A 72,089-nucleotide genomic window follows, 5' to 3' on the forward strand; every position below is an offset into this window, starting at 1 on the left:
TATATATATATATATATATTTTTTTTTTTTTGTTTGTTTGTTTGTTTGTTTTTAAAGTGAGACCGGGAGCAGTGGCTCATGCCTGTAATCCCAATACTTCAGGAGGCTGAGGCAGGTGGATCATCTGAAGTCAGGAGCTCGAGACCAGCCTGGCCAACATGGCGAAATGCCATCTCTACTAAAATTAGTACAAAAAAATTAGTACAAAAATTAGCCAGGCGTGGTGGCAAGTGCCTGTAATCCTAGCTACTCAGGAGGCTGAGGCAGGAGAATAGCTTGAACCCGGGAGGCGAAGGTTGCAGTGAACCGAGATTGCGCCACTGTACTCTAGCCTGGGTGACAAGAGTGAGACTCCACCTAAAAAAGTAAGAAATTCCTCCAAATTGTAATATCAATATGGAAAAGAAATACTATTCCAAATTTCAAATCAACAGAAGTCATTTTATTATTTTGCAATGTTTAACAGCCACACTTAAAGATAGAAGATTCTGTGTGAAAACATAAGTTGTGCTATATTATAGAAAATTAAATTCAAAATGTTTGATTTATCGGGTTTTTTTTGTTGTTGTTGGTTTTTTGTTTTTTTTTTTGTTTTTGATGGAGTCTCATTGTTGCCCAGACTGGAGTGCAGTGGCATGATCTCGGCTCACTGCAACCTCTGCCTCCTGCATTCAAATAATTGTCTTGCCTCAGCCTTCAAAGTAGCTGGGGCTACAGGTACACACGGCCACAGTTGGCTAATTTTTGTATTTTTAGTAGAGACAGGGTTTCACCATCTTGGCTGGGCTGGTTTCGCACTCCTGGCCTTAAGTAATCCACCCAGCTCAGCCTCCCAAAGTGTTGGGATTAGAGGCCTAAGCCAGCGTGCCCAGTCAGATTTACCATTAGCTCTCTCAAGAATTTAATTTCTGGCCAGGCACAGTGGCTCATGCCTGTAATCCCAGCACTTTGGGAGGCCGAGGTGGGCAGATCACCTAAGGTCGGGAGTTCACAACCAGCCTGACCAACATGGAGAAACCCCATCTGTACTAAAAATACAAAATTAGCTGGGCATGGTGGCGCATGCCTGTAATCCAAGCTACTCGGGAGGCTGAGACAGGAGAGTCAAACCCGGGAGGTGGAGGTTGCGGTGAGGCAACATCGGGCCATTACACTCCAGCCTGGGTAAAAAGAGTGATATCCCATCTCAAAAAAAATGAATAAATAAAAATTAATTTATTTCTGACATATTTTCTAGCAAATTTTATATGTGCAACACTTTGTGTAACAATCTAGTAAGATTTTTCTTTTACAGTTAAAAACAATGCCAAGTGATTTAATCCTCTCACCTGTGGACAGTGTATGTCTTTTATCTTAATTAACAATCTGAGAGTTATATTGATAAGCAAACTCGCCAATTAAAACCAATTTTTCAGTGCACTAAAAATACGAAATTTCTCATCAAAACTTACTAAATTACCATGCGAAATGACATGGCATAAAGACAACAGTGAGAAAACTGTAGCCATAATACAGAAAAAGAAGAGCTGTGATGCATACATTGTTGGAATACACATAAGACAAACAAACCTGACGATAATTAGAAAATTACCAGAATTTCTCTTTAAATTCAGCAGAATTCAGCTTTGCAGCCCAGAAAAAAAAAAAGTCCTCTCCATATGAAGAATCAATGTTACTGTTTCACCATTGATATATTCCATTTCTGACTTGAAGTTACAAACTAACTTCAACAGGAGTATTTACGTCTTACTATGGAGCATCTGTTACACAGCAAGCACTGTCATGTTTGTCTGCTATGTTTATATATAATAGCATCCTCATGACTCAGGAAGCCTTCCTAGTACTTACCTGAACAAATTCAATAAATAAATAAATTTACTTATATCAATTATGAAAAGTGAAAGAAATAATAACTTTTAAAAAGTAGGCTCACATAGGGTTCTCCAATTAAAAGAACAAAGGGCAATGTTTTAACTAAATAAGTAAATTATAACTTAATAGACTAATAGTAAAATTACATCTAAAAATTACTTTTTGTACACTACTAAATTTTATAAAAAATCATTGTTGTAATCCCTGACCAGCTCACATAATACTTCATAAACTGTAAAAGAAATTGTAAGAAAAAAGAAATGTACAGCTCTACCATGAGTACCAGGCAAGTAAAAACAGAACATCTGCATGGGGAGATTCTGAACCATAAGCCATAATATTTTACAGTAATGAATTCAATACAAAGCAGAAAGAGTATAGATTTGCTTTCAGCATTTTTGAGGTTGTTAGTTTTCTAGTAAATTAGTCACCTTATTAAAATGATTTGTTTTGTTCCAATATTGCTCTTTTCTTCTGAAAATAGGTACAAACATACTCACACAAGCACACTTACAATTTTCTTATACTTGAGATTTATCTTTAAAGTAAAATGTATCTATATTTAACTCTATGTAAATCAAAACTAAAAGTCTTTATATGCTTGTAGGCAAAGAGGCCACATGTTAGAAGAAAAATATATAACATATTCTAAAAAATATTCAGGACTCAGAAATGTATTTTATTTATACTTTTATAATTTTTATTATGACCATAAAAATAACCCTGTAGTCCACAACAATTTAGTTGTACCTTTTAAAATAAAATTATAGAACTGAACAGTTTGTAATACAAAGGATAAATGCTAGTAATGGATACCTCATTTACCCTGATGTGATTATTACATATTATATACCTGTATCAAAACATGCCATATATGGCATAAATATAAAAACATACTATGTACCCATGAAAAATAAGAACAATAAATTTAAATAAGAAAAAATATAAATGTAAAACCTATGGGAATATTCTTTGACTTATTTGCAGTTTAAAGCCACTGGCAAAAGAGATTACTAAAGATGTTAGTCCACTATGTAACCAAATAGTATATTGCTATCATCATCTTTTACCTACGCCATTGAGTAAGGTGGGGCAGGTTAAAGTTTGTGGCATAAAAATGCTTCACTGAATACACAACAGTCTTAACATGTTAAAATATGTTTAAAAATCTAAGTTCATACATAATCTAAAAATTTTGAAATGTACTGCATTTTATTATGAAAAGCACAATTCATAAAATACTGAATTTTAACTAAAATTTAAAAACTTTTCACTATAATGCAGAATATTACTCTGAACACCTACCTCATGCATGACTCAATATTATCAGTTAACCACAAGAGCCTCTCTACTTAGATTTTCATCACGTGTCTTTCATTTTAATGTTCTTACTCTTCCATTAAAAAGGTCATAAGTAATGCCCATCTAATAAAAAAAAAATCTCTCATATCTTTGATGCAACAACAGTTGATCACATGCTTTCACATGTGAATACAATAGGAATGAAGAAAAGCATGGACCAGGTGTGTGGCTCATGCCTGTAATCCCAGCATTTTGGGAGGCTGATGCAGGCAGATCACCTGAGGTCGGGAGTTCGAGAGCAGCCTGACCAACATGGAGAAACCCTGTCTCTACTAAAAATACAAAATTAGCTGGGCGTGGTGGCACATGCCTGTAATCCCAGCTACTCGGGAGACTGAGGCAGGAGAATCACTTGAACCCAGGAGGCGGAGATGGCAGTGAGCTGAGATCACGCCATTGCACTCCAGCCTGGGCAACAAGAGCGAAACTCCGTCCAAAAAAGACCAAACAACATGGATTTGAGAGTTGAATTATATCATTATTCACTTTTTAAAAAACCTGTAATTTTTTCCAAAGAAAACAGTGTACTTTGAATGTAAATATACCTCTGCAAAAAACTTTTTCACTATTAGTTATCTACCAACTTGTGTTTTGGATAACTTTCTGTACTCAGCACTCTGATTTTGTGTAATGTCTGAAGTGTCAGTATCTTAAGATATCTGTACTGTGAATTCTCTGATATTTATATAAACCTAATTTTGGATCATGTATTTCATATTTACTGTTGCATTTGCAAAAATCTATTTTAGTATAATTCCTCTCATGTGTTCTAAGCTGTTGTTGAAAAAGTATTTTTCCAAATTCATTACACTCATAGGGTTTTTCTCCAACATAAATTTCCTGGTATTGAACAAAGTTTGAACAACTGCTTCAGGGTTTTTCTCTAGTACAAAATGTGTACAGTAAGATCTATGATACAAGCAAAGGTACTACAAACCTCTTCGTATTTTTAATGTTTCTCTTCAAAATACTCTGCTGCACTTTACAGGCTTATATTGTCTGAAAGATCTTTTGACAGTAATTTCATTGATAACGCTTTTATTAAGTACTAACTTTCTGATGTTGAGTAAGATATGAGCAGATATTAATGACTTTTTCATTCTTTATACAATTTTTCTCAAGTATAAATGCTTTCCTGTGCAATAAGGTATGAGAATTGTTTTGTCACATTTGTCACACTTCTCGGAGTTTTCTCCAGTATGAATCATCTTATATACAATCAAGTGTGACAACCACTTAAACGCTTTGTCACATTCTTCACATTTCTAGGATTTCTCACCAGTATGATTTCTTTTATGTCTAGAAAAGTTTGAGGTGTTGTCAAAAGCACTGTCATGTCTTTTAGGTTTGTATGGTTTCTGTCCAGTATGAATTTTCTTATGTCGGGTAAGGTTTGAGGACCGGTTAAAAGCTTTGCCACATTCTTCACATTTGTAGGGTTTCTCTCCAGTATGAATTCTCTTATGTTTAGTAAGAGTTGAGGACCAGTTAAAGGCTCTGCCACATTCATTACATTTGTAAGGTTTCTCTCCAGTATGAACTCTCTTATGTTCAGTAAGGGTTGAGAATGCCCTAAAGGCGCTGCCACATTCTTCACATTTGTAGGGTTTTGCTCCAGTATGAATTATCTTATGTTTAGTAAGGGTTGAGAATACACTAAAGGCTTTCCCACATTCTTCACATTTGTATGGTTTCTCTTTAGTATAAATTCTCTTATGTTTAGTAAGAGTTGTGGACCGTTTAAAGGCTTTACCACATTCTTCACATTTGTAGGGTTTCTCTCCAGTATGAACTATCTTATGTCTAGTAAGGGTTGAGGACTGGTTAAAGGCTTTACCACATTCATTGCATTTGTAGGGTTTCTCTCCAGTATGAATTCTCTTATGTTTAGTAAGAGTTGAGGACCAGTTAAAGGCTTTACCACATTCGTTGCATTTGTAGGGCTTCTCTCCAGTATGAATTATCTTATGTTTAGTAAGGGTTGAGAATATACTAAAGCCTTTGCCACATTCTTCACAATTGTAGGGTTTTGTTCCTGTATGAATTATCTTATGTTTAGTAAGGACTGAAAATACACTAAAGACTTTGCCACAATCTTCACATTTGTAAGGTTTCTCTTCAGTATGAATTTTTTTATGTTTAGTAAGAGTTAAGGACTGGTTAAAGGCTTTGCCACATTCTTCACATTTGTAGGGATTCACTTCAGTATGAATTATCTTATGTTTAGTAAGATTTGAGAACTGGTTAAAGGCTTTTCCACATGTTTTACATTTGTAGAAATTCCCTCTAGTAGCAGTTTTCTTATGCTGAGTTAGTTGTGAAAGTATGCAACATGATTTGCCACATTCTTTACGTTTGAAAGGTTTCTTTCCAGTATGTCTTTTCTTGTGTCTACTTGAATTTGAGAATTTATGAAGAACTTTAACATATTTATCGCATTGAAATATTTTGCTCTGGGTAGTTGTCAAACATTGGTTAAGTCCATTATAACCTCTTTTGTGCACCTTATGCTCATGCACACTTTTACAGTCTTTTCTTAATTGTAAATTTTCATGTCCATATTTTCCATATCTTCTCAGGATCACTTTTTGAAAAGAATCTTTTAAGCCCTGCTTTGGCCAAAGGTCTTGGGCAAAATGAGAACACACAACTGAAAGAAATAAAAATAACAATTACTTCACTTACTAGACTCAGATGAATATACCTTACAAATCTAACCTATAAAAATATACAAACTACATAAGCAAGATGGCACAGCAAAATACCACAGGCCCTAATTCCTTCACAGACATATCAATGTAACAAAACATACTGACCAAGATACATTTGTGGAAAATATATAAATGAGTTAAGTGTGTGCAGTGCCCCAGGTGAGCACAATGCAAAGAGCCATATAGAAGGAAAAGAAAAGTCTACTGCAGGCCAGGTGCAGTGGCTCGTGCCTGTAATCCCAGCATTTTGGGAGGCCGAGGCAGGCAGATCACAAGGTCAGGAGTTCAAGACCAGCCTGACCAACATGATGAAACCTCCTCTCTGGTAAAACCACAAAAATTAGCCAGGTGTGGTGGCGCATGCCTGTAATCCCAGCTACTCAGGAGGCTGAGGCAGGAGAGTCCCTTGAACCTGGAAGGTAGAGGCTGCAGTGAGCTGAGATCACGCCATTGAACTACGGCCTGGGTGATTAGAGCAAAACTCTGTCTCAAAAAAAAAGAAGTAAATTGCAACTCTTGGTTTCTTTTTGAAAAGAGAAGAAAAATAGTGGCACACACATATTCATTTCAGACTTCTAGGGACTTTTCCAGACACTGATTTCTGTCTCTCATGACATAAAATGCAAAAGAAATGGTGATATACTATGGAATGACAGTTTGAGTCAACTGAGCCCCAAGGTGAATGTTGCAGCAGCGGAGAAACTGCAGTACCACAGACAGGGAACAGGTGTAGCAAGTGACTACTGACTCATGAACAAACTCCTTTAACTAAAAAACCCAAAAAATTTCAGAAAAGACACACTTTAAGAACATGTTTGAGAGACTACCAAAATCTCTAGCCAAGACAGTTGGTTTCAGGCTATGACAAGACAAAGATACATTATAAAGATTGTGATGGGTAGCTTGTTTTTAATGTCCAAATCTCAAAAAAAAATTATAATGCATACAAAATATGAAGGCAACATGACCTCATCAAAAACATTATAAAATTTTCTGAAAGCAACTATTAAAGAATGAAGCTGTAAAAATTAATTTTAAAAATTTAAAATAAATTGAATACTCAATGAATTAAATAGGAACAGACAACTATTGAAAATCAGAAATACGAGGATAAAAACAAGTGTTAAAAATATCAAAAACAAATTGTTAAGGTAAAATTACAAAAAAAAAAACTGAAAAATTTTAAAAGTAGGAAAAACTGATGTAAAAATGAACATGCTCAACAAACTAGGATACACACAAAGATATTTATAACACACACATATATAAGCACGATTTCAACAGTCACAGGCAAGAGAATCTTGGGAGCTGCAAGATGAAAGTGATATGTCATTTACAAGGATAGTCTTATGAGAAAACCAGTGAATCTGTCAAGAAAATTTTGCAGGCCAAAAAAAAAAACTGTGTGATATAGTCAAAGTCCTTAAAAAAAAAAAAAAAAAAAAAAGCTGCCAAGTGAGAATAATACCATCAGCAAAACTGTCCTACCAGATAAAAAGGAAAAGATCTTCCAAAATAACCAAATCCTGAAAAAGTATATTGGCACTCCATTTGCCCTACATATCAAAGATGGTGAAAAGGAGTTATTTCCACTGAAAATAACATGATGCAAGAAAACAACACATAATCATATGAAAATACATAACTTTCTGGGAGAGATATGCACATACAGAAAAATACTATTCCTTAGCATTATCATAATGGTGCAGTACACATTTTTAATTATTCTCTAGAACTTGAAAGATAAAAGCATAGAAACTATTATAAACAACTGTTAATGGACATACAACATAAAAAGATATAATTAGCACCATCAATAACAATGTTGAGGACAGATGTAACAAGGAAAAAACCTTGTAAGCGGCCAGGCATGGTAGCTCATGCCTGTAATTCCAGCACTTTGGGAGGCCAAAGCGGGTGAATCACAAGGTCAAGAGTTCGAGACCAACTTGGCCAACGTAGTGAAACCCTGTCTCTACTAAAAAAAATACAAAAAGTAGCCAGGCATGGTGGCACGCGCCTGTAGTCCCAGCTACTCAGGAGGCTGAAGCAGAATTGTTTGAACCTGGGAAACGGAGGTTGTAGTAAGCCGAGACTGTGTCACTGCACTCCAGCCTCGGCAACAGAGTGAGACTCTGTCTCAAAAATAAAACAAAACAAAACAAACAAACAAAAAAAACTTTGTATGCAACTGAAATTAATTTTTTTTTACCAGGTTAACTATATTGTTGTATTTTTTAGAGGTTTTATGTAATCCCCAAGTTACCCCCAAAAATATCTGTATGGATACACAAATAAGAAAGAAATGAAAGCATCAAAGGAAGACAAAGAAAAATGAGGGACAAAGATACAAGAATCAAAGAAAATAACTAATAAAATGACATTATAAGACCTTCAGAAAATTATTTGAATATATATAATTAACTTTCCAATCAAGAGACATACATTTAATAAAGGGATTTATTTAAAGAACTGAAAAATCGGCCAGGCGCGGTGGCTCATGCCTGTAATCCCAGCACTTTGGGAGGCCGAGGCGGTGGATCATCTTAGGTCAGGAGTTTGAGACAAGCGTGACCAATATGGTGAAACCCTGTCTCTTCTAAAAATACAAAAATGAGCCAGACATGGTGGTGGACGCCTGTAATCCCAGCTACTTGGGAGGCCGAGGCAGGAGAATTGCTTGAACCTGGGAGGCGGAGGTTGCAATGAGCTGAGATGGTACCACTGCACTACTCTAGCCTGGGTGACAGAACAAGATTCCCGCTAAAAAAAAAAAAAAAAAGAAAAGAAAAATCAAGATCCAACTTGCCTTTCTACAAGAGTCAGAAAAGATCTAATAATAAAAAGACTGAAAGTGGCAAGATGGAAGTAGACATTCCATGCAAATATTAACAAAACAAGAGCAGCAGACATCAAAACAGTATTACACAAGCTACATCTTAAGTAATTGTCATATTTTATAAAATGTACTTTAAGTCAAAACTCCAAAGAGACAAATAAGGACATTAAACAATAACAGATTCATGGGAACCTATGACAAATTTGCGTGTGTGTGTGTGTGTGTGTGTGTGTGTCTCACATTAGGGTTCTAAATATATAAAGCAAATATCAACAGAATTGAAGAAACACATAGAGAACAATATAATTATAGAATATTTTAATATCCCATTTTCTAAAATAAGAATAAAACAAGACAGAATATTAGTAAGAGAACAGAGGACCTGAAGGCAGTATAAAACAAATATTCCTAACGTAGGTATACAAAACTCAACAACATTAAGATACACACCCTTATCGATAGCTCATACAACTTTCTTCTTGATAGGCCACCAACTAAGTCAAAAAAGTCTTAAAAAGTATTTTAGAACTGAAATTTTATGGATTACTTTCCATAACAAAAATGGAATGACAATATAAAACAATAATATTAAAAGCTAACAAGTTTACAAATATATAGAAATTAAACCAAATTCTTTAGCATGCTTTTGTTCAAAAGTTGAAATTAATATTGTGAAGATGTCTATACTGCTCAATACACAAGATTTAATGCAATGTTTTCCCAATTTCTCATTGCATTTTTGAAGACATAAAAACAGCAACCCCTAAAGTATATGGAATCTCAAGGGACAATAAAGTACCTAACAATCTTCAAAAACAGAACAATGTTGGAAGCATTATAGTTTCTGATTTTAAAACATATTACAAAGCTACAGAATTAAAACAATTTGCTACAAGTATAAAGGTTAAAAAAAAGTAGACAAAATAGAATGTAGCACATATATATACTTTCACATATATGGTCATATGAAGAGTCATTTTCATACCCATAATTATTATACTATTGCTACTGAAAGCCAATAGGTAAAAGCAAAACAAGTTTCTGTCACCAAATCATTCAGTAGATACGATCTGAAATATAAAAATACTTGGCTGGGCACTGTGGCTCATGCCTGTAATCTTAGCACTTTGGGAGGCTGAGGAGGGCAGATCACATGAGGTCAGGAGTTCGAGACCAGCCTGGCCAACATGGTGAAACCCCAACTCTACTAAAAATACAAAAATTAGCCAGGCATGATGGCACTCGCCTATAATCCCAGCTACTTGGGAGGCTAAGGCAGTAGAATCGCTTGAATCCCGAGGGGCAGAGGTTGCAGTGACCCAAGATGACACTACTGTACTCCAATCTGGGTGAAAGAGTGAGAATCTGTATTATTAAAAAAAAAACAACAAAAAAAACATACACACACACACAAAACAAACAACAACAACAAAAAAACTGGACTGTCATTCAGTTTTCAAAAAGCAGAAGACAGTCTAACAACTATAAAGATAAATTTTGATGACATTATGCAAAATAAAATGAGCCAGCCATAAAAAGACAGAGATTGTTGAGATATATGATGCAGTTACACTCCTAGAAAAAAAAGACTGGTGTTTGAAAAGTGCCATGAAAATGGGAAAAATTGGTAGTTGTTTAATATGTGTTGAGACTTAGCTTTGCAAGATAAAAACATTTTAGTAAAATGTTGCATAATTATGACTAAAGTGAATATTTAAGAATATTTATTGTAAATTTTGTGATTTTTTTTTTTTTAATTTTGAGACAGTCTTGCTCTTTCACCCAGATTGGAGTGCAGTGGCACCATCTCGGCTCACTGCAGCCTCCACATCCTCAGCTCAAGTGATTCTCATGCCTCAGCCTCCAGAGAAGCTGGGATTACAGGCATGCACTACCACACCTCGTTAATGTTTTGTATTTTTAGTAGAGACAGGGTTTCACCATGTTGGCCAGGCTGGTCTCGAACTACTGACCTCATGTAATCTACCCGCCTTGGCCTCCCAAAGTGCTGGGATTACAGGTATGACATGGACTAATCACTTGATACCAGGAGTTTGAGACCAGCCTGGGTAACATGGCAAAGCCCTCTCTCTACAAATAATACAAAGAAAATAGCCAGGCACGGGGGCTCACACCTGTAATTCAGCACTTTGGGAGGCCGAGACAGGAGGATCACTTGAGGTCAGGAGTTCAAGACCAGCCCGGCCAACATGATGAAACCCCATCTCTACTAAAAATACAAAAATTAGTTGCTCTAATCCCAGCTACCTAGGAGGCTGAGGCAGGAGAATCACTTGAACCTGGGAGGCAGAGGCTGCAGTGAGCCGAGGTCGTACCACTGCACTCCAGCTTGAGCGACAGAGTGAGACTCTGTCTCAGGGAAAAAAAAAACAAAAAAACAAAAACAAAGAAACTAACTGGGTGTCATGGTACATACTTGTAACCCAGATACTTGAGAGACTGAAATGATAGAATCATCTGAGTTTGGAAGGTTGAGGCTGCAGTGAGTCAAGATCACACCACTGCAAACCAGCATAGTTGACAGAATGAGACCCTATCTTGAAAATAAATAAATAAATACAATTATTAAAAGGAAAAAAAAAGGAAATAGAATGCCAGAGTGGCTTAAGAAAAAAGCATAAAATATGCTGCCTACAAGAGACTCATTTTAGCATTGAGTCAAATAGGTTGAAAGTCACAGATTGGAAAATATCTGTATTCCATGAAAATAGTAACCACAATTGGGTGAGGTGGTCATAATCATTTGACACAATACGCTTTAAGTATTAGTGGTTGGGCATGGTGGCTCACACCTGTAATCCCAGCACTTTGAGAGGCCGAGGTGGGTGGGTCACCTGAGGTCAGGAGTTCGAGACCAGCCTGGTCAACATGGTGAAACCCTATCTCTACAAAACTACAAAAATTAGCCAGGCACGATGGTGGGGGAGTGCCTGTAATCCCAGTTACTTGGGAGGCTGAGGTGGAAGAATGACTTGAACTGGGAGGTGGAGATTACAGTGAGCCAAGATCGTGCCATTGCACTCCAGCCTGGGCAAGACAGCAAGACTCTGCCTCAAAAAAAGAAAAAGAAAAAAAAAAAAGCATTAGCATGAGGCAAAGATTGATATTATATAATGGTAAAATAAGTCAATTTACCAGGAATTCATAACTATTATATCTACCTATCTGTGTATGTATGTATAACATCAGGGCTCCAATATATATATAGCAATTACTGACAAAAGTGAAGCAGGAAATACATACCAACATAATAATTGTAGACATCAAGACCCCATTTTCAAAAATAGAAAATTCAAATAAATTAATAAAACAAAGAAAACGTAAGGCCAGGTGTGGTAACTTACGCCTGTAATCCCAACACTTTATAAGGCTGAGACGGGCGGATCACCTGAGGTCAGGAGTTTGAGACCAGCCTGACCAACATGGCAAAACCCCATCTCTAATAAAAATACAAAAATTAGCTGGGTGTGGTGGTGGGCACCTGTAATCCAACTACTTGAGAGGCTGAGGAAGGAGAATCGCTTAAACCCAGGAGGCAGAGGTTACAGTGAGCCAAGATTGCATTATTGCACTCCAGCCTGGGTAACAGAGCAAGACTCCATCTCAAAAAAAAAAAAAAGAAAGAAAACTTAGACTTTATAGACCGTATTAATCATTTTGCATATAGAGGAATATCTGAGAGAGGATAATTTATAAAGAAAATAAGGTTTACTTGCCTCACCCTTTAGCAGACTGTACAAGAAGTATGTGCCAGCATCTGCTTCTGGTGAGGGTCTCAGGAAGCTTACAATCACGATGAAAGGCAAAGAGTGGACATATCACATGGTGAGAGAGCAAGTGTGAGGTGAAGGAGCCAGGTTCTTTTAATGAACCAGCTTTCATTTGAATTAATAAAGTGTAAGCTTTCTGATTACCAAGAGGATGGTGCCAAGCTATTCATGAGAAATTTTGCCTCATGACCAAAATAACTCCCATCAGTTCCCACATCCAACATTGAGGATTACATTGCAGCATGATGTTTGGAGAACATGGACATTCAAACCATATTATAGATCAACTAGGCTTAACAGACATGCAGAAAATTTACCAGTCAAATGCAAGAGATTACACAATATTTTTATTTACACCGGGTGTATTCTGTTAGGACACATATCAACTCATTTAATTTAAGAATACCATGGCTGGGCACAGTGGCTCACGCCTGTTATTCCAGCACTTTAGGAGGCCGAGGTGGGCGGATCACAAGGTCAGGAGATAGAGACCATCCTGGCTAACACGGTGAAACCCCATCTCTGCTAAAAATATTTAAAAAAAAATAGCTGGGTGTGGGGTGTGGTGGTTGGCGCCTGTAGTCCCAGCTACTCGGGAGGCTGAGGCAGGAGAATGGTGTGAACCTGGGAGGCGGAGCTTGCAGTGAGCCAAGATTGAGCCACAGCACTCCAGCCTGGGTGACAGAGCGAGACTCCATCTCAGACCAAAAAAAGAGAATACCAGTCAGGCGCAGTGGCTCATGCCTATAATCTCAACACTTTGGGAGATCAAGGTGAAAGAATCATGTGTTTTGAGACCAGCATGCACAACCTAGAGAGTCCTTGCCCCTACAAATAATTTAAAAAATTAACCAGACATGGTAGTGCATGTTGTCTGTAGTCCCCAACTACTCAAAAGCCTGAGGTAAAAGGATCACTTGAGCCAAGGAGGCTGAGGCTGCAGCCAGTGAAAATCATGCCACTGCACTCCAGCTGGGATGACAGATTAAGATCCTGTCTCAAAACAACAAGTATAGAGGACCAAAATTATACACTGTGTGTTTTCTGACCAAAAATGAATGATACCAGGAATTAAAAGTAAAACTGGCAAATCTTAAAATATATGAAAATAAAATACTCTTCAATGTATTTTAGCTCAGGGGTCAAAACATTAAATTTTTTAAAAAATGTCGGCCAGGCACGGTGGCTCACATCTATAATCCCAGCCCTTTGGGAGGTCGAGGTGGGTGGATCATCTGAGATCAGGAGTTTGAGACCAGCCTGGCCAACATGGTGAAACCCAGTCTCTACAAAAAAAATACAAAAATTAGCCGGGTGTGATGGTGTGAACCTGTAATCCCAGCTAATCAGGAGGCTGAGGCAGGAGAATCACTTGAACCTGAGAAGCAGAGGTTGCAGTAAGCCAAAATTGTGCCACAGCACTCCAGCCTGAACATACAAATTCAATATAATTTCTACAAAAAATCCCAATAGCACAGATTTTACAGAAATATTGTTAAATTTTGATTATGAACTGTAGTCAAATATCCATGAAAAAGAACAAACAGGCATTATACTTTCTGATTTCAAAACATATTAAAAGATACAATAACCAAAACGGCATGGTACCAATGCAAAAACAGATAAACAAATGAAAGAACAGAACAGGGAACTCAAAAATGAACTCTTCCGTATATGATCAAATGATCTTCCACAAAGTTGTCATGAGCACAATAGAGAAAAGATATTCTCTTCAAAATATAATGTTGAAAACTGGACTTCAACACTGATAACATAAGATTGGATTATTTCCTTGAACCATATATGAAAAATATTTTAAATAAGATACTTAGAAAATTGTTCAGGTACGGTAGCTCACGCCTGTAATCCCAGCACTTTGGGAGGCCAAGGCGGGAGGATCAGATCAGGAGTTTGAGACCAGCCTGGCCAACATGATGAAACCCCGTCTCTACTAAAAATACAAAAATTAGCCGGGTATGGTGGTGCACACCTGTATTCCTACCTAATCAAGAGGCTGAGGCAGGAGAATTGCTTGAACCTGGGAGGTGGAGGGTGCAGTGAGCCGAGATCATGCCACCGCACTCCAGTCTAGGTGATAGAGCAAGACTCCATCTCAGAAAAAAAAAAAAGATACTTAGAAAAAAATATAGGGCAAAGACATGACATTGGTCTTGGCAACATTCTCTTAGATATGACATTAAATGCATAAGCAACAAACGTAAAGAATAAAAAAATTTAACTACACTCTATTTCAAAACTTTTGCACATCAAAGAAAACATTCAATAACGTGACAATGCCTCTTACTAAATGGGTGATAACATTTGCAAATCACATGTGATGCGAGTTAATATTCAGAATATATAAACAACTCTTAAAATGGAAAAATAAAGTTGAATAACTTGATTTAGAAATGGATAAATAATTTAATGATATTTTCATCAAAGATACACAGGCCAGGCATGGTGACTAGTGCTTATAATCCTAGCACCTTGGGAGCCTAAGGCAGGAGGGTTATTGAAGGTCAGTAGCTCGAGACTAGACTGGCCAACATGGTGAAACTCCGTCTTTACTAAAAATACAAAAATTAGCCAGGTGTGGTGGCGCACACCTGTAATTCCAGTTACTTGGAAGGCTGAAGCAGGAGAATCGCTTGAACCCGGGAAGGCTGGAGGTTGCAATCAGCTGAGATCATGCCACTGCACTTCAGCCTGGGCAATACAGTCCATTTCAAAACACACACACACACACACACATACACACAAATGGGAAAAAGCGTTTGAAAGGACACACAAAATTACTAATTTATAGAGAAATGCATAAAAATCACAATAAAAAATAAAATCATCTCACATCCAACAGAATGGCCACTGCTAATTTTTAAAAACATCGAATCTTAATCATTTTTATTGGAAAATAAAACCCACGTTGATTGTTGGCGAAAAACCAGATGCAGCCGTTATTTAAAACTCTTAAAAATGTTCCTCAGATAATTAAAAATGAAATAATCATCACATACAACAATCCCATTTATGAATCTGTATCCAAAACATGCAACACAGCACCTGAAAGACATATCTGAACTTTCATGTTTGTTGTCCCACTATTCACAAAACCCAAAAGGCTGAAGCAACCCAGATGTTCCTTGAAGACATCAAAAAATGTAACATATACATACAGTGGAATATTATTGAGCCTTAAAAAGAAAATCGTGTCACATTTTAAGATAAACTTTGAGAATATTGTCTCCTGAAATAAACCAGTGACAAAATGATGGATACTATATGATTCCACTTATATGAGACAGTAGTCACACTGATCAAAACAGGAAGTTGAAGGGTGTTTGTCAAGGGCCAAAGAGAGTAAAATGAACAGTTGTTACTTAATGGGTATTGAGTTTCAGTTTTACAAAATATAAAATTTCTAGAAGTTTTTAACATAACAATGTGAATATACTTTACATGTCTGAAATGTACAGCTTTTTTAAAATTCTTTTTTGCGACAGGGTCTCACTCTGTCATCCAAGTTGGAGTACACAATTTTGGCTCAATGCAACATCAAACTCTAAGGCTCAAGTTATCCTCCCCTCTCAATCTCTCTAGTAGCTGGGACCATAGGTGCACACCACCATGCCTGACTATTATTAAAAATTATTTGTAGAGAGGGTTTCATAGGTTGCCCAGGGTGGTCTCAAACATTTGGGTTCAAGTGATCTTTCTGTTTTGGCCTTTCAAAATCCTGGGATTACAGATGTGAGCCCCCACCATACCTGGCCCTGAAACATACACTTAAATAGATTTAAGATAGCAAATTTTATGTTATGTGTTTTTACAAGAATTAGTTTTTTAAAAGAAAAACTGAAAAAATACACAATTATAAATCTTTCCAAAAATTACCTTCAAATAACAAAAGTGTTTTTCTTATATAAGGAAAACATATATTCAGGCCAGGTGCAGTGTCTCACACTTGTAATCCCAGCACTTTGGGAGGCCAAGGTGGCAGATCACGAAGTCAGGAAATCAAGACCATCCTGGCTAACACAGTGAAACCTCGTCTCTACTAAAAATACAAAAAAATTAGCCGAGTGTGGTGGTGGGTGCCTGTAGTCCCAGCTACTCCTGAAGCTGAGGCAGGAGAATGGCATTAATCCGGGAGGCAGAGCTTGCAGTGAGCCGAGATTGCGCCACTGCACTCCAGCCTGGGTGACAAAGTGAGACTCTATCTCAAAAAAAAAAAAAAAAAAAAAAAAAAAACACCAAACAACAACAACAACAAAAATATACATTGTTAAAAACATATGGTGAAAAGAAGGCTATTTCCATGACTACTCACTTAGATGAAACAACCATTGAAAATCATCTAAGAAAGAATATATACAAGATAAGCCATGACCAAAATTGAGGTCATATTTATAGACAATAACACACATATATATAATCTGATTGTGATAGACATGACTAACTTATCTCAATTAAACCTCACATTGTCTTAAAGTATACAAACAGAATTGCAAATTGTCTAAAATTATATGTAGGTAAAAAACAAAAAACACAATACACTGATGTTAAGAAACCTACAATAAAATAACACTAATCTGGAATGGCAACAATAATAGAAAATGTTTACTCGTAAACTATGGTATGCAACATTGATGTACCATTAAAAAAGAAGTTATCAGCCAGGCGTGGTGGCTCACACCTGTAATCCCAGCACTTTGGGAGGCCAAGGCAGGCGGATCACAAGGTCAGGAGTTCGAGACCAGCCTGACCAACGTGGTGAAACCTCGTCTCTACTAAAAGTACACTGGGCATGGTGGCAGGTGCCTGAATCCCAGCTACTCAGGAGGCTGAGGCAGGAGAATCGCTTAAACCCAGGAAGTGGAGGTTGCAGTGAGCTGAGATCGTGGCATTGCCTGGGACACAAGAGCTAAAAATTCTACCTCAAAGAAAAATAAAATAAAATAACAGAAAAATTTGAACTAGCCCAATAGAAAGTAAACTATACAGGGAAAGTGACATCAGTAAGATGCAAAAATAAAAGATGCCCTATTCGTTTATCCCCTCACAACAAGAAAATTTGTCAGCCATCCCTGACAAAAATGCCTCTATGGGAGAATCAGGCATCATGGCTCACACCTGTAAGGACAGCTACATGGTACATTAAGGTTGGAGAATCGCTTCAGGCAGGAATTTTAAGACCAGCCTGGGTTACGTAGCAACACTCCATCTTCAAAATAAACTCCTTTAAAGAATCTTTGAGATCCAGGGAGGAAGTTATGAAACTCTGCTAAAGTCCAAGATGGAGGAGTGTTTTTTCCAGGAGGCAGGCCCTCATTCATGAGGCAAACTACAGGACCCCTGTTCTTGGCTGCAGACCATGAAATGGCCCACCCAACTTGGTCTCACTGCGAATTCTGAACTTACTCTGCAATGATCCCAAACTCCTCCCCAGCCACAGTCTGGGAGAGGTCCTGCCCTTCCAGAGGCTTGGAGGAAGACACACATTTATAGCCATGTGGACAGGCCTGCAGACCTGGGGTTTTACTATGGTCCCTGAAGCAGTTCAATGACTCAGTTCCAGCTCCCTGAGCTACAGCTCATGGCCAGTTCTGCCTACATAGAAATCCACACAGTGACCTGGGAAAATCCTCTCTGGTACTCAGTGAAATCCAGACTCATCCATATCCTAATAAAAGGCCCACCATATATAGACCCAACTGCAAAAACCTGCCCTGGTGTATTCCCCACAAAGCAAAGTCCTGAAAGATTCAGTCTGTCCAAAAATATAATGGGAATTACAACTACCCAAGCTCCTTGTAACAGCCAACTAAAGGTGGACCCTAGAGCAGACCCAGCATCCTTGTGAGCAAGCTACCTCTCCACTACAAACCCAGAGGGCAACCCATCACTCTGGAGGCCAACATAAAGAGATCTTTACCCCCTGAAACCAGGTTATAAAGACTTAAAGAAGTGTTTGTTTCTTCAAATTCACAGACACCAATGCAAAACTATATTGTGCCACTGTCAATTGCTTCTATTTTAACATAGCACTGGAAGTATGTATTAGAAGAATTAGTTCAAAAAAAAAAAAAAAAAGAGGCTAGGCGTGGTGGCTCACACCTATAATCCCAGCACTTTGCGAGGCCGAGGCGGGTGGATCACAAGATCGAGACCATTCTGGCTAACATGGTGAAACCCTGTCTCTACTAAAAATAGAAAAAACTAGCCGGGCGTGGTGGCAGGCGCCTGTAGTCCCAGCTACTCGAGAAGCTGAGGCAGGAGAATGGCATGAACCCGGGAGGCGGAGCTTGCAGTGAGCCTAGATCGCACCACTGCACTCCAGCCTGGGCAACAGAGCAGACACCGTCTCCAAAAACAAAAACAAAAAAGAAAGAAAGAAAGAAAGAAAAATAGCCATTGAAATTGAGGACAAATAAGTAAAAAGTTGCTGTTGCTGTTGTAAATCATATGATCTTATCTTTTAAAAACCACTAGTACATGAAAACCTGTTTAAACTAATAAATACTGAGTAAATTAGCAAAATGTAAAATTAACATATGGTTTCATACACTTAAACTATCTGGTAAAATAGAGGAAGAAAACAATCTTATTTACATTAGCATTAAATCATAAATTTCTGAGAAGAAATTTAACCAAGCTGGTAAAAAATCTTTTTTGACAGTTTTGCTCTGTTGCCCAGGCTGAAGTGCAGTGGGGTGATCTCAGCTCACTGCAACCTCCACCTCCCAGGTTCAGGTGATTGTCCTTCCTCAGCTGCACCAAGTAGCTGGTGCACACCACCATGTCCAGCTTATTTTTTGTATTTTTAGTGAAGACGGGGTTTTGCCTTGTTGGCGAGACCAATCTCGAATTCCTGACCTCAAGTGATCCACCCGCCTCAGCCTCCCAATATGCTGAGATTACAGACGTGAGCAGCCATACCCAGCCTAAAAAATCCTCACAATGAAAGATATATCAATGAAAAAAATTAAGACACAAATAAACTTAAAAATATTTTACATATATGGATTCAAAGAATAAATACTGTTAAAGTGTCATTTATCCAAAGTGACCTACAGATTTAATAAACTTCCTATCAAAATTGCAATGGTATTTTATTTACAGTAATGGAAAATACAATCCTAAAATTTACATGAAACCACAATAAACTTTTAATAGCCCAAGCAATCTTGAGGAAAAAGAACAAAGTAGAAGGTCATCATACTTCATAATTTCAAACTATATTTCAAGGCCATAGTAATAAAAACAGGATTTTATGTGCAGAAAAATTAAGAAAAACCCAATGTAATAGAAACTACTCCCACATATTTCAGACACAATGCAAAAAGAGAACTTGAAAAATAGTTTAACATAGTTTCTCAAAATTATGCAGATATCTGTGTGTCCCCAAAAACAATGGAAAAGCAGTAAGATTGTGCAGTCTCCTATATGCCATGAAGAGGACTTTAGCTTTCACCATAAACTTGAAGGAAAAATCACTGAAGGGAAAGTAGAATCCTTAGAGAATTTAAAAGCATAGACAGAATATGCTCCTATGTGAGAGCAAAAGAAAAAAAAAACCAGTTCCCCAGAAACAACTTCTTTTGAACACAGCTTCCCAAATCACATCTTTTTTTTTTTTTTGAGATGGAGTCTCACTCTGTCGCCAGGCTGGAGTGCAGTGGCACAATCTTGGCTCACTGCAACCTCCGCTTCCCTGGTTCAAGTGATTTTCCTGCCTCAGCCTTCCGAGTAGCTGGAACTACAGGCACATGCCACCATGCCCAACTAATTTTTGCATTTTTAGTAGAGACAGGGTTTCACCATGTTGGTCAGAATGCTCTCAATCTCTTGACCTCGTGATCCCCCCCGCCTCCCAAAATGCTGAGATTACAGATATGAGCCACCGCGCCTGGCCCAAATCACATTTTAAGAACTGGCTTTCTCCTTGACCTTTAAGACCTGTCATCTGTGTCATCTGTTATATTCACTGTCACTCTCACCTACCTGGGGGTTTGGCTACCATCGCATGTCTCTTCATATTGCAGGGCTCTTTTCCTTGCTCCAGACAAATGATCAGGTCTGGCTTGGAGACAGCAATACCTGTTTTATTAAAAATAAGTAACATGAATCTTGCTCATATTCTCCCATTATCAACCTAGTAATGTGCTCAGTAAAGAGGATGTAATTATTCTAGTAAACTAATCCCAAAATATCTAATAACATAAATTTCTAAATATTTAGAAAATATTTTAAATTTGTATGTTCTTAATTTCACTACTCAGTACTACTGCATCATTGGTGGTGGCAATTAGATTTTAAGGTGTAGGCAACTTTTATGCCACTAAATTTTTGGAATTATCATTAATCTAGAGTGAAGGATACAGAGTAGCTCAGGAATGAGGAAAGTTCAGGTCAAGATGAAACATCTTGAAGAGATTTATTTCTAAATGAACAAATCCCCAGGATTTTCTTGAAAACAGGGATCTAAAACTTATTTATGCAACAGGGATCTAAAACTTATTTATGCAAAGCACAAATTTCCAAAAAAAACCTTCTACAGAAAGGAGAAACGAAACCTTTAAATTATGTATTAAAATTATCCTCACCCAGGAAGACCAGGTTTCTGTAGTTATCTAACATCACATTCCTATACAAATTCTGCTGTGAAGTGTCCAGGCATTGCCACTCCTCCAGAGAGAATTCTATGGCCACATCCCTAAATGTCAGTGGTCCCTGAAAAACACACACACACACAAACATATTTACCAACTTGCCCTGGACAGAATTTTTAATTTGACTCAAGGTGGAATGGGAAAGTAAAGAGAACTGGTTTTTACTTATAGGAGTGACTAAAATTATCCAATAAAATAATTTTCAAAACAGAAATATTCTCAAATGTATTCTCCAACTCTGAGAAAAGAGTGGCAGAAGATCCACAATAGCAGTTTATATATGATACGTTTCTAGATAATAAAGTATAGAATTAATGACACAAACACAAACATGTACATTTGTGCGTGCTATATTTACGTCATACAGAATGAGCTGTGTATATTTTTCAGATAGAAAGAAATGTTGTGTTACAAGCTAGCTTTAAAATTTTAATGTGTACAATAATAAACTGGAGATCTTGTTATGCAGATTTTCTTTCCAGAGGATCTGGAATAAAGTTTGAGTTTCCAAATTTTTAACAAGCTCACCAGTAATGCCAATGTTTTTGGCCCAAGAAGAATATTTTGTCAAACATCCAGTAAGTGGAAGAGCCTGTGTTTTTCCCAGATTTTCTGGCCTGTAAACAAAGATGAGAGCCTTTATTTTCCAAAGACAAATATATACAAAGGAAACCTAAGAAAGAAGGGCAGCTTCCAGATTAAATGTGATGGTTTACGCACATCAGCTGCATAAAGATACTTAATAAAGAAGAGAAAAATAACTCTATAGTAAGAAAAATAAATCTGTCAGGGAGCTCTTTTATTTTACTATACATAAGTTCTGGGTTACATGTTCTGTTACATAGGTATACCAAATGAATCACTAATGTCAACTGAACTAGCACAAATTTGTATGATGTGCTGAGGCACACAGAAAAACACAGCATCGTTGCTTCAACATTCCCCCTCGCAAAAGCAAATTATAGTCTGAATGTAACCATACATAAACATCAGTTTTATGCCCTCTTTAAGATACAGATAACTCTTATGTTGTTATTTTGTGTGTGTGGTTTTGTTTTTGTTTTTGTTTTGAGACAGTTTTGTTCCCTTGCCCAGGCTACAGTGCAATGGTGTAATCTTGGCTCAGTGCAACCTCCGCCTCCCTGATTCAAGCGATTCTCCTGCTTCAGTCTCCCAAGTACCTGGGATTACAGGAGCCGGCCACCATGACCAGCTGATTTTTTTTTTTTTTTTTTGGTAAAGATGGAGTTTCACCATGTTGGCCAGCCTGGTCTCGAACTCCTGTCCACCTCAGCCTCCCAAAGTGTATGGGATTACAGGTGTTAGCCACGTACCTGGCTTATGTTGTTATTTTTAATAGTAATTTTAAGTAGTCTTTAACACCATAGACAGCATTTTCTCCTAATATATTTTTTTTGGAGATACAGTCTCACTCTGTTGCCCAGGCTGGAGTGCAGTGATGCAATCTCTGATCACTACAACCTCTGCCTCTCAGGCCCAAGCGATTCTCCTGCCTCAGTCTCCCTAGTAGCTGGGACTACAAGCATGCGCCACCACACTCAGCTAATTTGTGTGTTTTTAGGATAGATGTTGGCCAGGCTGGTCATGAACTCCTGGTCTCAGGTGATTTGCCCACCTCAACCTCCCAAAGTGCTGGGGTTACAGGCGTGAGCCACCATGTTTGGCCATCTCTGATTAAATTTTTTTTAATAACTTTTTGGGTAATAAATGTTATCCTGTTTAAATAAGCATTTTGTTAATTCTGTTTTGCATAGAGCTAATGGAGAACACAAATGGAACCCCAACATTACATGTTCTCCATATTTACAAATGACCCCAGCTTGTTGGGAACAGGCCCCCCAAAATCTGGCCATAAACTGGCCATAAACAAAATCTCTGCAGCACTGTGACATGTTCATGATGGCCATGACGCCCACGCTGGAAGGTTGTGGGTTTACCGGAATGAATATCTGGCCCACCCAGGGCGGAAAACCGCTTAAAGGAGTTCTTAAACCACAAACAATGGCATGAGTGATCTGTGCCTTAAGGATGTGCTCCTGCTGCAGATAACTAGCCCAACCCATCCCTTTATTTCAACCCATCCCTTTATTTCCCATAAGGAATACTTTTAGTTAATCTATAATTTATAGAAACAATGCTTATCACTGGCTTGCTGTCAATAAATACAATACATGGGTAAATCTCTGTTTGAGGCTCTAAGCTGTGAAGGCTGTGAGACCCCTGATTTTCCACTCCACACCTCTATATTTCTGTGTGTGTGTGTCTTTAATTCCTCTAGTGCCGCTGGGTTAGGGTCTCCCCAGCCAAGCTGGTCTCGGCACCAGCTTTTCCCCAACAGGAATTTTGAGTATCCACAGCCACAAAGGAAACATTTTTAATGTTGCATATCGCAAATTCATGGTGAGAATTCTGCATGGACTATAAGAAGCCACGATGTAGAGAAAGTACAATAGGCTCTGGTATATAGGAAAGGAGTATTTTTCAGAGACCCTTGACTATCATAAGAACTTTTTAAAGTAGTTAAAATAAACTTATTTGGGAAGAAAACTGCAAGTAGAGAAGCAAAGGTTCACAAGTGCTAAACGCATGGCATTCCAGGAGGAAGAGTGGGCATGATCTGAGACATGTTTAGCTAAGAAAAAAAAAGGCCATTTTTTCCTCTTTTCTCCTCCTTCTCTGGGATTCCTTCTCAGATGAGATTCTCTGGACAAATTACACCTGCATCTTGAGAATATGCCTTTGAAGTGTCAGCACCACCTGTTTACCTGCTAGCACCACACCTACAGGCAGATGACAAGAAAAAGTCCAAAACAGATAAAGTCCACCCATTTCTGTTCTTTATAACAGCAAAGATTCAGGAACAATGAGCTGCTCCACAGATAAAAATAAAGTTTCTCTTTCTCTGTTCTCAGGTGCCCTCCCTTGCCACAGACACCAGCAATTTCTGCTACAGTAATGGCAATATGGGCTGCACGGTCCTGTTCCTACCAAATTCAAACAGAACTGGCCCTGTGACCACCCTTTAGTACAAAGGCAGAAATTAATTCTTATGAATGTATTTTGAACCCCTCATAGCTGATTCTGTTCTCACTCTAGAAATCACCTGAGGCACTCATTAGGTTGGTGTGAAAGTAATTGTCGTTGCTGCCAATTTCTTTTTAATGGCAAGGAAAAAGAAATAAAAATAATAAGTAATAATAATAGTTGTTCATTTGTTTTTTTAACAGCAGAAGCAGACGAGGTGCAGTGGTTCATGCCTATAATCCCAGCACTTTGGGAGGCCAAGGCGAGTGGATCACCTGAGGTCAGGAGTTCAAGACCAGCCTGACCAACATGGCCAAACCCCATCTCTACTTTAAAAAAAAAAAAAAAAAATTACCAGGACATTGTGGTGCATGCCTGTAATCCCAGCTACTGGGTAGGCTGAGGCAGAAGAATTGCTTGAACCCAGGAGGCGGAGGTTGAAGTGAGACAAGATCGAGCCATTGCACTCCAGCCTGGGCGACAGCAAAAATCTGTCTCAAAAACAAAAAAAGGCGAAAACAACAATTACTTTTGTACCAATCTAATAATTAAAACAACATGGATGCTTCCACCAAGGACATTAAACAGAACTTGCGGAAAGGGCACAAGTAAAAAGATTTCTGCAAATTGGCCATGTAATCCTCATTAGAAGCCTGAGTTGATAACCACTTAACTAAGCATTGCTTCTCAGACTTTAACGAGCTTATAAATCACTTGGTGATTTTGGCCCCACTCTATGTAATGTGATTCTGCAGGTTTGGAAAGGGACCATGAATGGGAGTTTTAAACAAGTCCTTGTCAATGCTGATGTTGCTCCCCTTAGGCTCATTATTAGCACTAGTTAGAGGAAGCAGGCACAGCAAAGTGTAGCTTATACTCAGCACTCTTGTCACAACACAAATGAAGACAATCCATCTCCACCCTAAAGTATCTTCTTTGCTGTCTCTTTAAAGTTTACAGATGAAATAGAAGGCAGCAATGTCTGAATAAGTCTGCATTTGGAAAACAGCACATACACATGTACTCTGCAATGTTTATTAAGCAGACACTGCGTTCACTGTATTCTCACTCTCAAGAGTATGTTACACAGCGCTTCACTGGGAATAACACATTATGTGATTGAATCCTCATAACACCCTGGGAACTAGCACTAAATGTTCAGTAATTCCCAGGATTTAGATGAAGGACCCAGTATTTTTATTTCTTCTTCTGTTTCTCTGTCATTGATTTTTTTAAAAATGTACAGAATAAAAACAAAATACAGACAGATGAAAGAGACACAGAAAGGAAAATTTCAATCTAGTTTAAAGGAATTTTTATTGTGTTTATATTTAGTTTTTTGTGATTTGTGAAACAACCACTGCATCTGCAGGAATAGAAAACAAGTTGCTGTCCGGGTGCCCGGGTGCGGTGGCTCAGGCCTGTAATCCCAGCACTTTGGGAGGTCAAGGCAGGTGGGTGGAACACCTGAGGTCAGGAGTTCGAGACTAGCCTGGCCAACAGGGCGAAACCTCATCTCTACTAAAAATACAAATATTAGCTGGGCATGGTGGTGTACACCTGTAGTCCCAGCTACTCGGGAGGCTAAAACAAGAGAATCGCATGAACCCACAAGGCGGAAGTTGCAGTGAGCCAAGATCACACCACTGCACTCCAGCCTGGGTGACACAGAGCGAGACTGTCTCAAAAAAAAAAAAAAAAAAAAAAAACTAAAATGAACCCTGAGTCAAAAAGAAAAACAAAGGATTTAGCTGTTCATATGATTTACATACATTTCAAAAAAGCAGAAAAATATCTACATATAATCTAAATGCTTTAAAAAAACAGAGAAGAGCAAAATATTCTCCCTTATTTTCAGGAAACAGAGTAATAAAGTCTCTTATTTCTAATTTATATTTTCTCCTACAACAGCCAGGCCTCTGGACATACTCTTGAACTCTTGGACATCTGAACTCAGTAGATAACTGGATTCTGGCATCTAAGCAGTAACCTTGGGCACACTATGTGCACTTTAAAGAATGTTTATGGGGGCAAGGGAAAAACAGAAGAAAAGAGGTGTTATTCATGAGTGCATATGAATAAAGCAAGTTCTTGGAAACCTATGAAGAGACTTCGATTCTAGCACAGTAATAGTGGGAGATAACACCACCCCACAGACACTATTAGACAGATTATTGAGGCAGGAAATTAACAAAGATATTAGGACCTAAACTCAATACTTGGTCAAATAATCCTAATAGAAATTACAGAACTCTCCATCTTAAAACAACATAAATGGTCCGGCATGGTGACTCACGCCTGTAATCCCAATACTTTGGGAGGCCGAGGCAGGCGAATCACCTCAGATCTGTTCAAGACCAGCCTGGCCAACATGGTGAAACCATGTCGACTCTACTAAAATTATGAAAATTAGCTGAGTATGGTGGCGGGCACCTGTGATTCCCAGCTACTAGGTAGGCTGAGACACAAAAATCACTGGAACCTGGAAGGCGGAGTTTACAGTGAGCCATACAATTACATGGAACTTAACCCGCACTTGAATGATTATTTGGGTAAATAATGGAATTGAGACAGGAATAAAGAAGTTTTTTGAAACAAATGAGAGCAAAAATACAACACACCAGTATCCCTGGAACACAGCTGAGGCAGTGTTAAGAGGGAAATTTATGCCATTAAATGCTCACATCGAAAAGTTAGAAAGATCTAGATTTAACAACCTAATATCACAAATAAAAGAATGAGAGAAGCAAAAGCAAATCAACCCCTAAACTAGCAGAAGACAAGAAAAAACTAAAATCAGATGTGAACGGAAGGAGATCTATACATTAAAAAAACTACAAAATATTAATAAATTCAAAAGTTAAATCTTTGAAAAAATTAATAAAATAATAGCTAGATTAATGAAGAAGATTCAAATAAATACAATTAGAAGTGACAAAATGAACATTACCACTGAATGTACAAAAATACAAATAACTTGGCCAGGCACAGTGGCTCACGCCTGTAATCCCAGCACTTTGGGAGGCCAAGGACAGTAGATCACCTGAGGTTGGGAGTTTGAGACCAGCCTGGCTTGGCCAATATGATAAACCCCATCTCTGCTAAAAATACAAATATTAGCTGGGTATGGTGACACACGTCTGTAATCCTAGCTACTCGGGAGGCGGAGGCAGGAGAATCGCTTAAACCTGGGACGTGGAGGTTGCAGCGAGTCGAGATCGTGCCATTGCACTCCAGCCTGGGCGACAGAGCAAGACTCCATATTAAAAAAATAAATAAACAAACAAATAAATAAATAAATAACTTGAAATCTACTATGAACACAAACTAGAAAATCTAGAAAAAAATGAAAATTTATGGAAAAATACATCCTCCCAAGACTGAACAAAAAAGGAATCAAATCCCTGAACAGACCAATAACAAGCTCCAAAATTTAATTAGTAATAAACAGCCTACCAACCAAAAAAAAAAAAAAAAAAAAAAGTCTCGGACCAGACAGATTCACTGCTGAATTCTACCAGATGTACGCAAAAGAGCCGGTACCATTCCTACAAAAACTATTCCAAAAAAATTGAGAAGAAACTCCTCCCCAACTCATGATATAAGAACAACATTATTCGGAAACCAAAACCTGGTAGAGATATAATAAAAAATAGAAAATTTCATTTAGCCCAATATCCTTGATGAATATTGATGAAAAATTCAACAAATACTGGCAAACCAAATCCAGTAGTACATCAAAAAGCTAGTTTGGCCAGGCACGGTGGCCTGTAATCCCAGCACTTTGGGAGGCTGACGCGGGTGGATCACCTCAGGTCAGGAGTTTGAGACTAGCCTGACCAACATGGAGAAACCCTGTCTCCACTAAAAATACAAAATTAGCCGGGCATGGTGGTGCATCCCTGTAATCCCAGCTATTTGGGAGGCTGGGGCAGGAGAATCACTTGAACCCAGGAGCAAAGGCTGCAGTGAGCTGAGATCATGCCATTGCAACAAGAGTGAAACTCCATCTCAAAAAAAAAAGCTAGTTCACTATAATCAAGTAGGCTTTGTCTTTAAAATGCAAAGTTGGTTCAACAAACACAAATCAATAAATGTTATTTATCACATAAACAAAACTAAAGACAAAACCCACAAGATTATCTCAACAGATGCAGAAAAAGCTTCTGATAAAATTTAACTTACTTAATATAAAAAACCTTCAACAAACTAGGCATTAAAGGTACATACTTTAGCCTAGCATACTTTAACCTAGCAGTGGCTCACTCACACCTGTAATCCAGCACTTTGGGAGGTCGAGGCGGGCAGATCACGAAGTCAGGAGATCGAGACCACCATGGCTAACACGGTGAAACCCCTCTCTACTAAAAATACAAAACAAAGTTAGCCGGGCATGGTGGTGGATGCCTGTAGTCCCAGCTACTAGGGAGGCTGAAGCAGTAGAATGGCGTGAACCCAGGAGGCGGAGCTTGCAGTGAGCTAAGATCACGCCACTGCACTCCAGCCTGGGCAACAGAGCAAGACTCCATCTGGTGGGGCGGGGGAGAAGGTACATACTTCAAAGTAATGAGTTATCTATGACAAACCCACAGTCAACATATTGAATGGACACAAGCTGGAGGAATTCCTCCTTGAAAACTGCCAAAATACAAGGATGCCTTCTCTCACCACTCCGATTTAACACAGAATTCTAAGTCCTGGCCAGAGCAGTCAAGCAATTGAAAAAAAAAAAAAAGGCATCCAAACAGGAAGATAGAAAGTCAAACTATCCCTGTTTCTAGATGACATGATTCTATACCTAGAAAACCCTGTATTCTCTACAGAAAAGCACTTTAAAATGACAACTTCAGCAAAGTTTCAGGATACAAAATAAATGTACAAAAATCAGTAGCATCTCTGGTACATCAAAAGCATCCAGGCCAAAAGCCAAATCAAAAACAATTCCATTCACAATTTCCACAAAAAATAATAAAAAATCTAGGGATACAGCTAACCAGGGCAAGAATTACAAGACACTGCTTAAAGAGGTCAGAGATGACACAAATGGAAAATCATTGAATGCTGACAGACAGAAAAGACTGGTATCATTGAAATGGCCATACTGCCCAAAGAAATTTACAGATTTAAGGCTGGGCATGGTGGCTCACGCCTGTAATCCCAGGAGTTTGAAACCAATCTGGCCAACATGGCGAAACCCCATCTCTACTAAAAATACAAAAATTAGCTGGGCGTGGTGGTGCGTGTCTGTGATCCCAGCTACTTAGGAGGCTGAGGCTGGAGAATTGTTTGAACCTAGGAGGCGGAGGTTGCAGTGAGTCGAGATTACGCCATTGCACTCCAGCCTGGGCGACAAGAGCAAAACTTCGTCTCAAAATAAATAAATAAATAAATAAAAATTGACAGATTTAATGCTATTTTATCAAATTACCAAAAAGCTTAACAGAAAAAAAACTGTTTTAAAATTCATATGAAACAAAAACAAACAAAACTCGAATAGCCAGGGCAATCTTAAGCAAAAAGAACAAAGCTGGAGTCATTACATTACCCAACTTCAAACTATAGTACCAGGCTGCAGTTACCAAAGCAGCATGGTACTGGTACCAAAAAAAAAAAAAAACACACACACCAGGCTCATAGACCAATGCAACAGGATAGAGAGCCCAGAAATAATGACACACACCTATAACTACCTGATCTTCTACAAAGCTGACAAGAGGAATGTGGGAAGAATTCCCTATTTAGTGGTGCTGGAATAACTAGCTAGCACTATGTGTAAGATTGAAACTGGACCCCTTCCTTACACTACATACAAAAGTCAACTCAAGATAAATTAGAGAGTTAAATTTGAAACTTAAAATTAAACAAAAGCCCTGGAATATAACCTAGGAAAGACCATTCTAGACATAGGAACTGGCAAATATTTTATTATGAAGATACCAAAAGCAATTGCAACAAAAGCAAAAATGGACAAATGAGACCTAATTAAACTAAAGGGCTTCTTCACACCAAAGGAAACTATCAACAGAGTAAAAAGACAACCTACAGAATAATAGAAAATATTTGCAAACTATGCTTCTGCCAAATGTCTAATATCCAAAATTGATAAAGAACTTAAGCAGGTTTACAAAAAAAAAAACTAAGTAGGAAAAAAGCATGAAGAGATGTTCTTCAAGAGAAGAAAATACATGTGGCTAACAAGCGTATTAAAAAATGCTCATTATTAATCATTAGAGAAATGTAAAGAAAAACCACAGTGAGATACAATCTCACACCAGTCAGAATGGCTATCACTAAAAAGTCAAAAAAAAAAACAAAAAACACAATGCTTGCAAGGCTGCCAAAAAAAAAAAAAAAGAATACTTATATACTGTTAGTAGGAGTATAAATTAGTTCAACCCCTGTGAAAGCAGTGTGATGATTTCTCAAAGAACTAAAATCAAAATTACCATTTGATTCAGCAACCTGGATACCCAAAAAATACCCTATATACCCCCTAAAATATAAATTATTCTATTTTAAAGACACATGCACATGCATGTTCCTTGCAGCACTATTCACAATAGTACTTGTAAGCAAAGACATGGAAGCAACCTAAATGTCTATCAATAGTAGACCGGATAAAGAAAACATTATGGCCGGACGCGGTGGCTCACACCTATAATCCTGGCACTTTGGGAGGCCAAGGTGGGCAGATCACTTAAAGTCAGGAGTTCAAGACCAGCCTGGCCAACAGGTTGAAACCCCGTCTCTACTAAAAAATACGAAAAAAAATTAGCCGGGCATGGTGGTGCATGCCTGTAATCCCAGCTGCTTGGGAGGCTGAGGCAGGAGAGTCGCTCAAACCTGGATGGTGGAGGCTGCAGTGAGCCGATATCGCACCGCTGCACTCCAGTCTGGGTGACAGAGGGAGACTGTGAAAGAGAAAAAAAGAAGAAAACATATTATCGGGTGCAGTGGCTCACGCCTATAATCCCAGCACACTGGGAGGCCGAGGCAGTTGGATTGCCTGAGGTCAGCAGTTTGAAACTAGCCCAGGACAACGTGGCAAAACCCCATACCTGCAAAAAATACAAAAAGAAAAACTAGCTAGGTGTGGTGGCATATGCCTGTAGTCCCAGCTACTTTGGGGGCTGAGGTAGGAGGATTGCTGAAGCCCAGGATATTGAGGCTGCAGTCAGCCAAGATCACACCACTGTACTCCAGCCTGGGCAACAGAATATCCTGTCTCCAAAATAAAACAGAAGATTTAATAAAAACAAAATATGATATATAAACATCATGAAATACTATGTGGCCCTAAAAAAATAATAAGGTTATGTCCTCTGCAGCAACATGGTTTGAGCTGGAGACCATCATCTTTAGCAAACTAATGCAGAAATGGAAAACCAAATACATGTTCTCATTTATAAGTAAGTGCTAAATAATAAGAACACATGGCACCTTGGGAGGCAGAGTCCAGCAGATCAGTAGCCTGGTTAACATGATGAAACCCTGTCACTATTTTTAAAAATAAATAAATTAGCCACGCATGGTGGCAGGTGCCTGTAATTTCAGCTACTCGGGAGGCTGAGGCAGGAGAATCACTTGAACCTGGCAGGCAGAGGTTGCAGTAAGATCATGCCACTGAACTGTAGCCTGAGTAAGAGCAAGACTCCATCTCAAAACAAACAAACAAACAAACAAACAAAAACACATGGACACAAAGCAGGGAACAACAAACACAGAGGCCAAATTGAGGGTGGGGGGTGAGAGAACAAAGAGGATCAGAAAAAGTACCTATTTGGTGCTATGCTTACTAACTCAGTGACAAAATAATCTACACACCAAAGCCTCACAACACAATTTTACCTATATAACAAATCGGCACGTGTACCACGAACCAAATGTAAAAGTTAAAAGGAAGAAAAATCCATGAGTGGAGAATAGTACAATGTAGGTGGAAGGATTTGTTTGTGCTATCAGATAGTGGCCCAGGGGGGCTGTACTCTGATTTGTGTCCATACAGGCAGACGGGATTATGAACAGGTGGTGCAGAACTGTTGGTTGGTGGAGAAAGCAGGTTGCTGCTGCAGATTCAGTGTACGGGGGTGGGGATATGCCCAGAGACATGTAGACACTTTTGTGGATTTTTGGCAAAAAATAGCAGGATCAAAAATGCTATGGTGAAATTCCTAAGGGCGGTGCCTAGTCCTGGGAGGGGTGTGGACACATCAATGTCTAGTGGGTATGTTTGAGAGTGGATGGGAATCCTGTGGTGGCAGCTGTGGAAAAAAGGGGTCCGTTATCACAGCTCATTTCCTCTAAGTTTTCAGTTCTTGCTTACCTTGGGAGGAGACCTGGAATCACAGGACAACGGGCAGTGTGGCAGCCTGTGTACAGGAGAACAGAGCCTCCCATTCCCACATACCCAGAGTTCCATTCCAGGCCAGGATTCTGTGATATCTCTTCTCTGGTACCAAATCTCTAGAGTTTGTTGAATACCAAGCAATTCTCTAACACCAACTAATTGTCTAACATCTGAATTCTGACACCACCCGGGGTCAGCACAGACCCTGATTCAGGGCTCAGTCCCACAACACTATCCTCACTGCAGATGCCAGTCACAAATTCCATAGGCCCATCTATACACTGGGGTTACCGTTTAAAAATCTGGGACTCCCATAACCTCCCTCAAGTTCAATAATTTGATAGGGCTACTCACAGAATTCAGCAAACACTGTAGTTATGTTGACCAGTTTATTATAAAAGACACAACATAGGAAAACTCAAATGGAAGAAATAGGACCAAGAAAAGAGGTGGGGAAAGATGAAGCACATAGATAATCCTGGTAAATAGCTGTGATTAATAAAATTATCCATCCTTTTTGTTCTCCATGAACAGTTTATGGAAAGACAGTAATGGGAAACACCCTTCCCATTATGACTTAGATGGTGCTCTCTTTTCTTACTTACCACATAACCAAACACAGACTCCACGTTTTCTTTTCTCATTAAAAAACAAACGACAACAACAGAAAAAAACAGCTCAATTGGTCTCAGTGGCTAAGAAAAAATACTTCTTAATCAAACTTTACTTAAGTTTATCTTCTTCCCACAGGTTCAGAACTTTGAGCTACCCTCAGTCTGAGCCAACATACACCATTTTATGTCCCAGCTAAGAACACACTGACTTCAGAGTAAAACATTCTCTGATATAAAATCTAATTTTCCCACCCTCTATTTGCCATCTCCTCCCACCTTCTTTCTAATCTTGTCTGCCTAAACTCTGCAATCCGTAAAGATCTTATAGTTGGTACTTTGCCTGTTGCAATACTCCTTTGGAATTCAAATTTTTTTGTACATAAATATAACTTTATTTTATAAAGTCTAGAAACTACCTTAAAACAGTAACAACTTCATCTTCAGTAAGACCCTCCCAAACCCCTTCCATCTTAACCTTAACTGCATCTGCCTGTGGGTCCCCAGCTTTCCAGGGCTCTGTAGCTTCTCTCAGTATAAAGGCTTCTTCCATGGCTGGGGTGAGCAGGCTGGGACATCTGCAGGGGAGGCTCCCCAGAAAGAACCTAACTGGGCCTTTAATAAGCTCCTTTTGCAGGCTCCACATTAGCCTTAGCTTGAAGTCACTGGGCTGAAGCTTTAATTTCCATGTCAGAGGTATTCACTTGGTTTTTGAAAGTGTTTAAAAAAATCCAGCAAAATTACTCAAACACAGTGATCATATAAGGGGAAGACATTTTAAGGTGTTTACATTTTATACCTCAACAAGAAAAGCAAAAGTATCCATTCCTTTTAGATGATAAACATGTTATTTTATAATTTTTATTAAAAATCATGTAGTAAACAATTAGTCATATGGGAACACTTCTGGGAGGTACCAAGTTTTACCATATAATTCAGCATTAAACTCAGAAATCAAGATAACAGGACATAGACCAGAGATATTCACTGTCACAAATGTACCCTGCATGTACGAACTGATGTTTTCACAAATGTAAGTAACTCACCAATCATCTACTACATACTCTTGTGGAAAAGTATTTATTTTCTACAGCCAAAATTAAAAAGAGATTCTCCCTATTTTTTTCCTTGGTAGCATTCTAAAAGCCAAGACTTGGAATTCTGTTTGATCTCACCCATAAAAGACACACCTGAGAAAATCCTTAAACTCATTCTGGGAAAGAAAAAGATAAATGATAATTTTTAACAAATGGACTATATAATTAGATATTTCTCTCCCTGAAACTCACTTTTTAAAAAATTTTTACCTTTCAAGTTTTACTAATAAAATGCAATTTACAGTAAAAAACTGAAGTCAAAAAAAGTGAACAAATTTTTCAAGATTATAAACCCCCATAGAGTGGCAGTGCTGATTAGAAAACTGATGTGTTTGACTCCTGTCAAGTCAGGCCATGATCACTTGATTCTCCCACCCCATCCTGCTAAGTGCTCAATGACCGCCCTGTTCGGAGACACTATACCTCAGTTACTGCTCCAGATGCATTTTAGTTTGCAAGTTCTTGCACCACCTCACTGGAGTAAGTTTGTTTAGTTTTTTTTTTTTTTTTTTTTTTGGGTACACTATTTTAAGGCCAGTACGGCCAACATGGCGAAACCTCGTCTCTACAAAAAACACAAAAATTAGCCAGGTGTGTCAGCGTGCACTTGTAATCCCAGCTACTTGGCAGGCTGAAACTAGAGAATCGCTTGAACCTGGGAGGCAGAGGTTGCAGTGAGCCACGATCGCCCCACTGCACTCCAGCCTGGGTGACAGAGTGAGACGGTCTCAAAAAAATAAAAAATAAAAAATAAAAAATAAAGTGCACCAGGAGATGCCTGTCAGCCTCATGACATCCATCTGCTCTTTGGAGAAGCTACACTCCATACATGAGACTGTCCTATGGGAGAAAATGACCCAGGAGCTGATATTCACTAAACATTCTAGCAGACATAGGGATTGTGGGTATCTTGGTTTATCCCCAGACAGTACTAAAACTCAAAACCAGGAAAACGCTGAGGAGTGGCTGAGGAAACATCACTCCATAAAGTTTCCAAAGGGAAACCTTGACCCAAAAACATTTTGATAAGATCTCTGTGCCTAGGGAAGATTTTTTTAAAAAGAGGCGCATACATTTTTTACAACACAGTGTCAGGGGGTGATTCTTTGCTTTCTTCTCCTGGGAAATAATTTTCAAACAGAAAAAAGTTTTTCTAAAGTGCTATCCAATGCTTTGTCAAAAAATGATTAAAATACAGTATCTAAAATGTACACTAAAATAATGTGAATTAGGATGAGGAAGTTGGCATTTCGGAATGTCAGAACTGAAAATTTGGTATTTTACTGCAAGTCAGAGTTAAGCTGGAGGAATTGGGGGTGGGGAGTAGTCTTGAGATTCTGCTTGGGCCACATGTGAAAAATTCAGGGGAAAATCTGTCCCCTGTGGAGTGTGAACATAATTAAGTAGCAGGCAATCAGACTGAGGTAGCTCTAGTCCCAGGGTCCCCATTTAAAAAAAATTTAACTCAAATTGGCCGGGCGCAGTGGCTCACGCCTGTAATCCTAGCACTTTGGGAGGCGGAGGCCGGTGGATTGCCTGAGCTCAGGAGTTCGAGACCAGCTTGGGCAACACAGTCAAACCCAGTTTCTACTAAAATACAAAACAATTAACTGGGCGTTGCGGCGTGCACCTGTAATCCCAGTTAGTTGGGAGGCTTAGGCAGGAGAATCGTATGAACCCGGGAGGCGCTGGTTGCAGTGAGCCGAGATCGCGCCATTGCACTACAGTCTGAGCGACAGTGTCAGACTCCGTCTCAGAAAGAAATGGAAAAAAAAAATCTAACTCAAACTTTTTGTAAATTACAACATTGGGGGAAACAAAATTCAGGCTTAACCAACCATAAACTACCAATTAACCTCTGATGACATAACCAGGAAATGTTCACCCTGATTTTACAAATTAAGAAACTACATAACGGTACCTAACCAACTACTGGTTTTCTTCATCATACACCTTATAAAAGTCTTTCCTTCAAGCCCCTCCCATGGACCACAAACTACAAACCATAACTGGGTGCTCTATAATTTGTGAACGACTGTCTGATTAAATTCTTTAATATTTTCGGGGTGACTTCCATACATTTTAATAGAAAAAAGGAGGGTCTGGGAACCCCACGAACCAAAGCTCTTCCTATTCATGAACCCTGCACCCTGAGTCATCGGGGAGACATGCGGCGCTGCGGGTGCAGAGCTGCCCAGAGAGGGTTCCAGGCCAGGGCACGGTCACTGCACAGGGACGAGACAGGACGCCCGGGGTCCCGGCTGCCAGCCCAGCAGCCATCTTATGACTGAAGGGGACTGAGGGCCGAGCTGCGCCAAGGAGAACTCCCGGGCGCGGATTTTGGAGTCGACTGCAGGGCAGCCGGAGTCTCGCCACCGCCACTTCCCACCAGTTCCAACCAGCCCCTCCCCCTCTCTCGGGATCTGGGACCCGGCACTCTCACCATTTCCAGGCTTCCAGGGAGTCCTGGCGTCTTAGCTGTGGATCTCCCAATACCTGCAGGTAACGGGGCCACAGAGGCTGAACCTCTAGGAGCAGAGTACACAGAGCAATGAAGACGAGACCCGGAGCTCCGGAGCTCCGGCTGAGGTAGGAGACAAAGGCCCCGCCAATTCCCGGAAGCCTTCCTGTCCGCTCCAGCTGCGTGCCTGATTGGACGGGTCCCAGCCCAGCGTCTCTGATTGGATGATGTTTAAGGACCCGCCCCCTCAGGCCCTGAATGGCAGAAGATGTGCTCAGTTGCTGAGCTGAAAGAAGATAGAATGAAACCTAAGCGGCAGGCTTTTCAATCAGGGCTTCCTCCCTGAACTGAGTCAGGCCCACCCACAGGGTATTTGCATTTAACCTTGTGTATAAGGTCATATGCATTTGTATTAATAAATAGTATATTGTGTGAAAGGAAAATAAATTTTGGGGCCCCAAAATCACTAAGCTATAGGGAAAAGTCAAGCTGGGAACTGCTTAGGCAAACCTGCCTTCCATTCTATTCAAAGTCACCCCTCTGCTCACTGAAATGACTGCATATCTGATTGCCTCCTTTTCTGAGGCTAATCAGGAACTCAGAAGAATGCAACCATTTGTTTTTTATCTACCTAGGACCTGGAAGCCCCCTCCCCATGTCCAGTTTTCTTTCTTTTTCTTTCTCTCTCTCTCTCTGTCTCTTTCGGAGTCTCGCTCTGTCTTCCAGGCTGGAGTGCAGTGGCACGATCCGATCTCCGCTCACTGCAACTTCCACCTCCGTAGTTCAAGCGATTCTCCTGCCTCAGCCTCCAGAGTAGCTGGCTAATTTTTCTTTTAGTAAAGTGCTAGGATTACAGGCGTGAGCCACCGCGCCCGACCCAGAGGTAGTTTTTTTTGAGACAGAGTTTCACTCGCATGATCTGGGGTTTTACCATGTTGGCCAGGCTGGTCTTGAACTCCTGACCTCAGGTGATCCACCCGCCTCGGCTTCCCAAAGTACTGGGATTACAGGCGTGAGCCACCGCGCCTGGCCTCAAAATAAACTTTCGAAATTAACTGAGATCTGTCTCAGATATTTGAAGTTCACAATTATATGGCTATTAACAAATGGAAAAAATATAATAACATTATTTAACAATTTCAGATTTTACGACCTTCCTAGCTTCTGGTCCTTTAAGCAGACAGCCTGAGATTTTAAAACGGAGGCAATCCTCTGAAACAAAATGTAAGTCACATGTGAATTTTAAACATTCTAGTAGCCAAACTTAAAAAAAAAACGAAGAAACAGGTGGAATTTATTGTAAAAATTTCATCTTTATATACTCTAGTTCTAGAATTCAAATATTCTAATATTCAAAATATTATTTTAATATGTGAGCAGTATGTAATTTTTCATGTAATATATTATTGTATATAATATAATATATATATAATAATATATAATATTATCTATAATATTATACATGACCTCAAGTGATCCACCCGCCTTGGCCTCCCAAAGTAGTGCTAGGATTACAGGCATGAGCCACCGCGCCCGACCCAGAGGTACTTTTTTTTGAGACGGAGTTTCACTCGCGTGATCTGGGCTCACCACAACCTCCACCTCCGGGTTCAAGCGATTCTCCTACCTCAGCCTCCCGAGTAGTTGAGATTACAGGCATACGCCACCATGCCCGGCTAATTTTGTATTTTTAGTAGAGACGGGGTTTCTCCATGTTGGTCAGGCTGATCTCAAACTCCCAACCTCATGTGATCCGCCCGCCTCGGCCTCCCAAAGTGCTGGGATTACAAGTGCTTTTAAGAGAAAGAGACAGATACGTCATAGGAGGATCTAATGGCAGAGAAAAGAAAGAGGGGACCGGGCGCGGTGGCTCACGCCTGTAATCCCAACACTTTGGGAGACCAAGGCGGGCGGATCACGAGGTCAGGAGATCGAGATCATCCCAGCCCGGCTCACACAGTGAAACCCCGTCTCTACTAAAAATACAAAAAACTAGCCGGGCGTGATGGCGGGCGCCTGTAGTCCCAGCTACTCGGGAGACTGAGGCAGGAGAACGGCGTGACCCTGGGAAGCGGAGCTTGCAGTGAGCCAAGATCGCGCCACTGCACTCCAGCCTGGGCGACAGAGCGAGACTCCGTCTCAAAAAAAAAAAAAAAGAAAGAAAGAAAGAGGGTCTAACTTATGGAAGAAATAATCACCTATTATCTGGAATAGCATAAGACAAGCAAAAGAGGTCACAACATGACTACATCAATGAGAAGAAAAAGGCAACCTGGCTGAAAGGACTCATTGGCATCATGAAGCTACATTTAGTAAGCCGAGGTGAATGGTCAGCCTCTGGGATACCAACAGTCTACCAAGAAGACTAAACTCATTCTAATAAAATCAGCATGTCTGCACCATTCTGGTGGAATAGGGTTACAGTATCCTTACAGAAGCCCCATAAAGACCAGTGGGTACCCTCCTAGAATTGAAGTTATGAAAAAGCATACCAGCGCCGGTCACGGTGGCTCATGCCTGTAATCCCAGCACTTTGGGAGGCTGAGGCGGGTGATCACCTGAGGTCAGGAGTTCGAGACTAGCCTGGCCAACATGGTGAAACCTCATCTCTACTAAAAATACAAAAATTAGCCGGTGTGGTGGTGTGCGCTTGTAGTCCCAGCAACTCGGGAGGCTAAGGTATAAGAATCGCTTGAACCCGGGAGGCAGAGGCTGCAATAAGCCAAGATGGAGCCACTGTACTCCAACCTGGGAGACAGATCAAGACTCTGTTTCCAAAAAATAAAAGCATACCAGCTTGGTGCCTTGGCTCATGCCTATAATCCTCGTGGCATCGTGGCATGGAAAACTAGAACATGGACACACAGTTAGGTTCAGAGTGGAACTTTATAGGCAAAAGAGAGAAAAGAGCTCTCTGCGACAGAGAGGGTTCTTGGAGAAATGGGTTGCCGGTTTCCGGGTGAAATGCAAGGTGCTTTATAGATGATCTTGAGAAGTTAATGCCTGATTTACATAGGGTATGAAATATTGATTGGATTAGGTGCGCTATTTGTATACAGTGCAAAAAACTGGTTAGGACTAGTTGTGCTATTTGCATAGGTGTGAAATCTGGCCACCCCCACCCTAATTTTTTATTATGCAGATAGGTTCTCTGCCTGACCAGCAGCCATATTGCCTATTTCTTTAACGTAGGCATGATGAGGAAAGGGAGGACGGAGCCTCCATGTCGAACATACCTGGCTCTCAGGTAACCCTTTTCTATTGGCACAGCTTCTGGCATTCACTAGTTAGTGCAAGGTTCCGGTTTGCTTATCCATGTTTGCAGCTCAATTTTTCAGGCTGCTTTTGGTTAAAAGGGAAACCTTGCCAGGGACTCTTTTACCCTTGCTATCTGCCCAAACAATTTCTTTCTATCTCCTGTACCACTAGCATTTTGGGAGTTTGAGGTGGATGGATCACTTGAGCCCAGGCGTTTGAAACCAACCTGGGCAATATGACAAAACACCATCTCTACTAAAAGTACAAAAATCGCCCGACATGGTGGCACAAGGCTGTATTCCCAGCTACTCAGGAGTCTGAGGTGGGAGGATCACTTGAGCCTAGAAAATGGAAGTTGCAGTGAGCTGAGATTTCACAACTGCACTCCAGCCTGGGTGACAGAATGAGACTCGGGCTCAAAACAAACAAAAAAAAAAAAGAAAAGAAAAGAAAGGAAAAAGCATAAAGCATACCTAATCATCATTTGTTTTCACAGTTTAAAAACCTTGAAACCAGACCGGGTATGGTGGCTCATCCCAGCACTTTGGGAGGCTGAGGCAGGCCGATCACATGAGGTTGTGAGTTGGACACCAGCCTGACCAACATGGAGGAACCCCATCCCTACTAAAAATACAAAATTAGCCAGGCTTGGTGGCACATGCCTGTAATCCCAGCTACTTAGGAGACTGAGGCAGGAGAATCGCTTGAACCCGGGAGGCAGAGGTTGCTGTGAGCCAAGATCACGCCATTGCACTCCAGCCTGAGCAACAAGAGCAAAATTCTGTCTCAAAAAAAAAAAACAAACAAACAAACCTTGAAATTACATTGAACTTCTGCTGATTTTAGAGAATTCTGCTATACTGTACTATAATACTGAACTTTAAACACCTTCCTTAATAGAAATATATATATATATATATATATTTGTGTGTGTGTGTGTGTGTGTGATGGAGTCTCATTTTATCTCCCAGTCTGGAGTGCAGTGGCAAGATCTTGGCTCAGTTCAACATTTGTCTCCCAGTTTCAAGCAATTCTCTTGCCTCAGCCTTCCAAATAGCTGGGATTACAGGTACACACCACCACACCTGGCTAATTATTGTATTTTTAGTAGAGATGGGGTTTCACCATGTAGGCATGGCTGGTCTGGGACTCCTGACCTCAAGTGATCCACTTGCCTTGGCCTCTCAAAGTGTTGGGATTACAGGTGTGAGCCACCGCGCCTGACATAATATTTCCTGAATGCATAAATAGTTATGTAGATAGTTTATCTTAGATTAACATGATAAAAGTAACAATTAAAGACAACATTTTAAGTGGGATAAAATTAACCAAAACCACCTCTTTTTCAATGGCTTGGCATAATTGCCATGTTTTCTGAAATGACAGATTACTAACAAGAAGCAAAGACAAGATTTTTGCTTTGCTCAGTTGTTAAGTTTTGGATCTTTTGAAATCTAAAATTCTGGCTAAACAATTTAAAGGGAGAATTCTTTAGGTGGTTTCCTAGGGTTTCCAAGGCAATACAAGAAGAATTTTGATAGGCAGGAAAATGCATGCTATATACACATATTCTTCTTCTCTGATTTGCTTTCATATTTGAAAATTGAAAATTGAAAATCTAGTCTCTTAGAGTAAGTTAACAAAAGATTTATTTTTCAGCAAAGCAAATAATTGTAGAAAACTGATGGGGAACAAATGCCATTACCTGCCAAAAACAGCATGACCAGATTCAGTGAGTATCTAGCCATGCAAATGACAGCCCAGTTAGTTACATTAAGACCCCAAAGATGCATGTGGACAGCATTTCCATGCAGTGTGGTGCACCTCCACTGGGCACCTTCTTCTGCCTGTTTACAGAGATGCCGATTTCCCCTGAGTGACTCAATGTGAATACTAGAAACTGAGAGTGCTGTGTTCAGAGGGCTTACACATGGTTAACACACTTTTACCATATTATAATAAAATTTGATGTATCCAACTCTGCCTCAGAAAGGCTTTTAGTAAAAGATTGTTTATTTATAGTACTCAATCTGGATTCATGAAAAATTATAATATTCCAGGTAAGTCACAGACACTTAAATGTCAACCCAATTCCATAAAACACACTTGAATGAGATAGTCTTCTTAGCCAAAAATTTTATCAGTAATAACAGTGTTCAGCACGTGAGTACTACTGAAGTGAGTGCTCTTCATTGTCATCATTAAAATGGCAATAGCAACACGTGCTTTCCTGTCACCAGCTGGCTTGCTCTTCATTGGTGTAAAGTGAAGAAGGTGTTGAAACAGAGAAGAAAGGTGATAGAAATTGAATACTTATATAAAATACAATTTTTAATAAAAAGTAGCATTTGATGTACAACTACAGGTAAGACTTGTATGAAATCATAATGTTGTCCTATTGACAGAATAACTTTATTCACAATATTCTTATTTCAAACAATATTCCTTTTTTGGCTACATATATGCCAGCCTTTTGGTGAAATATTACATGAGCTCAATAGAAATCAACAAAATGAGGCCGGGCGCGGTGGCTCACGCCTGTAATCCCAGCAGTTTGAGAGGCCGAGGCGGGCATATTATGAGGTCAGGAGATTGAGACCATCCTGGCTAACACGGTGAAACCTTGTCTCTACTAAAAACAAAAAATTAGCCAGGCGTGCTGACAGGCACCTGTAGTCCCAGCTGCTCGGGAGGCTGAGACGGAAGACTGGCGTGAACCCAGGAGGCGGAGCTTGAAGTGAAAGGAGATCGCCCCCTGCACTCCAGACTGGGCGACAAAGCGAGACTCCATCTCAAAAAAAAAAAAAAAAAAAAAAAAGAGAAAAAGAAATCAACAAAATGAATCTTTATTTTACCAGAAGCACTTTAGTATTGATGCATATGCTTATTTTGCTTAAAATACATTAGCTTTTGGCTGGGCACGGTGGCTCAGGCCTGTAATTCCAGCACTTTGGGAGGCCGAGGCGGGTGGATCACGAGGTCAGGAGATCGAGACCATCCTGGCTAACACGGTGAAATCCCGTCTCTACTACAAAAAATTAGCTGGGCGTGGTGGCGGGCGCCTGTAGTCCCAGCTACTCGGGAGGCTGAGGCAGGGGAAAGGCGTGAACCTGGGAGGCGGAGCTTGCAGTGAGCTGAGATCTCACCACTGCACTCCAGCCTGGGCGACACAGCAAGACTCCATCTCAAAAAAAAAAAAAAGAAAAGCTTTTTATGAGAGACACACTTTTCTTTCAGTGATTTCTGTACTGCTGAGAAATGGTTGTTCTACCAGGAAACTGCTATTCTCAGCTCTACCAACATTGACTAAGAGTGAGTGAGTGATGTGTGGATAAGAAGCAAATGTGTCTTCTCTTCATCTCTTTTTTAACGTATTCGCTGAAGAAAAAGAAGAATGCAGATAGATGAAAAATAATATGATTCCTGAAAGATCATGAAGTCCTCTTAACATGAAAAAAACAAAAAACTAAACAAAACAAAACAACGAAAAAATGAAAAAAACCACAGGGGATAGTGATGCGAGCAGAAAATATATTATTTTTCTAAGCCTCTGAAATTTCAATATACCACCTCCATTTCTTTAACAAATATATATTTCCTTCAGTTTTGACTCCTCAGGATATGATTCCATTCCCTGGTGAATCAAAACTGAGAGAAGAATAAATTATATGTTAAGGTAAGAGACATAGGGAAGACCCATTACTTTTGACCCACATCTCCTCCACCCCCAGCCCCAGGCAATCATCATTCTACTCTCTGCTTCTATAGTTTCTGTGCTAATTTTACTTAGCATAATGTCCTCCAGGTTCATTGAGGTTGTTGCAAATAACAAGAGTTGCTTCTTTTGAAGGGCGAATAGCATTCCGTTGTGTAAATATACAACATTTTCTATATTCATTCACCTGTTGATTAGCACTTAGTTTGATTCCATACCTTAGGAGTAATTGTGAGCAATCCACTTCCTTCCTTTTTTTCATTTGCTTTTAACTCTTTTTATTTTTATTTCTAGAAGTATTTTCATTTAATAATATAACTTATGACTGTTACATATCTTCATTTGAACTTGATTTGGGTCATGATCTATGAACCCAGGAGAAATTCTTTTATATCGTTGGAGCTTCGATCTACATTATTAATAAAAGATACTATTTTTCCAAGGATTGTTTTAATTTATACATAGTAGCTACAAGCATTTTTCACCGAAAAGCTCTTCTAAATATATTACAGTAAATATTTAAGAATAAGAATAAAATCATTTATATTTCAAAGATTTTTTTATACTTGACTGGGTATATTTTGTCATATTTAATGTATTTATTCTTTCTGAAAAATGCCAAAATAAGAATTTTATTGTTTTTCCTGGAATAACAGACTATAGGTTTCTGTACTGTGATTTTGCTAATTTGCATTTATTAGTACTACCTTTCCATTTTTCCTTACGTGGTATAAGGTTATAAAAATGCCTTCCAGTTGATTTCTTGGGTAATAGCAGAATCTGTTTTCTCAGTAGCCTAAGAATTCTTGATATACCACTTTTAGAGGTACTGAATACAACTGGATATATGTGCTGAAATATGGATTTATTTATAAGCTCATTAGAGACTAAATCATAGCAACACGTTATAGTTCAATATTTTTGTCTAAATTCTTGTTGAGTCACATCTATCTATACATGTTGAGTTGCCAACAGCGTTCTTATATTAAGCCAGAACTCATTTTTTACTAAGCCAGAATTCATTTTACCTTGTGGTTTCACTTGAAATGTATGAGCTGATATATATATATATATATATATATATATATAACTTATATATAATAAGTAATAAAAATTTAATTCAAACACTATGGAAAGAAAAGTCATACAGGCACATTGTAAGTGAATTGGAATCTGGCATGTGACACTGATTAACAGGTTGAGCAGATTCAACTAGACCTAAATCCCTGAAACAATATTGAAAGACAGAATTTTTAAATTAAAAATATATTTGACAAATTAATAGACCTATGAAATTTGAAAAAAATCAATTTGTTTACTCATCATCAATCAATATTAGGTTAAACTAAAAATTTTTAAACATAAAAAAATAAAATTAATTAACTATCCCCAGAGTTACTGTGATTAACACAAGACTTCAGTGTATTTGAAAACACCAAATTATTAATTAAAAATATCCATTTTGAAAAGATCTTCGAATTTTTTTTTTCTTGAGATGGAGTCTCGCTCTGTCACCCAGGCTGGAGTGCAGTGGCACAATTTGGGCTCACTGCAACCTCCGCCTCCTGGGTTCAAGCGATTCTCCTGCTTCAGCCTCCCGAGTAGCTGAGATTACACGCATCTGCCACCACACCCAGCTAATTGTTTTTTGTATTTTTAGCAGAGACAGAGTTTCACTATGTTGGCCAGGCTGGTCTTGAACTCCTGACCTCGTGATCCATTCGTCTAAGCCTCCCAAAGTGCTGGGATTACAAGCATGAGCCACTGTGCCCGGCCCGATCTTTCATATATAACTACTATGTAAAACCTAATACTAATATATTTGATTTATGGAAGATTTGTGAATGTCTATCACTGTAGTTAAAAATCATAAAATTATATAAACATACTGTCTAAACAATTTTGATTAAAATATTTGGTATTTTATTTGAGTACCAGTATTTATATAGTATGACAAATTCAGGCTTATTTTGTGAAATGATAAAAGAGTATTTTACTTTTTTAGAAAAGTAAAAAGTATTTTTATTTTTTTAATGTTGTGCCATTTTATAAAATAAGCCTAAATTTGTGGAGAAATTTTTTAAAGAAGTCAATCTTTTCTAAAGGAAGATTTATACATCAAAAACTAGAGATATAAATGTCATAATATATACATCATTTTCTGAACCCTACAGTAATCTGTAATGTTTGTTTGTATACACCAATCTTAGATTACCTAAAACATAATAAAGTTTTTTAGTGTTATATTTTACATACAAAAGTTCAAAATATATCCAGATGGACAGGAACTATGGCTGCCACTTTAAAAAAACAAATGATTGGCCGGACATGGAATCTCATGCCCGTAATCCTGGCACTTTGGGAGGCTGAGACTGGTACACCACTTGAGGGCAGAAGTGTGAGACCAGCCTGGCAAATACAGTGAAACCCTGTCTCTTCTAAAAATACAAAAAGTAGCCAGGTGTGGTGGGACACACCTGTAGTTTCAGCTACTCTAGAGGCTGAGGCAGGAGAATTAATTGAACCCGGGAGACGGTGGTTGCAGTGAGCCCAGATCGTACCACTGCACTCCAGCCTGAGCGACAGAGCAAGGCTTCATCTCAAATAAATAAATAAATGAATAAATAAATAAAAACAAATGATTTAGCACAAAAAGAACTTGAAATAGTAAACTAAACGGTGACAGTTTAGATTAAAAACATGAGAAATTACTTTTTATTTGCACTTATGCTTGCATTTATGCTTAATTACCTTTATTCATTTGGGAACATGTAGGAAATGATGTGGTGGTAACTTGCTGGGTGGTGACTAGGACAGTATTTACTGTCCTAGGGACGGTGAGATCCAGTGGACCAGAATTGTCAGCACCTCACCATGTTCCCTGCTGTCCTTTCTCTCTGTGACTAAGATTCCTGAGAGAGGAAGGGAAGGGGAGGGGAGGGGAGGGGAAAGGAGGGGAGGGGAGGGGAAGGGAGGGGAGGGGAAGGGAACAGGAGGGAGGAAACAGAGCAACTCACCATTGTACCTCCCATGCTGGTCAGAAAATCTATTTATGGTGGGCCTACTGTGTGTTGCTTGGAGACTGCATGACATGTTCATAACTGCCCTCAAGATGCCATCAATAGGGGAGCCAGATAAGTTAGCAATAATTAGCATGCATGAGCTGCTATTCTCTGCTTTAGAGGCTGCTCCTCTTACTTGGTATCTACTTGTAAGGAAAATGATCCATCTCTAAAGATTTCTATTTACTGAAAGAAAACAGAACATGATGGACTGTTCTGGTACACAGCTTCTTTTAAGTTATGGAAAGATGTTCATGATAGACTGTGTTCAGTGAAAAAATGGTATGCCATGCATGCTCGAAGTTGTGAAAAATATACACTTTAGGAAAGGGTTATATCAAAATGTCACAGTGTTTGATTGTCTCTGAGTGATGATGAGTCTTAATGATACAGGAAGTAGAATAAAATTATTTGATGGATAGTGAGCATAAAAGAATACTTGGTAGAGCTTCCCTTTAGCAAGAGAGCCAAATAAATTTTTTTCTTACTAGCAAAGATCGGCCTGAAAAATGGAGCTGCAAACATAGATAAGCAAGCTGAAAGCTTGGAAGGGTGAATGCTGGCAGCTGTGCCAATAGAAAAGGGCTGTGAGCCAGGCATGTCCAACATGGAGGTTCCATTTTTGTTGTTGTTGTTGTTACTACATGTACAGTAAAGAAATAGGCAATATGGTGCAGCTCAGGAAGAAGACCTGCTTACATAATATAAGATTAGGGTGGGAGTGGACACAAATTTTCACCCTATGCAAATTTTCCATTATCCATGCAAATGACATATCTCTAACCAATTTTTCATGCTCCATGCAAATGACATACCTGGTCCAACCAATCTTTCATGCCCTATGTAAATCAAACACCGCCCCCCTCATCAGGCATCTATAAAATCCCCTGCATTTCACTGTGGATCCTGCAGCCCATTTGGGACCTCTCTCTCTGCAGCGGAGGGAGCTTGTCTCTTTCTTCCACCTATTAGACTTCTGCTCTTAACCTCACTCTTGTGTGTCCATATCCTAGTTTTTTATGGCCATTAGACAACAAATCTCAGGTATCACCCCAGAAGAACAAGGCTGCTTCATTAGGTTCCTGGAAAATGACACTGAACCCCTGTCCTGGGGAAGGCAGACAGGATGCCCATCCAAGGTCATGGATTCATTCCTAGCTTCTCTTCTATTTACCATAAAAACAAGACTAGCTGATATTACTGAGCACTAACTATGAGCCAAGCACGGTTGCTAAGAAAGTTACATAATAACTCATTTAATTCTCCCTCAGCAACTCCGGTAGGCCTAGCTGATTCCAGTGCTTGTTTTCCATTGTTTCTCCAAGTGTGGCAGCATTTAGGAGAATTGTTTTCTTTCTTTTTAGGTTTGAATACTGTTTTTTATCTATGAAAAAGGATACTCTGATTTCTCCTAAATGATTCATACATTTAAACGTTGTTGCAATATCCAGTTATTTCTTTTCACTGGAAGGAAAGGAGGCATGCAGTTTTATTTCTGTCAGCATGCTCAGGGCCACAAAGGTGTGGACACCTAGGAGCCAGGGTCATTTTCTGAGGACAATGAGAGTCATCGAAAGGCACAAGCAGGTGAGGGACAGATTGGGGTGCTGGTTTGACAGCGCAACATGGAGCTTCCTAAGGTGCAGGCAGCTTGGAGGCAGAGAGGCAAGTGAGAGGCAGGAGTAGCAGCCCAGGCTGTCACTGAGGAGGGGACAATGTAGCAAAAATGGAGAAATGCACATGGGTCTGAAAGGTTTAGATAAATGTGGATTTCAGCACCTCCTCTCCCACACCCCACTTATCAGCTGTGAACCTGGGACAAGGCACTCCTTTCTGTGTCTTTATGACTTAGCTGAGGTGACCACTAAATAGGAAAAGTGTCTGACTGGTGACACATAATAAGTAGCTGCACGTGGTAGCTTTCTTCCCCATTCACTTGAAGCAGAAATTGGTGACCAGTTTTTTCCCTCTGAGTTGTCCAGCTGGCACCAGAGAAATTCTGAGGCTGCTTGTTCAGACAGGACCACCGTGCCTGGGCAGCATGGCAAATCTGATCCTTGGGCCAGTTTGGAAAAGGTTGGGAAGGAGACAGAGTCAGAAAAACTGGGCCAGATGCCTGTATTCCAATTTACACCCAGGCCTAGGCCCCTCTGGTTCTGGCTGTGCTGTGCCTGTCTGGGTCCTGAGCCAAGTCATACTTGGTCCTTACCCTCAGGAAGGTCACCATAGACCAAGGAAAACTCACCAATACAGCCATTGGGTAATGCCAGAGAATACCCAAGCCATCTTCTCATGCCGAGGCCTTATTAAACCCCAGTGGCTACTCTGGGAGAGAGGTGCCATTGTCTCCATTTGAAAGATAAGGAAACTGCAGCTTACAGAGAGAGATGGCCAGAGTTGTCCAGCCTGGGAGTGGCTGAGGCAGAACCGAAGTCATAACTTGCCCAGCTGCAAGGCTTGAGTTTTCAGCCTAGCTCAGAAGACATCATCCTGCCCAGGCCCGGATGCAACCTCACCCACCTGTGACTCATTTCTGGGATGACCGGAAGGAACAGGAGGCTCTGTTTTGAGCAAGGGGGAGCCCATGCCAAGCACAGCTACCTGCCCCTGCAGAAATGAGTGGGGCTGAAAGCTTCATGGTTTCCAGCTTTTCATATCTACCCTGAGCCAACAAAGGCTCGTGGCTGTTGGCACACAGGTAAATTGTCCAACCTCCAGATGGAGCAGAGCAATGGTGAAGGAAGCCTGCTGGTTCTTGTCTCAGCTCAGCCACTTCTGAGTTCTGTAGTCTTGCACCAGCCTTTGCCCCATCACTGAGACTGTTTTCTGCCTTACAATGAGGACACTGATACAAACCACATACACAATGTGGTTGAAAAGAGATAATGGGTAAAATGACCCTCACCTGCCAGGGAGTCCACGCTCAGAGAACTCTCATGCTCTTGGGTGGAATATTTCCTCAGAGAAATAGAGCTTGGGGGTCAGGGACATGGGCCCTGCCACTGACCTGCTCTGTGACTCTGAGACAGTGGCTTCCTCTCTCTGAGTTCAGATCCACACTGGGCAGGCTGCTCTGATCTCCTGTGTCCCTATGATGGGAAGGGAGTTGGTCCTCCCCAGCTTGTCAGGGAACCGTTGGCCATGGCTGAGGGCAATCTGGCCCCAGTGCCCTGGCTTATTGGAACAGCAGTAAAAGGCAAACACAAAACCCAGACCACAGGTGACCAGGGAACCTGCTCTCCTTGACTCACAAGGATATGTTGTGATTGAACCTGTGACTCTGTCCACATGCTGCTCCTCTGCAGGGATGCTGCTGTTCACTCCTACTCTACTGAGACAGGCAGATATCCTCCCATGGGAGAATTTCTCTCTCTCTCTCTCTCTCTCTCTCACACACACACACACACACACACACACACACACACCCCTAACCTGCTTCCTCCAGGCTCACAAATCACCTGTCCACAAAAGCTGCCTTCAGCAGCCCCTTAGCCTGTGAGCTGCCCTCATCCCCCTCACAGCCCTGAGTGAGGGTGCGCAGCCTCCTTGGGCAAGAGGATGGAGGCTCTGGGAGACTGCGTCGCACATCTCCAGTCCCCAGAGCGGGGCCTCTCACCAGTTGGGGCAGTGACCCGGGTCTGAAGCACCTCAGTGCTGCTCATGATTGCAGAGGATGTCCTCACCAGATAGGGGGTCCTGGAGGGCCTGGGGGATTGGTCTCTGACTGCCAGCAAAAGAAGCTGACATCAAGGCAGCGGGGCGACAAACACGGAGGCAACTGACTTGCCCGACTTTAACCCTCAGGTTTTTTAAATAAAATGCAAATGTGGGGGCTTGGGCTCAGGACTCCTGGAGCCCCGTGGAGCTGAGCGTGGATGGTGTTCGGTGTCCGGCTTCACTCCCAAACCGCACCTGGAGCGTTTGCCGGGCGGAGGGGCCCCAGGGGGACGGTTCCCGAACAAACCCAGGCGGCTTCGGTCAGCAGCAGCCCCGCTGCTTTTCCACAGCGCGGGGACCCCCATCCCCGCCAGCCCCATCGCACTGTCCCTCTCAGGTCAGAGGAGCCCATGGAGGACTGCGTGGCATCAGGACCTGCCAGGAGCCAGGGCGACCTAGAAGAATCCGGGAACCTGGCGTCCAGCGAGGACGCAGCCCCCGGAGAGGAGAGGCCACCCGAGCAGGAGTGAGAAGGGGCTCCGCGCTGCTAGGCGCCCATGGGAGCTGCAGGGCCCTGCCAGATGACCCCGGGTCCGAACCCTCCGCACCAGGTGTGGGAGCGGAGGGGACGCGGTGGGTGCGGCTCAGGCACCGGCGGGCGAGAGCCTGGACACCGCCGGGAGCCAGACCTCCTGGCCCTTTGCGGGAGGGGAGCTGGGCCAAGGAACAGTGCCAGCCCCTCACCACAAGCCGGCGACCCCATGACTCCAGGGGCTGCCGCCTCCAGCAGGTGAGCTCAGCCCGGGCGTCCCCTCCGCAACAAGGCCCGGATCCCTGCCTGGCTCCTGGAGCCCGGACTGTGCCTTCCGCAAAAGGGCTGCGCTCCAGATACAAGAAACGTTCTTCGCTCCCCGCTTTGTGGGCACTCGGTTCCTTGTAGGCGGTTCTGCTTGGCCCTTTGCCCTTATTAACCTTGACCGCGGCGGCTGGATGGACGGGGGCTGGACACCCTGAGCTCCACCCGAGTTTTCTCTTGCTGGGTGACTTGGGCTCTGGCACTCAGGACCTCCGTTTCCCTGGCAGATAGATGAACATTGCTTGAGCCACTTTGTGTTCAGACGGTTTCTTCTTTTCAGAAAGTGGCCCCCACAGTGCCCTTCCCGGCAGCATGGAGTCGACAGCGGCAGCGTTTCTATCCCGCTCTGCGGGGCTGGGTGTGAAGGGGACTGTCCCATCCCGCTGTCCTCCAGGAGCGGCACCTTTCTCTCCGCAGACTTTGCTGAAGACGCGGCCCCCTGGTCAGGGGCAGAAAACAGATCCAGGCCGCCCCGCTCCTGCTGGGTGGTGGAGAAGGAGGGCGGGCAGGTGCTAAGTGCTACTGTGAAACTAAAAATCATCATAATGAAGAAAGAATGGGTTTCGTATCTCTTAATTCTTACCATCAATAGGGTATTCATGGGCCCATTTGACAGAGGAGGAAGCCATCTGGAGAAGTTCCCTTCCTTGAGAGCCAGGCCGTTCCGTTCCCTGTCCAGCCCCGTGTCACCTGCTTCCCTTACAGCTCGCCCTCTCCCCCTCTCATCTTCAGAACACGCTTCCCCATGGGGGCAGGGATTTGAGCTCAGAGGTGTTGAGCAGCCGGTGCGAGGACACAGAGCTCACGGGAGGAAGGACCCCCATAGTGACAGGGACAGCTGAGGAGGGAGCGCCCTCCTCTGGCTGGAGGGTGGGGTAGCAGCAGCTGCCAGGCTTCAGGGAATGGGGTGAAATGAGGGCCCTAGGGGCTCCCCAGGTGGAAGCACAGGTCTGGCAGAGGTTCCCAGGTGACTGGAGTTTGAGTGAGCGTCAGGGAGGTGTGTGAGGAAGGTGGAGATAGGTCCCACTCGGGCAGGTCCTGCCTGAGTACCAGCATTGGGGCTGGAACTTAACAGGGGTGGGGGAATTTTCTGCCTGCCCTGGGGCTGGGGTTATGCCCTCATGGCAGGTAGTGCTTCCTGCTTCCCCCATCAGGATGCAAGTTCTGGAGTGGCACAGGGTGAGGAACCAGTGACCCACCCAACCACCCCTCTGAAATGGGTCAAGGGGAACCCTGGGGCAGGACACCCTGCTGAGAGTCAGAGCCCTGAACTATTAAGAAAAAAAAAAAAAGAAGAAGAAGAAGAAGACCGGGCACGGCGGCTCATGCTTGTAATCCCAGCACTTCCGGAGGCCGAGGCGGATGGATCACGAGGTTAGGAGTTCAAGACCAGCCTGGCCAACATAGTGAAACCTTGTCTTTACTGAAAATACAAAAAGATTAGCTGGATGTAGTGGTGGGCGCCTGTAACCCCAGCTACTTGGAAGGAGAATCACTTGAACCCAGGAGGCAGAGGTTGCAGTGAGCCGAGATCGCACCACTGCACTCCAGCCTGTGCAACAGAGCTAGACTCCATCTCAAAAACAAACAAACAACAACAAAAAACACTGCACAATGGAGGGCTATACAGGGCCACATGGAAGAAGGGAGACCCACATGGAAGGAGATGATCATGAGGCCAGGTGAGAACATGCAAAGGGCAATTGCAGGGGCTGGTCTGAGGTGTGGGAGGAATTAAGTCAGTAAGGCAGGCTGTGCATTTTAGAGAAAGCTGCCTATGTCAAAGGCTTACAGGTGCACACATTCACAGCATGGCCTCCACTTCATACATCAGAAAATAATGATAGACCTAGCTTTGCACACACACAGGGATTTGACCCAGATGAGACCTTAGTCCAAATCCAGTACCACCCATGGAAAAGTATCTCCCTAAGGGCCCCAGTGTCCTTGGGACATAACACTTTTGCGAGGAATAAGTAAAGGCACATCTGTAAAGTTCTTGGTGTCATGGCCAGCCTGGTAAGTGCCCAGCACCCATCTGCTGCCACTATCATAATGTGTGCAGGCCAAGGAAGAAATGGACAGGAGACTTCCACATGGGGACCATGCTCATCTCTGGGAGGCAACATTGGTGATGATGTGTGTTTTCCGTTTTCATTCTCTTCTGTGGTTTCCTCCTTGTACCACAATGAGCAGAAATTACTGTTTTGACGGAAAGTAAAAAGTATCATATGTCACCTTATGCAGGTGTGCCCAGGTGTGAGTTCCTTTTGCATTAAGGACTCCACTGTACTTTGGTTAAGATCCTTCACCATCTTGGCCTCAGTCTCTTCAACTGTACTGTGGAGATTGGGGATTACCTCAGACAGCTGATGTGTGAGGGTTACATGAGATGACAGTGGCTGAGTTTGTGAGTGCACATTGACTTTGCAGGCTCAGTACCACTGCATCAGATTATAATGGAAGATTTCTTAGCTCTGCACCAGGTGCCCAGTAAACATGTAGCAATTGTCAGGTTATATTAGTAGAGTTACATTTTCTCCACCAAGTGCAAATTCAGTTTCTTCTTCTGTGCCTTTTGTGACAGTGAGCTCACTTATCTTACTTTCCAGATGCAGCAGAAATGCCTACATTCGGTCCAGCTCCATTCTGCATACTGACATGTCTACCCCACGCCACTTTAATGAGAAAACCGGCTCAGTAAGGTGAAGTAACCTCCCAGGGGTCACACAGCAAGCAACAGTTCATCAAATGCCCCAGGCTCATTCAACTGAGTAGGGGAGGCCCCATCAGAGCCTACTGTGTGCTGAGCTGGGCCTGTGAACCTTGTTTCTTCCTGAAAGCTGCTCTGCAACAGACGACTGTGTCCTCATTGAATAGGTGAGGAAGGAAGCTGCCTTGCAGAGGTGGAAATCCAGAGAACCTAGTCAGCGTCAGTGTGGTTTCTCCCACCTAAGCCTGCATAATTGTCACAGTAGCTACCTTTCTGGTCTCAGTCTCCCTGCTTCTGCCCAAGGCCCCTGCAGTCTTTTCTGACCTCAGCGGTAAGCCAGAGTGATTTATTTAAACCAAGATCGCAGTTCTGTGAGAATTTGAGTAATGGAAACCATGCCAGTCTAGGAAGAAGAGCGCATCAAGATCTGATCTGGGCCTTCCCTTTCCTTCTAGCTTTCTCATCTCCTCCATTCCCTCCCAGTTGATGTCTGCTTTGGTCAACGGCACTGTGGCCCCAGCACCACCTTATCCATCTTTAGAAGCTTTTCCGTGGGCGGGCTTCTCATATCCAGTAAACCTTTTGTGACCCTATCTCTCCCCTATCACCAAACCCCAGAACCCTTCTTATGCCTCCTCACTTCCTCTCCTTCTCTCCTGTAATTGCTTCTCCCTCTAGTCTCAGTATTAACCCAGGGCAACCTAGAGGTCTGGAGGTGTAGGTGCGAAGTGACCCTGGGATGAACACACACAGATTCATGAGACTCTGCAATTCCTAAAGGGTAGAGAGTGGGACCTGGTATCACCAACGTGAGGACTTTCCCACAGGACAGGTGACTTAATGAGTAGCATATGTGACCAAGAGATACCATTTTACCAGGCAGACAGTGAAGGGGCAGAAGAGAGGAGGGCTAGAAGAACCTTTTCTGTTTTCTCCCTGATCCATTTATCTCTGTCCTAACCGAAGACCTGCAGGAGAGGCAGTGACTTGCTTAAGGTCCCAGCACCTTGGAGGAGACAAAACCAGGACTACAGAGAGAGCTTGGGGAAGCATTGGGTCTCTGTTGACGATTCGTAACGCTGGCTCATCCCTGCCTTATCTTGGGGTAGTGGGACTATCCCGTGGATCCCCCAGAGAAGACAGGCGAGAGTCCAATGCCAACACATGTCCACAAAGGTCCCCTGGTCCACGAAGCGGGAGAAACTTGTCACCAGGCAAAGGTGGCATACACTGAGACACGAGGTAAGGCTCACCGCTCGCGACAGGTGTCCCGCGACTGGCGCATGCGCATCCGCGAGGCAGGCGCCGGGACCAGGCTGTCAGGGCTGTCAGCCTGCCTGAGCAGAGGAAAATGGGACAGGCAAAGTCGGCCTAGTCTCGGGAAAATGCTGCCTGCAACAATGACTGTGGAAGCCTAAAAGTAACGACCATACGGCATCCTTGGGCCGTCTCATTAGTCGGGTCCCGCAGGAGGAAGAGGCGATTCCAGTGGGCTCTGGGAACAGCTCTTTGGACTCCATTCCCGAAAGAGTCTGTGTGCAAGAATCCGGTCCCAGGAAGAAGGGAATACAGTCTGGTGAGTTGTTGAGGGATCTCCGGGTGATGGAATCACACCTGAGACCCCAGAGGAGAGTGTCAGCGGAAGATTGCGGGGCCCTTGAACTCACTGTCTCCCTTCATCCAGGGCCTCCCAGGGGCTCCTGCTTCTCAGTACGGCTGTCTGGGTTAGGGAGAAACGACAATAAAGGCAAGTCCAAGGTGGAGAAGAGGTCTCACACCTGGAACTGGCATCCAACAAGGGCACATAGGGTTGAGAGAGTGTTTCATAAACCGTCTGGTGTGATTGCAAGCCTGAAAAGGGTGCCCAGGAGTGCTGTTGAGGGGCACTGTGGATTCCCCATGAAAGCAAAGGGAAATAAAGGCTCAAATGGGAGAATGAGAGGGTTTATGCTGGAGTCAAACCCAAGTTCACGGATTCTTGCCAGAGGACCCAAGAGACTCGTGTAAAGTGCAAAAAACCCCAGCCCGCAAAATGAGACCACCACCCACAACCTGGAGGGCAGTCAAACTACCGAAAATCCCTTGAGCTCACTAAAATCCCTGGCAAGCAAAAGATCTGTGTCGAGAGGCAGTCACACCCAGCCCAAGAAGAACCAACTCCACAATGAGAAAAGACATGCAGATGAAACGAAAGAGAGCCTAGATTACCAGGCAAAAACCAGACTTGGCTGCCTAGGTCTCATCATATAGGAATCATACTGTACTCCTATAGAAGTGGGAGAACAAGAGTTTCATTGTTGGCGGATATAACGGGAATTTACTGTTCCAAAAGTATCACAGCTGCCTAGTCCTTAAAACGTAACAGTGTTTAGGAGAAAACAGTCATACAATGGTCCCCGTGAGGGTCGTCCTCCGTGAACAGCGAAACGTTGACTGTGGAAGTCTTTGAGCCAGACCCAGGAAACCCTAGGCCCACCAGAAACATGGAAGTCAGGAAAAGAGGAGGCCGGTGTGCAGGGCACATCCCAGCCAGCCTCAGTCCATCCCACTCCCATGTGTTTGCCGGAATGACAGCCAAAATTGGGAGCTGGCCAGAATGGCCCAGGTTTGCGCTCCAACTGTTCCCCGGGATGTTGGAGTTCTCCCACCTGGGCACTGGGCCATGGTGTGGATGGCTTGTGCGATGAAGGGAACGCAGGGGTGGAGTGGGAAGTACCTTCTGCATCATCTTTTGAAGGGGGCCAGGCCTCCACACCTGTGGGTATTTCTCCTCAGGTAGGATGAGAGACTGAGAAAAGAAATAAGACACAGAGACAAAGTATAGAGAAAGAACAGGGGACCCAGGGGACCTGCGCTCAGCATATGGAGGACCTGCACCATCACTGGTCTCTGAGTTCCCTCAGTATTTATTATTATTTCCACTATCTCAGCAAGGGAAATGCAGCAGGAGAGCAGGGTGATAGTGGGGAGAAGGTCAGCAAGAAAACATGTGAGCAAAGGAATCTGTGTCACAAATAAGTTCAAGGGAAGGAACTATGCCTAGATGTGCTCGTAGGCCAGATTTGTGCTTTTCTCCACCCAAACATCTCAGTGGAGTAAAGAGTAACAAAGCAGCATTGCTGCCAACATGTCTCACTTCCTGCCACAAGGCAGTTTTTCTCCTATCTCAGAACTGAACAAATGTACAATCGGGTTTTATACCGAGACATTCCATTCCCAGGAGCAGGCAGAAGACAGAGGCCTTACTCTTATCTCAACTGCAAGAGGCCTTCCTCTTTTACTAATCCTCCTCAGCACAGACCCTTCACGGATGTCAGAATGGGGGCCGGTCAGGTCTTTCCCATCCCACAAGGCCTTATCGCAGGCTATCACATGGGGAGAAACCTTGGACAATACCTGGCTTTCCAGGGCAGAGGTCCCTGTGGCTTCCCGCAGTGCATTGTGCCCCTGGTTTATTGAGAATGGAGAATGGAGATGACTTTTACCAAGCATACTGCCTGTAGACATTTTGTTAACAAAGCACATCTTGCATAGCCCCAGATCCCTTAAACCTTGATTCCACACAATACATGTTTCTGTGAGCTCAAAGTTGGGGCTAAAGTTACAGATTAACAGCATCTCAGGGCAAAGCAATTGTTCAAGGTACAGGTCAAAATGAAGTTTCTTGTCTTCCTTTTCTACATAGACACAGTAGCAGTCTGATCTCTCTTTCTTTTCCCTACATATCCCCCTTTTCTTTTTAACAAAACCGCCATCGTCATCATGGCCCGTTCTCACTGGTCACTGTCTCTTCGGAGCTGCTGGATACACCTGTAGACTAACAACAGACAGAACAGACATACAAGGATTAATATGAAACTTACAATAGTGGAACGCCTGATGGTTTTAACCCAAGTGACAGTGCTAAGATTTGTGAGGTCATCAGCAGCTTTGACGATTGCCTCAGTTTCTGGCACCAGATTTAAATGGGCTTTTGATGCCTCAAAAATTTGTCATTTTAATTTTGAAATATCCAAAGTAAGATTATCTGTTCTTCCTTGTAGATGGCGTCCAACCATGTCCCAGTGATGCTCAGACTCATTATAGGCTCGGGGTGTAGTACAAAAATCTGACGTATTCCAGTCACACTGTAACTGAAAAAGATATTCCAAGCTCATGAGCCTATCTCCCATCCAAATGACAGTTTGTCTAAGATCATTAATTTGGTTTGCCAATTTTTGATCTATTTGGGTCTGAGAATTCCACAATTTTGAGGAATTCTTTTGCCAATTATTTACATATTCTGCAGTTTGAACAGAGGAGTATAAAGCAATTCCAGCAGCCGCAGCAGTAGCTGTGACTGCAATAAGACCCACAATCACTGCAGTTAAAGTAAAAATGAATCTTTTGGATCTAGTTAGAACTCTTTTTAATACTTCTGTTATAATATGGACAGATGGGGAAGCCTCCCACGGTTGGTCCATGGACACACGGATTCACACGCCCTCTCTTGCCCTCACCAGCAGAATATAGTGCTGCCAATCAAAAGTCGAATCAATGCAAGTAAGCAATCTACAATTTTCACAGGCTATAGTTTGGGAATCTCGTTTAGTAACTATGTTTCTTACAACTAGCATATGAGGAGGTTTTACACAACTGTGCAAAGGAATTGTCAGATTGGAATTTAGGTTAGTAGTATAATATGGCTTATGATCTCTTGTTCCTATAGCTTGATTTCCAGACAAAATTGTAATGTGGTGCAAGGCCACAGTAAGCTTCCATAATTCCGGATGTTCAGGACCAGTAGCAGGACTAACTAACTTTGGTCGAGGTGATGAAATTCCCTTTTCACTCCATTTCCATGGATAGGGTGATTTTAACTTTCTGTAAACCTGGTCCAGTCTTTTAGTTAAATCACTATCATAGGCTGGATTAGCGGGCCAGATGGATAGGGCCTGTGAACATGAGTGAGTCTGTCCCATAAAATTATAATAAAATTGGCCTCGAGGGGCCCAGTCTATAATAGTTCCAAATTCATTGTTTTGTAATACCACCTCAGTATCAGCCACACATTCTTCCCAAACTAAAACTTCTGGGCTTTTTGATTCTTTGGGAATTTTCTTGGGGCGAGGCTTCCTCTTAGGCCTAAATTTTAATGATCTTTGATAAGAAGAGTCCTGTAAGTTATTCATCTGTGGCCTGAGTGACATTCCACTTACCATGTGATAGGTAAATCTACTGGTGGCACTGACAGTAGGTACTTCTACCAACCAATTTTGGGTTGTAGACATTAAACATCCTGGTGCCTTCCCTAGGCAAATAGGAGGATAATGATACCCAGTGGAAATATTTGTCATCATTCCTTCTTCAGGTTGGGCAGGGCAACTATCATCTGTGAGGCCTGGTACCCATGCACTATTATTAACATATACTTCAATAGGATTATCCATCCAAGTGACTGCCTGAATTAAGGGCGGGAAAGGCACATAGGCCCAGTAAGTATAATTAGCTGCATCTGCTCCTGCAGTCACAGGGAGACTTACCACCATTGATACAATCATCAAGGCTGCAGACAGCATATTCTCTGGAGTTCATTTTACCCTTGTGTTCTTCGGGCTTTTTTCAGCTAACTGTGTCAGCTTCTTTAATTGGGCCCAGGTCGGCGGCTCTGCTTTCTCGGTGGATGGCAACTTTATCTGTTCTTCTGATATCACCATTTTGTTTATCTGGCAAGTTGATGATGCTCGATTGTGGGTTTTCTGTCTCCGCAGAGGCGATTCTCTTTGCATCTCCGATGGGTTCATTGTAGAACTTTAAATGTCTAGTAGGTATCCAAACAGGAAGTTGATTTTCTCCTGGTGAAACACAGGCAAAGCCTCTCCACTATGTTATCACTTTATCTATTTCTCATGTCTTATTTTTGTTGTCTTTCCACCAAATCAGTTTTCCTTCATGTGGTCCTTTTTTTTTTTTTTTTTTTTTTTTTTTTACCAGTAAAATGTTGCTCTGCAGAAGTAGTGGTCTGATTTCTATAAATGTTTAAAAAATTTAAAGTATGGAGTGCTAAATTAAGTTGCATCTGGAGAGTGTTACACTCCTTACTGTCTTTTTCCTTTTTTTGTTTCACCACCTGAGCTTTGAGTGTTCTATTAGTTCTTTCAATTATGGCCTGTCCTTGGGAATTATAGGAGATTCATGTTGTATGTGTAATTTTCCACTGATTTAAGAATTTTTGAAATGTTTTACTACACTATCCTGGCCCATTATCTGTTTTAATATTTTTTGAACTCCCATGACAGCAAAACAAGATAACAGATGTCTTTTAACATGGGAAGTACTTTCTCCCGACTGGCAGGTTGCCCATACAAAATGTGAATAAGTATCAACTGTCAATGGACAAATGACAATTTTCCAAATGAAGGTACATGTGTGACATCCATTTTCCATAACGCATTAGGACACAGACCTCTGGGATTAACTCCTGCCTCCTGAATGGGCAGGTGTAGGACTTGACACTGGGTGCAACGTGGTACAATATTTTTTGCCTGTTTCCATGTGATAGCAAATTTATTTTTTAGTCCTATTGCATTTACATGTGTCAAGGCATGAAGTTCTTGTGCTTCTATGAATGCATATGATTCTAGCAAGTCAGCTTGTTCATTTGCTTTAGTTAAAGTCCCTGGTAAATTAGTATGTGCTCGAATATGAGTAATATGAAATGGGAAATTTCTTTTTCTTACAGTTTGTTGTAACAAATTAAACAGCTGATTTAACTGATCATCCATACTATATTTGATTAGGGCTGTCTCAACATCCTTTGTAGCCTGTACTACATATGCAGAATCTGATACAAAGTTAATAGGCTGATTAAAATCTTGTAACACTGAAATGACGGGCAACCAACTCTGCTCTTTGAGCTGAGTGATATTGAGTTTCAATGACTCCTTTTTTTGGCCCAGTGTAAGCGGCTTTTCCATTGCTGGAACCATCAGTAAACACTGTCAGAGCATTTTTTAAAGGGTTATGTCTGGTAATTTTAGGTAAAATCCAAGTAGTCAATTTTAAAAACTGGAAGATTTTTGTTTTTGGGTAATGATTATCAATACTTCCCACAAAATCAGCAAGGCCAATCTGCCATGCAGCAGAATTGATAAAGGCTTGTCTAACCTGTTCCTTGTTTAAAGGAACAATGATTTTTATCTGGGTCACTTCCACACAATTTTATTATTCGTAATCTTGCCTGACCAATTAATGTAGCCATTTGATCCAAGTACAATGTAAAAGTCTTAATCGTACTGTGAGGAAGGAAAGATCACTCCACAAGATCTGTATTTTGAACAATAATGCCTGTTGGAGAATGTGCAGTAGCAAAAATCAAAAGTTGGAGTGGGGCTAAGTGATCTATTCTATTTACTTGTGCTGACCGAATTTTTTCTTCAATTAATTCAATTTCTTTAGTTGCATCTGGAGTTAATGTTCTTTTACTATTCAATTCTGGATCCCTTCTCAAGATAGAGAACAAATTTGACATGGCATAAGTAGAGATGCCTAGAGTTGTCCGAATCCAGGTAATATCTCCTAGCAATTTTTGAAAGTCATTTAATGTTTTTAATGTGTCTTTTCTTATTTCTATTTTTTGTGGTTTAATTTTTCTTTCTTCTACCTGCATTCCCAAGTAATGGAAAGGAGTAGAGGTTTGAATCTTATCAGATGCTATTGTCAGTCCTGCGTTTGTAACCTCTGTCTGCAGAAATGTGTAACAGTCAATTAATTTGTTTTTCGTTTCTGCAGTACACAAAATAACATCAACATAATGAATGATATGACAGTCTGAAAACTTGTCTCTAACTGGTTGAAGTGCTTGAGTTACAAAAGTCTGACAAATAGTCGGACTATTAAGCATTCCCTGAGGCAACACTTTCCTCTGAAACCTGGTAGCTTGTTCTTTATTATTTATGGCTGGTACAGCAAAAACTAATTTTTCAAAATCCTGTTTTGCAGATAAATGATAAAAAAAAAAGCAATGCTCAGATCAATTATAATTAAAGGCCAATCTTTGGCGATAATGGCCGGAGAGGGCAACCCGGGTCGGAGAGCCCCCATAGGTTGAATTACAGCATTGAGGGCTCTTGAGTCAGTTAGCCTGAGCCATCTGCTGGATTTTTTCTGAATTACAAACACAGGAGAATTCCAAGGCGAAAATGAAGGCTCAATATGTTCCTTTTCTAATTGTTCTTTTGCCAATAAGTGTAAAGCCTCCAGCTTTTGTTTTGGTAGCGGCCACTGATTTACCTATACAGGTTTTTCTAAGTTAATGGAATGGGTTTTGGAGGCTCTACAGTGGCTACTCCTAAAAAGCATACCCTATTCCTTTTCTTTCTTGATTTCTCTCAACCTCAATTGGGACTTTAATGCCATCTCCATTCTTCCCTGGTCCTTTGCCAGGGAGATATCCCATTTTAGTCATGATGATTTTTTGACTCGTGGGGCTGTATAGAGAGGCTGGGATAGTAATCTCTGCATGCCATTGCTGTAACAAGTTTCAGCCCCATAAATTAATTGGAATAGAAGTAATCATAGGTTGAACCGTGTTTTTTGATTATCAGGTCCTAGACAATGTAAAATCATGGCACTTTGATACACTTCTGAGGCAATGCCCACACCGACAAGTCCTGTAACAGGCTTTTGTTTAGTCTATTTTTTTTGGCTATTGATTTAGGGCTCCCTGAAGTGGTGGTATTTGCTGTGGGGGTTGCTGTCCCTGAAAACTCTGAGGAACAAATGGCTGAATCAGGAACGCCCCAGTTTGTTGCAGGGCCCGAGGCTGGCTCTTCATTCTGTTTCCCGACAACAGTTGCCCATTTTAATCAAATTTAGAATGACATTGATTAGCCCAATGTTTTCCTTTTCCACATCTTGGACACAGGCCAGGTGGCTCGCTATTTTTACTCTGTTTATTTAAGACTGGGCAGTTCTTTTTTAGATGATGGATTTGACCACAATTATAACATTTCCCCCAAATGTTCTAACTTATCCTCCTAAAATGACTCCCATCATTGCTTGAGCCATTAGCATTGCCTTAGGCATAGCTCCTCCAATCCCATCACAAGCCTTCACATACTCTGTAATTACATCAAGTCCTGCTGGAACTTTTCCTTTTAATGGCTTTATGGCCGATTGACATTCTGGATTTGCATTTTAATAAGCCATTAGTTCTACAATACCTTTTTGGGCGTTATCATGTGAAATAGATTTTTCAGCGGCATCTTGCAACCTTGCCACAAAGTCTGGATATGACTCTTTAGAGCCTTGTTTAATTGAATTAAAAGAAGGGCAAGTGGCTCCTGGATCCTGATTTTTTTCCCCAGACCCTGAGGCAATTAGCCCTTAGTTGTTCAATAGCCTCATTCTACATTACCGATTGTTGGTTAACGGTGCTCCAATTTGGACCTGTTCCTAGCAATTGGTTGGCATCTATATTAACAGCAGGATAAGTATCCTGATTTCTTCGTACCTGTTCTTGTACTCCATCAATCCACAAGGTTTTAAATTGTAGGAACTGAGAGGATGAAAGGGAAGATTTAGCCAAAATTTCCCAAACTTAAGGAATAAGTTTATTTCCATGAGCAAGGGGATCTAATAATGTTCTCATATAAGGGCAGTTGGGTCCATATTGTTAAATTCCTTCCTTCATATCTTTTAACATCTTCATGGTGGAAGATTAATATCTAGCCTCAGTTGGGACAGACGCTCCTTCTTGACTCCCTTTCCCGGCAGATATTGGTTGTAAAATTATCGGGAACTACCATGCCTCAAGATCTCCCTGTTTTCCGGCTTTATCAATGATTTCATGCAGTGTACTACTGTGGCCACTAGGTGGTAGTGTAGGATTAAACACCACCGCCACGGCTTGATGGTATGGGGCCTTGCTATTTGGCGAAGGACACACCACTTGAGGTCTGTATTGAACCTCTGGAGATTGCCCGTACTGAAGCACAGCTGGCGGCCAGTACTGATAAACTACCGGTGGTTGGGTTCTATTTCACAGCGGCTGATATTGTGGATATTGTATTTGGATTGGCATTGCCAGGATAGAAACTCTATTCTGTTCTACTTGATGTTCTCTTGGGGTTTGCACTTGTCTAACCTGAATTTCAGGTTGCAACGTTACAGATCAACAGCATCTAAGGGCAAAGCAATTGCTTAGGATAGAGGTCAAAATGGAGTTTCTTACGGCATCCATTTCCACATAGACATGCTAACAGTCTGATCTCTCCTTCTTTTCCCTATAATCTCTCAGAAACTGTTTAGCAGGTGAAGGTGCGGGATCCACCCATACCTCACCAGATTGCATCCTCCCCCATATGACCTAACTGGTGCTCACATTCTTTGTCCACAGAATGAAATCCCAAGACCATTGAGGAGTGCCTGCATCACGAAGTGAAGTGCCTGCTCGGTTGGGAACAGAATTCGAGGGGGATTCGAGGAGCCCTGAGCACAGGACTGCTAGGGTCTGGACCCGGTTTGGTCACAGGAAAAAGAGACACTTGGAGGTTTCTCTTATCGGGTGTGCTGTGCTCTCTTCTTTCTAGAAGAGTTGCTGCTTTGGAGGGGGAGGTGCTTTGGGCTCCTGCGAGCCTCAGTCAACCCCCAACTCACCGAGGATTCAGGAACCACGGGGAAAAAAACGACACGGAGACCCGCAGAACAAGAAGAGACTCACAAGGAGGCTAACCAGAAGGTGGGGCGACTCGAGGGGAGAAAGTAAAATTAATTTTAACAAAAGGGCTGCAGTGCTTGAGCCATATTCCTTTCAGCAGACGCCACGTACACGCAAAAAAGCACACACACACACACAGCTCACCCGGAATTCAGGAACCACGGAAAAAAATAAAGAACATGGAGACCCGGAACCCAAGAAGAACCGCACAGAGAGGCGGACCAGAAGGTCGGGCGGCTCAGGGTGGGGGGAACATAAAATGAAAAAAAAAAATAAGGGCTGCAGTGCTTGAGCCATATCCCTATCAGCAGACGCCACGTACACGCACACAGCACACAGGCCCACACAGACACACGCCCACACACGCGCGCGCGCATACACACACACACACACCCCCCAACACACACATACACACAGTGCCGCCTACACACGCGGGCAGCCAACACTCGAAACAATCCCGCACAAATACACCTCCGGGCACCTTCTCAGGCTCCGCGGTTCTGCTCCGCCAGGAAGCCCCTCCCAGGAGAGGGCACCCCGAGAACACAGGCCTGCTGTAGTCAGATATCACGGGGGGTGAGGGGGCAACGTTTAAGGAGACTCACCCCCACTCGGTCAAGGCAGGCTTGACGCATGGCGCGGATCCTTTTGGATGGTTAGGGATTTCGCGGTGGATCCCTGGGCCTTCCCCTGACATTTCCTCAGGCTGGATTGCCCCTGCCCTGTCCTAGATGGTGAGACTATACCGTGGATCCCCCAGAGAACACAGGCGAGAACCCAACACCGACGCCCATCACAGAGGTCCCCCCTCTCCGCTAAGCCGCAGGGACTCGTAGCCAGGCAACGAAGACCTTCACTGTGACGCAAGCCAGGGCTCAGCACTCGCGCCAGGTGCCCGGCCACTGGCGCATGCGCACTCGAGGGACTGGCTCGGACGCCAGGCTGGCATGGTTGTCAGCCTGCCTAAGCAAGGAACATGGTGCAGGCAGAGCCGGCCTGGTCTGAGGAAAAGGGCTGCCTCCGACTACCATTGCGGGCCTCGAAAAGTCTCCCCCAAAGGGCCTCCTGGGGCCGTCTCCGTGGTCGGCTCCCCCTGGAGGAGGAGGCGATCGGAGACTGTGAGGTGGGCGCTGAAAACGGCTCTTCGGACTTCATTCCCGGAAACGGCTCTGCGCAGGAATCGGGTCCCAGAGGCTTGGGAATGCAGTCTGGTGAGTCCTTGAGGGCTCTCCGGCTGATGGATGAATACCTGAGACCCCAGAGGAGGGTTGTGGGGCCCTTGAGCTCACCGCCTCCCTTCATCCTGGGCTGTTTAGGGACTCCTGCTTCTCAGCACGGCAGTTGGAGAGAAGCGGGAACCACGACCAAGGGAAGGACACGGTGGAGAAGGGGTCTCACCCCTGGAACTGGCATCCCACGGGGGCACGTGAGGTGGAGAGAGGGTCTCAGAGGCCGTCTGCGGCGATTGCAAGATTGAAGTGGTTGTCCACCAGTGCTGTTGAGGGGCACTGTGGATCCCCCGTGAGAGCAAAAGAAAAGCAAGACCCGCCTGGGAGAACGAGAAGGTTTGTGCTGGAGTCCAAGTCAAGATCACGGATTCTTGCCAGAGGAATCAAGAGCCTCCAGCAGAGTGCAGACAAACCTGGGCCCTACAAAGAGAGCACGACCCACGACCTGGACTGAAGTCAGCCCACTCCAAGAGCCTTGTGCCCCCTGAAGTTCCTGGCAGCCAAAAGATCCGAGGCGAGAGGCCGTTCCACCCAGCAACAGCGCCTCCACGAGGACAATGGACGCGCAGATGAAATGAACCTAGATTACCAGGCGATAGCCAGACGTGGTTGCCCGCTTCTCATCCTACAGGAATCATGCAGCACCTCTGAGAGAACTGGGAGGACCAGAGTTTCCTTGTTGGCAGATGTAACCGGAATTCACTGTTCCAAAAGGATCACAGCAGTCGAGTCCTTGCACGGTGACGGTATTGAGAAGGAAACACTCGTACAAAAGTCCCCATGAGAGTCGTCCTCCGTGAACAGGGAAACGTTGACTGTGGAAGTCTTTGAGCCAGACCCAGGAAACCCTAGGCCCAGGAGAAGCGTGGGAGTCATGAAAAGACGAGGCCGGTATGCAGGCCACATCCCAGCCAGCCTCAGTGCATCCCACTCCCATGTGTTTCCCCGAATGACAGCCGAAATCGAAAGCTGGCCCGAATGGCCCGGGACTGTGCTGCAACTGATCCCCAGCACGTTGGAGTCCTCCCACATGGGCACCGGGCCAGGGTGCGGACCGCCAGTGCGACCGAGGGAACGCAGCGGTGGAGTCAGAAGTACCTTCCGTCTTCATCTGGAAGCACCTGTTTAGCAGATGAAGCTGGGGGACCCCATGCACACCTCACCAGATTGCATCCTCACCCCATCTGAGCTAACTGCTGCCCACTCTCTCAGTCCCCGGAATGAAATCCCAAGACGATGGAGGAGTGCCCGCCTCCTGACCTCACGACGTGAAGCGGCTGCTCGGCTAGGAACCGAATTCGAGGGGGATTCGAGGAGCCCTGAGCACAGGACTGCTAGAATCTGGACCGGCTTGGCCACAGGAAAATGAGGCACTCGGAGGTTTCTGTTCTCGGGTGTGGTGTGCTCCTCTTTCTTGTTAGCAGACTTGCTGTTTTGCTGGGGGGAGGTGCTTAGGGCTCCCGCGAGTCTCAGCCAGTCCCACAGTTCACCCCGGATTCAGGAACCACGGAAAACAATAAAGGACACGGAGCCCCGGAACCCAAGAAGAACCTCACAGAGAGGCGGACCAGAAGGTCGGTGGACTCGGGAGTGGGAGGGGGTACATGAAAAGAAAAAAACAATAAGGGCTGCAGTGCTTGAGCCATATTCCCATCAGCAGACGCCACGTACACGCACACAGCACACAGGCCCACAGAGACACACGCATGTGCGCATCCACACACACACACACACACACACACACACACAGTGTCGCCTACACACGCGGGCAGCCAACACTCGAAACAATCCCGCACAAATACACCTCCGGGCACCTTCTCAGGCTGCGCGGTTCTGCTCCGCCAGGAAGCCCCTCCCAGGAGAGGGCACCCCGAGAACACAGGCCTGCTGTAGTCAGAAATCACGGGGGCGGGGCAACGTTCAAGGAGACTCACCCCCACTCGGTCAAGGCAGGCTTGACGCATGGCGCGGATCCTTTTGGATGGTTAGGGATTTCGCGGTGGATCCCTGGGCCTTCCCCTGACATTTCCTCAGGCTGGATTGCCCCTGCCCTGTCCTAGATGGTGAGACTATACCGTGGATCCCCCAGAGAACACAGGCGAGAGCCCAACACGGACGCCCATCACAGAGGTCCCCCCTCTCCGCTAAGCGGCCGGGACTCGTCGCCAGGCAACGAAGGCCTTCACTGTGACGCAAGCCAGGGCTCAGCACTCGCGCCAGGTGCCCGGCCACTGGCGCATGCGCACTCGAGGGGCTGGCTCGGGCGCCAGGCTGGCATGGTTGTCAGCCTGCCTAAGCAAGGAACATGGTGCAGGCAGAGCCGGCCTGGTCTGAGGAAAAGGGCTGCCTCCGACTACCATTGCGGGCCTCGAAAAGTCTCCCCCAAAGGGCCTCCTGGGGCCGTCTCCGTGGTCGGCTCCCCCTGGAGGAGGAGGCGATCGGAGACTGTGAGGTGGGCGCTGAAAACGGCTCTTCGGACTTCATTCCCGGAAACGGCTCTGCGCAGGAATCGGGTCCCAGAGGCTTGGGAATGCAGTCTGGTGAGTCCTTGAGGGCTCTCCGGCTGATGGATGAATACCTGAGACCCCAGAGGAGGGTTGTGGGGCCCTTGAGCTCACCGCCTCCCTTCATCCTGGGCTGTTTAGGGACTCCTGCTTCTCAGCACGGCAGTTGGAGAGAAGCGGGAACCACGACCAAGGGAAGGACACGGTGGAGAAGGGGTCTCACCCCTGGAACTGGCATCCCACGGGGGCACGTGAGGTGGAGAGAGGGTCTCAGAGGCCGTCTGCGGCGATTGCAAGATTGAAGTGGTTGTCCACCAGTGCTGTTGAGGGGCACTGTGGATCCCCCGTGAGAGCAAAAGAAAAGCAAGACCCGCCTGGGAGAACGAGAAGGTTTGTGCTGGAGTCCAAGTCAAGATCACGGATTCTTGCCAGAGGAATCAAGAGCCTCCAGCAGAGTGCAGACAAACCTGGGCCCTACAAAGAGACCACGACCCACGACCAGGACTGAAGTCAGCCCACTCCAAGAGCCTTGTGCCCCCTGAAGTTCCTGGCAGCCAAAAGATCCGAGGCGAGAGGCCGTTCCACCCAGCAGCAGCGCCTCCACGAGGACAATGGACGTGCAGATGAAATGAACCTAGATTACCAGGCAACAGCCAGACGTGGTTGCCGGCTTCTCATCCTACATGAATCATGCAGCACTCAGAGAGAACTGGGAGAACCAGAGTTTCCTTGTTGGCAGATGTAACCGGAATTCCCTGTTCCAAAAGGGATCACAGCAGCCAAATCCTTGCACCGTGACGGTGTTTAGAAGGAAACACTCGTAGAACAGTTCCCATGACTGTCATCCTCCGTGAACAGGGAAACGTTGCCTGTGCAAGTCTTTGAGCCAGACCCAGGAAACCCTAGGCCCACGATAATCGTAGGAGTCATGAAAAGAGGAGGCCGGTATGCAGGCCACATCCCAGCCAGCCTCAGTCCATCACAGTCCCATGTGTTTCCTGGAATGACAACCGAAATCAAGCTGGCCAGAATTGCCCGGGATTGTGCTCCAGTTGATCCCCCCACACGTTGGAGTCCTCCCACATGGGCATCGGGCTATTTTGCTGACGGCTAGTGCGACCAAGGGAATGCAGGAGTGGAGTGGGAATTACCTCCGTATTCATCTGGAAGCACCTTTTAGCAGATGAAGGTAGGGGACCCCATGCACACCTCACCAGATTGCATCCTCACCCCATCTGAGCTAACTGCTGCCCACCCTCTCCGTCCCCAGAATGAAATCCCATGATGATGGAGTAGTGCCCACCTCACGACTTCATGTCGTGAAGCGCCTTCACGTCTGGAACCGAGTTCGAGGGGGATTGGAGGAGCCCTCCGCACAGGACTGCTGAGATTTGGCCCCAGCTTCGCCACAGTAAGACGAGGCACTCGGAGGTTTCTGTTCTCAGGTGTTGTGTGCTCCTCTTCCTTGCTTGCAGAGTTGCTGCTTTACAGTGGTAGGTGCTTTGGGCTCCTGGGAGTCTCAGCCAGCCCCGCAGTTCACCCCGGATTCAGGAACCGTGGAAAAAGTAAATTACACCAAGTCCCGCAGCCCAAGCAGAGGTGCACAAAGGGGCTTCCCCAAGGTCGGATTCCTTGAAAAAACATTTTTCAGTCGTTCAACCATATTTCTTTCCGTGGATGCCACGTACATACCCACAGATATACACAAACACTGCAACAGTCACATGCAGTCATCCAACATTCACTACACTCCCACATACACACCCAGCCTGGCAGCTTGTGAGGCTGTGCCCTTCTTCTCTGCCAGGAAGCCCCTCCAGGGAGAAGGCACCCCGGGAAACACAGGCCTGCTGTAGTCAGAAATCACAGAGGGGCAACTTTTAAGGAGACTTATCCCCACTGCGACTAGGCCTGCTTGAAGCTCCCGGGGATCTTTTTGGATACTTAGAGATTTTGCGATGTATCTGTTGGCCTTACCCTGACTTGTCTTCAGAATGGCCTGCCTCTATTGTATCCTGGATCATGGGTGTGTCCCATGGATACCCAAAGTAGACACTTGAAAACGCAATGTGTACGCATGTCACAGTTTCCCCTCTTCGCCAAGTGGCAGAGACTTGTCACCAAGCAACTAAAGCTTTCACTGTGACTCCAGCCGGGGCTCACTACTTGCTCCTGCTGGCCTCCCTCTGGCACGTGCGTGATGCATGCTCAGTCTCCAGGCTGTCCAGGTTGTCAGCCTACCTAAGCAAGGAAAATGGTGCAGGCAGAGCCTGCCTGGTCTCAGGAAATAGGGTGCCTGCCACAAGCACTGCGGGACCTTAGAGTTCTTTACTGTAGGGCTTCCTCCTTTTGTCTCCGTGGTCATGTCCTGCTGGAGGAGGACAGGCTTTGAGACTGTGAGTTGGGCCATGGAACCTGTGCTTCTGATTCCATTCCCGAAAGAGGCTGTGTGTAGGAATCGGGTCCCATTGGGCTGGGGATACAGTCTTGTGAGTTTTTGAGGGGTCTCTTTGAGGTGGAATTTTTAGTTAAAACTCTGGAGGATGGTGTTAGCAGAAGATTGCTGTGTCCTTAAGCTCACTGTCTTCCTTCATCCTGGGACTCGCAGGGGCTCCTGCTTCTTAGCACAGTTGTCTGGGAAAGGCAGGAACCACGACAAAGGCAAGTCCAAGGTGGAGCAGAGGTCTGACACCTGGAGCTGGCATCCCACCGGGGCAGGTGAGGTTGAGAGAATGTCTCAGAGGCTGTCTAAGGGCTATTTCAAGCCTGAAAAGGTGTCCAGGAGTGGTGTTGAAGAGCACTGTGAACTCTCCACGAAAGCAAAGGAAAATCAAGTATCACCTGGGAGAACAAGGAGGGCCCATGTTAGAGTCCAAGCCACTTTGAGGGATTCCTGTTAGTGCACTCAAGAGCCTCCTGCAAAATGCAAACCACCTCAGTCCCCACAACGAGATCACTACCCACAGTCTGACCTGCAGCCAGCTGTACTGCAGTCTCTGTTGACTCTGAAATCCCTGGCAGCCAACCACATCCATGATGAGAGGAAGTACCACCCAGCAACAGCCCAATGAAAGACCCTCTCCACAGTGACGAAGGTTGTGCAGATGAAATGAAACACAGCCTAGATTACCAGGCAAAAGCCAGACACGGCTGCCTGTTTCTTATACTATAGTAATAATGTAGCTTTTTGATGGAATAGAGAAAATAAGAGTTTCCATGTTGGTGGAAATAACTGGAATCCACAGTTCCAGCAGTATCACAGCTGCCCAGTCATTAAAATGTGACAGTGCTCAGAAGGAGTGAGTCATCCAATGGATTTTAATGATGGTCATCCTCTGTGACCTGGAAATGTTTACTTGGAAGACTCTGAGCCAGAGCATGGAAACCCTAGGCCCGGGAGAAGCATAGAAGTCAGGAAAAGAGAAGGTCAGAGTGGAAGCTAAAGTTCATGCAGCATCAGTCATCCACCCCACTGCCATGTGGCTCCGGGAATGAAAGTCCAAAGGAAGAGCTGGCCAGAAAGGCCACAGTTTGGGCTTCAATGGTTTCCTGAACGTTGGATTCCTCCTTCCTTGGAATCGGGCTATG

General features: G+C 42.8%; 2 protein-coding genes and 1 pseudogene across 3 annotated transcripts; 1 reads left to right on the plus strand and 2 right to left on the minus strand.

Annotated features, from left to right (window-relative positions):
* Positions 1-2,549: 2,549 nt before the first annotated feature.
* On the minus strand, positions 2,550-36,951 carry LOC709453 (uncharacterized). Its single transcript, XM_015133408.3, is given in 5 exon segments — positions 2,550-4,582; positions 4,584-5,884; positions 20,580-20,675; positions 21,182-21,308; positions 36,791-36,951. Coding segments are annotated over 5 exon segments (1,656 nt in total). The 5' UTR covers positions 36,794-36,951; the 3' UTR covers positions 2,550-4,453.
* A 13,639-nt stretch (positions 36,952-50,590) lies between these two features.
* On the plus strand, positions 50,591-52,198 carry LOC709526 (uncharacterized). The gene is made up of 3 exons (XM_001098059.4): positions 50,591-51,026; positions 51,272-51,385; positions 51,634-52,198. The coding sequence occupies exons 1-3, from the start codon at positions 50,719-50,721 to the stop codon at positions 52,196-52,198; spliced, it is 987 nt and encodes a 328-aa protein (XP_001098059.4). The 5' UTR covers positions 50,591-50,718.
* Positions 52,199-56,888: 4,690 nt separating this feature from the next.
* LOC144339831 (endogenous retrovirus group K member 19 Rec protein-like) lies at positions 56,889-65,505 on the minus strand (annotated as a pseudogene). Its single transcript, XR_013415259.1, has 3 exons — positions 65,374-65,505; positions 59,592-59,903; positions 56,889-57,886 (listed from the first exon to the last, which is right to left on the minus strand). The product of XR_013415259.1 is annotated as an endogenous retrovirus group K member 19 Rec protein-like (transcript).
* Between the last annotated feature and the right edge of the window lie 6,584 nt (positions 65,506-72,089).

This window comes from Macaca mulatta, chromosome 3 (assembly GCF_049350105.2).
Source record: "Macaca mulatta isolate MMU2019108-1 chromosome 3, T2T-MMU8v2.0, whole genome shotgun sequence".
NCBI classification, from domain to species: domain Eukaryota; kingdom Metazoa; phylum Chordata; class Mammalia; order Primates; family Cercopithecidae; genus Macaca; species Macaca mulatta.

What these genes read in the sequence shown, in the direction of transcription:
- LOC709526 (XM_001098059.4), top strand. Translation starts at nt 50,719, where the DNA reads ATGGTGTTCGGTGTCCGGCTTCACTCCCAAACCGCACCTGGAGCGTTT. An exon ending in GAGAGGCCACCCGAGCAGGA is followed by an intron (nt 51,027 to 51,271) that starts GTGAGAAGGGGC and finishes CCATGACTCCAG; the next exon opens with GGGCTGCCGCCTCCAGCAGG. An exon ending in TCCGCAAAAGGGCTGCGCTC is followed by an intron (nt 51,386 to 51,633) that starts CAGATACAAGAA and finishes GTTTCTTCTTTT; the next exon opens with CAGAAAGTGGCCCCCACAGT.